The sequence below is a fragment of the Triticum urartu genome, chromosome 2A (assembly GCF_056163025.1).
Source record: "Triticum urartu cultivar PI428250 chromosome 2A, HENAU_Tu73, whole genome shotgun sequence".
Lineage (NCBI taxonomy): Eukaryota > Viridiplantae > Streptophyta > Magnoliopsida > Poales > Poaceae > Triticum > Triticum urartu.
Window position 1 is genome coordinate 159,770,833 of NC_141874.1, and position 72,089 is coordinate 159,842,921.

A 72,089-nucleotide genomic window follows, 5' to 3' on the forward strand; every position below is an offset into this window, starting at 1 on the left:
TCCTAGTTGGAATAGGATTCGCAGAGGGGGAAAAGAGAGAGAGGGGCCGGCCCTCCTCTCCTTGTCCTATTCGGACCAAGGGAGGGGAGGGGCGCGCGGCCCATGTAGGGCTGCCTCTTCTCTTTTCCACTAAGGCCCATCATGGCCCATTTAGCTCCCGGGGGGTTCCGGTAACCTCCCGGTACTCCGGTAAAATCCTGATTTCACCCGGAACACTTCCAGTATCCAAACATAGGCTTCCAATATATCAATCTTTATGTCTCGACCATTTCGAGACTCCTCGTCATGTTCGTGATCACATCCGGGACTCCGAACAACCTTCGGTACATCAAAATGCATAAACTCATAATAAAACTGTCATCGTAACCTTAAGCGTGCAGACCCTACGGGTTCGAGAACAATGTAGACATGACCGAGACACGTCTCCGGTCAATAACCAATAGCGGGACCTGGATGCCCATATTGGCTCCTACATATTCTACGAAGATCTTTATTGGTCAGACCGCATAACAACATACGTCGTTCCCTTTGTCATCGGTATGTTACTTGCCCGAGATTCGATCGTCGGTATTCCAATACCTAGTTCAATCTCGTTGCCGGTAAGTCTCTTTACTCGTTCTGTAATACATCATCCCGCAACTAACTCATTTATTTGCAATGCTTGCAAGGCTTAAGTGATGTGCATTACCGAGAGGGCCCAGAGATACCTCTCCGACAATCGGAGTGACAAAACCTAATCTCGAAATACGCCAACCCAACATGTACCTTTGGAGACACCTGTAGTACTCCTTTATAATCACCCAGTTACGTTGTGATAGTTGGTAGTACCCAAAGTGTTCCTCCGGTAAACGGGAGTTGCATAATCTCATAGTTATAAGAACCTGTATAAGTCATGAAGAAAGCAATAGCAACATACTAAACGATCGGGTGCTAAGCTAATGGAATGGGTCATGTCAATCAGATCATTCTCTTAATGATGTGATCTCGTTAATCAAATAACAACTCATTGTTCATGGTTAGGAAACATAACCATCTTTGATTAACGAGCTAGTCAAGTAGAGGCATACTAGTGACACTTTGTTTGTCTATGTATTCACACGTGTATTATGTTTCCGGTTAATACAATTCTAGCATGAATAATAAACATTTATCATGATTATAAGGAAATAAATAATAACTTTATTATTGCCTCTAGGGCATATTTCCTTCAAGTCCATCAAATCTTTACCCAAAACTTGAAAACTTCACAACACAAAACTTAACAGAAAACTCGTAAGCTCCGTTAGCGAAAGAAAGCAAAACACCACTTCAATGTACTGTAATGAACTCATTATTTATTTATATTTGTCTTAAACCTACTGTATTCCAACTTATCTATGGTTTATAAAATCTTCTACTGGCCATAGATTCATCAAAATAAGCAATCAACACATGAAAAACAGAATCTGTCAAAAACAGAACAGTCTGTAGTAATCTGGAGGTTTCGACCACTTCTGGAACTCATAAAATTCTCAAATAAATTGGTGGACCTGAGGAATTTATGTGTTAATCATCTTCAAAAATAATTAACTAAATAGCACTCTCCAATAAAAAATGGCAGCAATTCTCGTGAGTGCTAAAGTTTCTGTTTTTTACAGCAAGATCAACAAGACTTTCCCCAAGTCTTCCCAACGGTTCTACTTGACACAAACACTAATTAAAACATAAAAACTCAATTATAACAGAGGCTAGATAAATTATTTATTACTAAACAGGAACAAAAATAAAATTGGGTTTCCTCCCAACAAGCGCTATCGTTTAACGCCCCTAGCTAGGCATGATGATTTCAATGATGCTCACATAAAATATAAGGATTGAAACATAAAGAGAGCATGATGAAGAATATTACTAGCACATTTAAGCGTAACACACTTCCTATGCATAGGGATTTTGTGAGCAAACAACTTGTGGGAACAATAATCAACTAGCATAGGAAGGCAAAACAAGCATAACTTCAAGATTTTCAACACATAGAGAGGAAACTTGATATTATTGCAATTACTACAAGCATATATTCCTCCCTCATAATAATTTTCAGTAGCATCATGAATGAATTCAACAATATAACCAGCACCTAAAGCATTATTTTCATGATCTACAAGCATAGAAAATTTACTACTCTCCACATAAGCAAAATTCTTCTCATGAATAATAGTGGGAGCAAACTCAACAAAATAACTATCATGTGAGGCATAATCCAATTGAAGGTTAAAATCATGACGACAAGTTTCATGGTTATCATTATTCTTTATATCATACAAGTCATCACAATAATCATCATAGATAGCAACTTTGTTCTCATGATCAATTGGAACCTCTTCCAAGATAGTGGAATCATCACTAAATAAAGTCATGACCTCTCCAAATCCACTTTCATAAATATAATCATCATAAATAGGAGGCATGCTTTCATCATAATAAATTTTCTCATCAAAACTTGAGGGACAAAAAATATCATCTTCATCAAACATAGCTTCCCCAAGCTTATGGCTTTGCATATCATTAGATTCATGGATATTCAAGGAATTCATACTAACAACATTGCAATCATGCCCATCATTCAAATATTTAGTGCCAAATATTTTAATGCATTCTTCTTCTAGCACTTGAGCACAATTATCGGAATCCTTATTTTCATGAAAGATATTAAAAAGATGAAACATATGAGGTAACCTCAATTCCATTTTTTTAGTTTTCTTTTATAGACTAAACTAGTGATAAAACAAGAAACAAAAAGATTCGATTGCAAGATCTAAAGATATACCTTCAAGCACTAACCTCCCCGGCAACGGCGCCAGAAAAGAGCTTGATGTCTACTACACAACCTTCTTCTTGTAGACGTTGTTGGGCCTCCAAGTGCAGAGGTTTGTAGGACAGTAGCAAATTTCCCTCAAGTGGATGACCTAAGGTATATCAATCCGTAGGAAGCATAGGATGAAGATGGTCTCTCTCAAGCAACCATGCAACCAAATAACAAAGAGTCTCTTGTGTCCCCAACACACCCAATACAATAGTAAATTGTATAGGTGCACTAGTTCGGCGAAGAGATGGTGATACAAGTGGTATATGGATAGTAGATAAAGGTTTTTGTAATCTGAAAAATATAAAAAAGCAAGGTAACTAATGATAAAAGTGAGCTTAAACGGTATTGCAATGCGTTGAAACAAGGCCTAGGGTTCATACTTTCACTAGTGCAAGTTCTCTCAACAATAATAACATAATTGGATCACATAACTATCCCTCAACATGCAACAAAGAGTCACTCCAAAGTCACTAATAGCGGAGAACAAACAAAGAGATTATGGTAGGGTACGAAACCACCTCAAAGTTATTCTTTCCAATCAATCCGTTGGGCTATTCCTAAAAGTGTCACAAACAGCCCTAGAGTTCGTACTAGAATAACACCTTAAGACACAAATCAACCAAAACCCTAATGTCACCTAGATACTCCAATGTCACCTCAAGTATCCGTGGGTATGATTATACGATATGCATCACACAATCTCAGATTCATCTATTCAACCAACACATAGAACCTCAAAGAGTGCCCCAAAGATTCTACCGAAGAGTGAAGATGAAAACGTGTGCCAACCCCTATGCATAGGTTCATGGGCGGAACCCACAAGTTGATCACCAAAACATACATCAAGTGGATCAATAGAATACCCCATTGTCACCACGGGTATCCCACGTAAGACATACATCAAGTGTTCTCAAATCCTTAAAGACTCAATCCGATAAGATAACTTTAAAGGGAAAACTCAATCCATTACAAGAGAGTAGAGGGGAGAAACATCATAAGATCCAACTATAATAGCAAAGCTCACGATACATCAAGATCGTACCACCTCAAGAACACGAGAGAGAGAGAGAGAGATCAAACACATAGCTACGGGTACATACCCTCAGCCCCGAGGGAGAACTACTCCCTCCTCGTCATGGACAGCACCAGGATGATGAAGATGGCCACCGGAGAGGGATTCCCCCTCCGACAGGGTGCCGGAACGGGTCTAGATTGGTTTTCGGTGGCTACGGAGGCTTCTGGCGGCGGAACTCCTGATCTATTGTGCTCCCCGAAGTTTTTAGGGTATATGGGTATATATGGGAGGAAGAAGTACGTCGGTGGACCTCCGGGCTGTCCACGAGGCAGGGGGCGCGCCCAGGGAGGTGGGTGCGCCCCCCACCCTCGTGGGCAGCCCAAGACTCTCCTGGTCCATCTCCGATACTCCGTGGGCTTCTTCTGGTCCAAAAATAAGTTCCGTGAAGTTTCAGGTCAATTGGACTCCATTTGATTTTCCTTTTCTGCGATACTGTAAAACAAGGAAAAACCAGAAACTGGCACTGGGCTCTGGGTTAATAGGTTAGTCCCAAAAATAATATAAAAGTGTCTAATAAAGCCCGTAAACATCCAAAACAGATAATATAATAGCATGGAACAATCAAAAATTATAGATATGTTGGAGACGTATCAAAGAGCAGATACAGACGTTATGAACGTTTGCTAAAGCTCGGTATGATGACTACTTGATAGTTTAGTGCACCATGCTTTACGGCTTCGAAGCGGGACTTAAAAAACGTTTTGAACGCCACAGAGCATATAAGATGTTCTAAGAGTTGAAATTGGTATTTCATACTCATGTCCGTGTCGAGAGGTAGAAGACCTCTGACAATACTTTTCCTACAAGATGGAGGAGAATAGCTCAACTAGTGAGCATGTGCTCAGATTGTCTGGGTACTACAATTGCTTGAATCAAGTGGGAGTTAATCTTCCAGATAAGATAGTAATTGACAAAGTTCTCTAGTCACTATCACCAAGTTACTAGAACTTAGTGATGAACTATAATATGCAAGGGATAACGAAAGTAATTCCCATGCTCTTCGCAATGCTGAAATCGGCGAAGGTAGAAATCAAGAAATAGCATCAAGTGTTGATGGTTAACAAGACCACTAGTTTCAAGAAAAAGGGCAAAGGGAAATAAAGAGGAACTTCAAAGAAGAATAGCAAGCAAGTTGTTGCTCCCATGAAGAAGCTCAAAGCTAGACCCAAGCCTGGAACTGAGTGCTTCTACTGCAAAGGAAATGGTCACTAGAAGTGGAACTGCCCTAGATAGTTGGCGGATAAGAAGGATGGCAAAGTGAACAAATATATAGATTTGATATGCATGTTATTGATGTGTACTTTACTAGTGTTTATAACAACACCTTAGTATTTGATACTGGTTCAGTTACTAAGAGTAGTAACTCGAAACGGGAGTTGCAAAATAAACAGAGACTAGTTAAGGGCGAGGTGATGATGTGAGTTGGAAGTGATTCCAAGGTTGATAAAATCACCGTCGCACACTCCCTTTACCTTCGGGATTAGTGTTGAACCTAAAATAAATGTTATTTGGTGTTTGCGTAGAGCATAATATGATTGGATCATGTTTATTGCAATACGGTTATTCATTTAAGTCAAGGATAATTGTTATTCTGTTTACATGAATAAAACCTTCTGAGGTCATACCCCCAAGGTGAATGGTTTATTGAATCTCGATCATAGTAATACATATATTCATAATATTGAAGCCAAAAGATGCAAAGTTAATAATGATAGTGCAACTTATATGTGGCACTGCCATTTAGGTCATATTGGTGTAAGGCGCATGAAGAAACTCCATCATGATGGGCTTTTGGAATCACTTGATTATGAATCATTTGATGCTTGTGAACCATGCCTCGTGGGCAAGATGACTAAAACTCCATTCTCCAAAACAATGGAGCAAGCAACTGACTTATTGGAAATAATACATACTGATGTATGCAATCTGATGAGTGTTGAGGCTCGCGGCGGGTATCGTTATTTTTTTATCTTCATAGATGATTTGAGCAGATATGGGTATATCTACTTGATGAAACATAAGTCTGAAACATTTGAAAAGTTTAAAGAATTTCAGAGTGAAGTGGAAAATCATCATAACAAGAAAATAAAGTTTCTACGATCTGATCGCGGAAACAAATATTTGAGTTACGAGTTTGGTCTTCATTTGAAACAATGTGGAATAGTTTCGCAACTCACGCCATCTCGAACACCACAATGTAATGGTGTGTGTGAACGTCATAACCATACTTTGTTATATATGGTGCAATCTATGATATCTCTTACCGAATTACAACTATCGTTTTTGGGTTATGCATTAGAGACAGCTGCATTCACATTAAATAGGGCACCATCTAAAATCCATTGAGACGACACCGTATGAACTGTGGTTTAGCAAGAAACCTAAGTTGTAGTTTCTTAAAGTTTGGGGTTGTGATGCTTATGTGAAAAAGTTTCAGCCTGATAAGCACAAACCTAAATCGAAAAAGTGAGTCTTCATAGGATACCCAAAAAGAAACTGTAGGTAGACCTTCTATCACAGATCCAAAGGCAATATCTTTGTTGCTAAGAGTGGATCCTTTCTATAGAAGAAGTTTCTCTCGAAAGAAGTGAGTGGGAGGAATGTAGAACTTGATGAGGCAATTGTACCTTCTCCCGAATTGGGAAGTAGTTCATCACAGAAATCAGTTCTAGTGATCTCTACACCAATTAGTGAGGAAGCTAATGATGATGATCATGAAACTTCAGATCAAGTTACTACCGTACCTCGTAGGACAACCAGAGTATGGTCCGCACCAGAGTGGTACGGTAATCCTCTCTGGAAGTCATGTTACTAGACCATGACAAACCTACGAACTATGAGGAAGCGATGATGAGCCCAGATTCCGCGAAATGGCTTGAGGCCATGAAATCTGAGATGGGATCCATGTATGAGAACAAAGTATGGACTTTGATTGACTTGCCCGATGATCGGTGAGTCATTGAGAATAAATGGATCTTCAAGAGGAAGACGGACACTGATAGTAGTGCTACTATCTACAAAGCTCGAATTGTCGCAAAATGTTTTTGACAAGTTCAAGGTGTTGACTATGATGAGATTTTCTCACTCGTATCGATGCTTAAAAGTTTGTCCGAATCATGTTAGCAGTTGCCGCATTTTATGAAATCTGGCAAATGGATGTCAAAAGTGCATTCCTTAATGGATTTCTTACAGAAGAGTTGTATATGATGCAACCAGAAGGTTTTGTCGATCCTAAAGGTGCTAACAAAGTGAGCAAGCTCCGACGATCCATCTATGGACTGGTGCAAGCATCTCGGAGTTGGAATATATGCTTTGTTAAAGTGATCAAAACATATGGTTTTATACAAACTTGCGGTGAAGCCTGTATTTACAAGAAAGTGAGTGGGAGCACTACATCATTTCTGATAAGTATATGTGAATGACATATTATTGATCGAAAATAATGTAGAATTTTTTGGAAAGCATAAAGGAGTGTTTAAAGAGAGTTTTTCAAAGAAAGACCTTGATGAAGCTGCTTACACATTGAGCATCAAGATCTATAGAGATAGATCAAGACGCTTGATAAGTTTTTTCAATGAGTACATACCTTAACAAGATTTTGACGTAGTTCAAAATGGAACAGTCAAAGAAGGAGTTCTTGCCTGTGTTGCAAGGTGTGAATTTGAGTAAAGACTCAAAACCCGACCACAGCAGAAAATAGAAAGAGAATAAAAATTCATTCCCTATGCCTCAGTCATAGATTCTATAAAGTATGCTATGTTGTTTACCAGTCCTATTGTATACCTTAGCATGATTCTGGCAAGGGAGTACAATAGTGATCTAGGAGTAGATCACTAGACAACGGTCAAAATTATCCTTAGAGGACTAAGGAAATATTTCTCAGTTATGGAGGTGATAAAAGAGTTCGTCGTAAAGAGTTACGTTGATGCAAGCTTTTTACATCGATCTAGTTGACTCTAAGTCTCGATCTAGATACATATTGAAAGTGGGAGCAATTAGCTAGAGTAGCTCCGTGCAGAGCATTGTAGACATAGAAATTTGTGAAATACATACGGATCTGAATGTTGCAGACCCGTAGACTAAACTTCTCTCACAAGCAAAACATGATCACTCTTTGGGTGTTAATCACATAGCGATGTGAACTAGATTATGGACTCTAGTAAGCCCTTTGGGTACTAGTCACATGGAGATGTGAACTAATCACATAAAGATGTGAACTAGATTATTGACTCTAGTGCAAGTCGGAGACTGAAGGAAATATGCCCCAGAGGCAATAATAAAGTTATTATTTATTTCCTTATATCATGATGAATGTTTATTATTCATGCTAGAATTGTATTAACCGGAAACTTAGTACATGTGTGAATACATAGACAAATAGAGTGTCACTAGTATGCCTCTACTTTACTAGCTCGTTGAATCAAAGATGGTTAAGTTTCCTAGCCATAGACATGAGTTGTCATTTGATTAACGGGATCACATCATTAGAGAATGATGTGATTTACTTGACCCATTCCGTTAGCTTAGTATCTGATCGTTTAGTATATTGCTATTGCTTTCTTCATGACTTATACATGTTCCTATGACTATGCGATTATGCAACTCCCGAATACCGGAGGAACACTTTGTGTGCTACCAAACGTCACAACGTAACTAGGTGATTATAAAGGTGCTCTACAGGTGCATCCGATGGTACTTGTTGAGTTGGCATAGATCGAGCTTAGAATTTGTCACTCCGATTGTCGGAGAGGTATCTCTGGGCCCTCTCGGTAATGCACATCACTATAAGCCTTGCAAACATTGTAACTAATGAGTTAGTTGCGGGATGATGTATTACAGAACGAGTAAAGAGACTTGCCAGTAACGAGATTAAACTAGGTATTGAGATATCGACGATCGAATCTCGGGCAAGTAACATACCGATGACAAAGGGAACAACGTATGTTGTTATGCGGTTTGACCGATAAAAATCTTCGTAGAACATGTGGGAGCCAATATGAGCATCCAGGTTCTGCTATTGGTTATTGACCGGAGACGTGTCTCGGTCATGTCTACATAGTTCTCGAACCCGTAGGGTCCGCACGCTTAACGTTCAGTGACGATCAATATTATGAGTTTATGTGTTTTGATGTACCGAAGGTAGTTCGGAGTCCCGGATGAGGTCGGAGACATGACTAGGAGTCTCGAAATGGTCGAGACATAAAGATTGATATATTGGACGACTATATTCGGACATCGGAAAGGTTCAGAGTGATTCGGGTATTTTTCGGAGTACCGAGGAGTTACGGGAATACGGGGGAAGAAGTATTGGGCCTCACGGTCCAAGTGGTGGAAGAGAGGTGGCAGGACAAGGCAGGGCGCGCGGCCCCCCTAGCCCGAACCGAATTGGACTAGGGGGCCGGCCCCCCTTTCCTCCTTTCCTCCCTCTCCTTCATTCTCCCTCTCCTCCTTCCTTTCCTCCTCCTAGTAGGAGTAGGAAAGGGGAGACCTACTCCTACTAGGAGGAGGACTCCTCCTTCTGGCGCGCCCTGCAAGGGCCGGCTGGCCTCCCCCCTTGCTCCTTTATATACGGGGGCAGGGGGCACCCCAAGACACACAAGTTGATCATTGATCCCTTAGCCGTGTGTGGTTTCCCCCTCCACCATAATCCACCTCGGTCATATCATCATAGTGCTTACGCGAAGCCCTGCGACGGTAGCATCATCATCATCGTCATCACGCCGTCGTGCTGACGAAACTCTCCCTCGACACTCAGCTGGATCGAGAGTTTGTGGGACGTCACCGAGCTAAACGAGTGCAGATCGCGGAGGTGTCTTACTTTCGGAACTAGGATCGGTCGATCGTGAAGACGTACGACTACATCAACTGCGTTGTCATGACGCTTCCGCTTACGGTCTACGAGGGTACGTGGAGAACACTCTTCCCTTCTCGTTGCTATGCATCACCATGATCTTGCGTGTGCATAGGAAAATTTTGAAATTACTACGTTCCCCAACATATATGACATGATGAAAGCAATAGCAATAAAACTGAACGATCAATATGCTAAGCTAACTGATGGGTCTTGTCCATCACATCATTCTTCTAATGATGTGATCCCGTTGATCAGATGACAACACATGTCTATGATTAGGAGACTTAACCTTCTTTGATTAACGAGCTAGTCTAGTTGAGGCTTATTAGGGACACGGTGTTTTATCTATGTATCCACACATGTATCAAGTTTCCGATTAATACAATTCTAGCATGAATAATAAACATTTATCATGATATAAGAAAATATAAAATAACAACTTTATTGTCGCCTCTAGGGCATATTTCCTTCAGAGTCCTCCTTCCCCTCCTTTTGGCACCCCCTCTCTCTCCTCCAACCTATATATACTAGAGATTTTGACCCTTCAGACACACAAGTTTTGGAGCCTCCTCTAGCTCTCTAGTTCTAGTTCTAGTTGATCCAATTAGAGCTAGATCTAATCCTCTCTAGTCCTCATAATTAAAAGTCCAGTGTGGTTCTAATCTTCTTCCTCTAATTCTCCGGCATCGATTAGCTCTCAATAGTGAAGCGCTGCCGGACTGTGAAGATCGTATGCTTGCAAACCGTGGAGAGGTCGTGCTTTCGGTCTTCAGTTCGAGGTATCGTTCATGAAGGTTCGATGGACTACACCGACTCTTATTCTGCTGCAACTTGGAGTTGGTAACGACCCGATCTAAACCGTTAATGCATCTTCATAGTGTTCCTGGTTTGATCGTATGATGATTTTTTTTCTACTACGTTTCCCAACACCAATCACCTCCCGAGCGATCGCACGATCTCCCACAACCCCTTCTTCTCCAAATCTGGCACCATGCCCAGCCGTGGCCATTCAAATTCCTGTTACCCCCAGCCGTGGCCACTAGTTGGCAGCGACCAAGTATGCGCACCTTGAGTGGCTCGCCAGTGAGAAAGGCTTCAACGACTCATCAATGTCCGCTTCCTCTCGGAGGCGCACACACATGTGCCTTTACCGCCGTGGAGATCGAGCGTTGTCCACCGTGCTCCTAAGGCCACGGCCTAGGTGGATAGCGGAGGAGGACGTGCGCCTGAAGTGACTCGTGAGGGAGAATAACTTCGGCCACTGTCACGGGGTGGCCCGCCGGATGCCGGGCAGTTCCCACAACTCGACCATGTCTGCTGGTGTCACCTCATGGCGCCGCGTGAGGCAAGCTACCTCCACACATCTGTCGCCGCGCTCACCGCCCACGACAATGTTGTGCTCCTCAGCCACCGCTGGATAGCCGCGTCGGGGGCATCTGGTGGCGGTGCCGCCGGTCGCCGCCGGGGGTTGGGAGAGATGCGAGTCGGGGATGGGAAGAACAAACAGAGAGAGGGGGCTGACATGTCGCGTACCAATAAAAAAAACTGGCCAAAAACAGGTTTAAGGGGAGTCAGAGTTGTAAGTTATACGGTTTTGAGAATTTAGAGTTGCAAATTGGACGGATTTGAAGTTCAAGGTTAGTCGGAGCTTCTAGTTATTGGTGATCATTTGAGGTTAAAATTTGGAGTACATATATCGCACTTTCTTATAAGTCAACAGAACCCTAGGCTTTTCCAACAACTATCATCAATAACTAGAAACAAATAAATTGATCATCCCAAGATTACATCGACCAGAGGCCTGGACGCAGGCTTGATCATTTTCGTTACAGCCATTTTATCATGAGCGCTCCATGGACATTCTGGCTGGCCGACCATCTTCCAATCCCAGAGTCCATTGTACTGCACTTGGCCATCCCTGAGCAGAACAACGCGTTGTAAAGATCTGCACATCCTCACAAGATCCCTCAGGAACTTTATCTGGCGTGATGTCTGCGTGAATCCAATCATGACCACCTCCTTCATGTTCCGATGCCGCAGCTTCCGCTTCGGTCTCGGCCAGAGCCACCACGCTATCTCCTCTCCCTGCTTCTCGTCGGAGTGAGCCACATGGATGTGCAGGACCTCGAGCGACCGCGCGGCAAGCACGAGCATGCGCGGCCACGAGGCGTCCCAGTTGGAAGGCAGGTCGGCGACGAGGAGCCTCTTCAGGCCGAGGAACGGCGTGGCCAGGTGCATCGGCACCACCCATCTACTTGGCCCGGTGAACCGGAGGACGAGGCTCGTCGTCGCTGCTGGGGCCTTCCCGAGGAAGTTCGAGGGCTTCTTGCTCCCCCAGAATGTGAGGTTCACCTGCGTGAGGTTTGGAACGGAGTCGAGCCTGAGCACCACGGTCGTGCCTATGCACGCCAGGCGGGCGAGCATTGGGAGGGCGCGCACCGTGATCCTTGAGAACGCGCATTCTTCCACGACGAGCTCCCTCATGGCTGAACCCGGTGCGTCGACCACCAGATGGTCGAGGTCCGCCGTGCAGCTGCATGATATGAGATGCAGCACCTGAAGCCGTGTGAGGTCGCTGAACAGCCTCTCGTAGACGGCGACGGGCGTGGACGCGGCCACGCCTTGCAAGACGAGCGTGGTGAGCGCCTCGTAGCTGTGCAGCGGCGGGAGCGTGGTGTTGCCCGGCGCCAGGCTGCGCAGGCGCGACCTGCCGCCGTCGCCGAGGCAGTCGTCGGGGAAGGGGTAGGCGGGCCCATCATGATGGCCGCACGCTGGTCTGACGACCATCTCCAGATCTTCCACGCCCCACGAGCCGACAGCGGCGGCGATCAGACGCTCGATGATGCCGCCGTGATCCGTGGGGAAGAACTCGAGCCGGAGGGTCTTGACGCGGCGACGTGCGTCGCCGTCACAGTCGGCTGCCAAGAAGCTGGTGACTCCGTCGGCCAACGCCCTCGTGCTGCCCATCTCGCAGCGCGCCAGGAAACCGTCGAGCATCCCGGCCATGGCCGGGTCAGGCGGCAGGTTGTCCTCGCGGAGAGCGACGGCCTGATCGTACTCTGGCGGGAGTATGTCGCTGACCCTGAAGTCGAGAGCGGGCAGGTCACGAGGAACACGCGCCCAGCGCCTAGCGAGGACGGCGGTGGAGAGCGCGGTGCGGGTGTCCAGCCTGCCCACTATGAGGGCGATCAGCTCGTCAGGAAGGGCGCTCAGGCGGTCCTCGCCGGCGGCCCTACGTGGTCCTCGCACGAGACGGCGCAGCTTCTGCTTCTCCATGGCTGCAGATCTGGTGGCCGGCGAATTGGGAGTACGGTACAGCATGGGGTGGGGGGCCTTGTTGTGCATAAATAGTCAGGTCTGCTTGAGAGAGAAGTTGGATCTGGCGGGGAATTCAGGTCCGCCCAGGGAGTTCGATTCGGAGGGGAATTCAGGTCTGCGCACGGCACCGTCTGCTGGCGGGAGAAGTTCGACTTGGCGGGCAGTTCAGGCCCGCTGCGCGTCGGATTTGCATGGCACCATATCATCCCCATGGAGTATTTGTTCACATCGACAACAAAAAACGAACAACACAAGGTATTGGCCTAACCTGCATCTGCACATAGGCTTCACAAGGATATATGCAGAGTGTTTTCTTACTTCTAGTTGTCAACTGTCATGATCAAGGGTGATGGTGGCCGTCAGCAGCACAATGCAGAGGATGCCATTGATGGTTCCATGGTAAATCCCATCCGGCAGGTGCTTCGTGTAGAGGACAGGCAGAGCCCTGAGCTTCACCACGCCGAAATACAGCGGGTCAGTGGCCGTCCTCGTGCTTGCTATCTGAACCTTCGCCGCCGACATATTGAGCCAGAACCAGTGCATCGTCGTTGTTGGGTACTCGACTTTCACCTCGATGGAGCAGTCCATTCCTTCTTCGAGTCGGAGGTCTCTGCTCCTCGACGAGTTCTGCGGTGGGAGCCGGACATCTCGGCAGCCGATCAGGTGCATCCGGCCGTCGTCTGGATTGTAGTACACGCCTTCCAGAGACATCATCGATTTTCGAGGCTAACGATTGTCGGGTGGTGGGTGCGACATATGCCAACGGGTGGCTTATCTTTATGGGAACCAGTAAGACATCGTCGGTGCCTGGAAGCGGGATGAGGCGAAGACATGCACGCCGGCGGATCTTACCCAGCTTCGGGGCTTTCTGAGGAGATAACATCCCTACTGCTGCTCTGCGGGGTCTCCGCATGCTCACTAGATGAATCGAGTAGCTACACGACGCTCCTTGAGCTGCTTTTGGGGGGAGGAGGAAGAAAGGGCACGGCTAGCCTGCTTCTTCTCCTTGTATGGTGTCTAGAACTAGCAGGGGTCGAACCCTTTGCATGGGTGCTTCGGAGGGTTTATATAGGCCTACCCCCGGGGTACAATGGTAATCCGGCTGGGCGCGGGGCCCAGCCGTCTGTGACTGCGCTCGCCGGCTTCTGCGCCGGCTGCTGGGGCCCGCCGACTGGTGGGTCCCGCCGGCTGCCAACTCCTTGGTCGTCAGGCAGGCCCCACTGTCCGGGGCCATGTCAGCGGCTGGTCACTGTGGCTTCATCTTGCTGACGTGAGCTTCATCATGGTAAGCGCGGCTACAGTACCGCCGCCTGTCGGACGATCGCTGTAGCCTTACCGCGTCTTGTCTTCTTTATGAGGCGTCTTCTTCGAGGGAGGCGGCAAGCCGGCCGCGGGGAGCCGGCTCCGTCTTGGGCCGGCTGGTTGGAAGCGGGGCCGCCTTCGGCCGTCTCTCTGCTCTAAGGGGCCCACCGCCTGTGGGCCACGCTGGCTGCCCGTCGTGGGTGAGGCCAGGGTCAACATGGCAACAGTGTTGCGCCGGACGGGTCACGCCTACCTCGTACGGCGCACTGTGCCAGGCGTGCCCCGGGATTCGGGGGTGGCAGGCTCTTCTGTAGCCACGCCCCGTCGCACCGCCGTTAGGTGGGTGCAAACTTTGTGGGTACGGTCTTGACTGCTTTACGGGGAGCCGGCTCGAAGGAGTCGGTCTTCTCACAGCCGGCTTCTTGGAGTCGGCCCTCTTATGAGAGTTAGAGTCGGACCGCCTTCCGAAAGCCGGCCTTGATCGCAGCCGGCTAGGGGAAGGCGGCCCTGTGTCTTGGATTCTTGAGAGCCGGGCGGGCTCGTAACTTTTTCAGAAGTGCCAGGGGAAGCCGGCTAGGCTACCCATGGCTATTTACTCCGACAGTAGTCCCCGAAGCTGATCGAGCTCCGAGGTGAGCAGTGGGGACGAGAAGCTTGGTCAGCTTCCTATCCTGAGGAGCCGGCCTCGCGGGCGTACGCCGACTTCAGATAACCCCGCGTAGGCGGGAGGAGAGGGGACCTGCGTGCTGACCACGGGCCCTCTCGCGGCCACGTGGCGGCAGGATCCTGCGAGCGCACGCGCGCGATGGGACGCCGCCGCAAGCCCGGGCCCGCCACTCACGAGTCTCGGTCCGGGCGTGGATCTCCCGTGGCCCACAGGGCCGCTCGCCTTCTCAAGGCAGTTTTCGTCTCGCCATTAAGGATCGATAATCGCGGGGCGTGGGAAGTGGGCACGATCGACCCCCACGCTTCCCCACGCCACGCCTCCTCGGCTCCGCCATGTGAGCCTATAAGTAGGGGGAGGAGGGGGAGCGACAGAGGTTCGCGCGCTCCCTCCCACTCCGTCCCTCCTAACTCTCGTCTTCTTCCTCTCGCTGCCGCCGCAGCCTCCCGTCTCAGCTCCGTCGCGTCTCCACGCCACCTCGCTCCCATGGCATTGTCAAGCTCCTGGGACGGCTCCAACGTCCATGAAGATCACGTGGAGTTCCTTCGCCAGACCCGGCGCCTGCCCGGCGCCGACCGCGTACAGGTCAGCTTGGCGCCCGCGAGGAAGATCTCGCTGGCGCCGGAGGAGGGCGAGCGGGTCGTCTTCCGCTCGCACTGCCTGCGCGGCTTCGGCCTCCCGGCGAGCGGGTTTCTGCGCTCCTTCCTCGACTTCTACAACCTCCAGCCGCATCACCTCACGCCCAATGCGGTGATGCTGCTGTCGGCCTTCGTCTCTCTCTGCGAAGGCTTCTTGGGGCTGCTCCCCACGCTGGAGCTCTGGAGAGAGTTCTTCCAGAGCAAGCTCGGCACAGTCGTCGCCGGCGTGCCCGCCCCCTGCGGGGCCTTCATCTCCATGAGGAGGGCGAGTGAGAACAATCCGTTCCCGCCCATCCCCCTGATCCAGTCGGTAAAGGTCTGGCAGCGATCTTATTTCTATGTGAAGAACGTCGCCGAGCAAGAAGACTACATCAACCTGTCGGCCTACGTAGCCGGCCCGCCGGCTGGGAGGCAGCCCTCGTGGAGCTTCCGATCCCGGTCATTGTCTCCGGCCGGGAACACCGCCATCTCCCGGCTTCGGGTGCTGATTCAGTCGGAAGGCTTGCGCGGGGCCGACTTGGTGGCCGCCTTCGTGGAGCGCCGGATCCTTCCTCTCCAGAGCCGGCCCCATATGATGTGTCAGATGAGCGGCCGCTTCGACCCAAGCCGGCTGAGCACATGGGAGATGCCCCACGCGGAGGTGGCGCTCATGGTCAATTACATCGCCAACTGCAAGCTCAGCGGGGACTGGCAATACGGCAAGGCGCCGTATTCTCGCGCAAATCCTCCACCCGTGGTAAGTTTCTCTCTTTGTCTTCTTTTTCGTCGTCAGCTAGCTTCGTGTCGGCCGGCTTCTGACCAGTCGGTTCTCTGAGCAGAACCCTCTTCTTGCGCCGCCGGCCAGGGTGGCAGGGATCGAACGCCAGTACGCCCCCGACCGCACGGTGGATGATGTTGACGACCCGGACTTGGGGGCGGCTGCCATGGAAGACGCCGTCGTGGGGGACAGTGCCGAGCCCGGAGGCTCAAGGTTCACCGCGAGCTTCGAGGATTGGCCGGACGATTTCGAAGCCGAAGTCGCTCCGCGTCGCCAGCCGGCGGCCGACCAACAGGGCGCGGGCTCGTCCGTCGCGCCGGCTGCCGGCGGCGCACAGAAGCGCCGGGCCGCTCTGGGCCTCTTCGGCAGTCGGCCGAAGAAGTCCAAGCCTTCCGCCGCGGCAACAAAGCGGGATGAGGCGGCCGCGAAGGCGGCACGCTTCCGCAAGGCTGTGAAACAGCCCCAGGCGGTCTCGGCGTAAGTCTTCAATTGCTTTGCCGCACTCGTCGTTGTTCTCTTTTCTTCGAATTTCTTCTTAACTTTTCCTCGCTTGCTGGACAGGGCGCCGCTTTCCCTTGAGCGGGGCCCGAGCGGCTCCGTCGTGGGGCCGGCTGGAGGGTCCTCGAGATCCCGCCGCGTGGACCCCCGCGCCGATCTTAGGGAGGCCACAGAGCGGAACGCCCGCGAAGCGCGGGAGGAGCGCGAGGCGGCGGAGAAGGCGGCCGCCCAGGCGGCAAAGGGGGAGGCCGAAGCGGTAGCCAAGGCCCAGAGGGAGGCGGCTCCCGCAGAGACGGAGGCGGAAAGCTCGCGCAGCCAGCCTCCGCTGCTCGCCATTCCTCTCCGAGCCGTGGCCCCCGACACCCCGTTGCCCTTGGCGGAGGAGATCATCCAAGACCCGCCGCTGTTGGAGAGGGGGGAGGAGCCCGTGGCCTTGGCCGGGAGAGCGCCGCCTGTGGCGCCAACCGGAGCGGGCCAAGGCGGTCAATCATCAGCGGCGCCAGAGGAGCCGGCCGGAGGTGAGCCGGAGAGCAGGGCCGGCCTCAAGGTGCAGCTGGTGCCGGGCCGGCGTGCTGGAGGAGGCGCCGCTCCGCCGCAGTTGCGCCGAGCCGCGGGCGCAGGCCAGCCGGCTGGAGATCTGGAGGCGGCCAGCACCGCCGTGTCCGAGTGGACTCCCAGCGGGGGGACCGGCGAGCTGGATGCGGCGGCTCAAGGGGTCCGGAGCCGGCTACGAGCTCAAGCCGCCCTGCTGCAACAGCTCAACCAAGAGTTCTTGTCAACGCGAACCACTGTCCGGGTGAGTCCTTCGCTCTTGGCTGCTTTGCTTTCTTGATTTCTCCCGTGGGGGCGCGTCAGCGCACCCACTCGGTGTAGTCCCCGAGATTCGGGCCGACTGCTGCGCAGTCGGGTCGGATCTTTCTCGACGGCCACCTTACTTTGCTTTCTTTCTAAACTTTCAGGAATACCACAACCTTCGTGCTGCCGCCTTCGACTCCCAGGCTCGAGAGTTGAGCCGGCGGACCGACGACCTGGCCGACAGCCGAAGTAAGTACTTGGTTTTGTCTGTCTCCTGTGGGGGCGCGTCAGCGCACCCACTGGGTGTAGTCCCCGAGATTCGGGTCGACTGCCGCGCAGTCGGGTCGGATCTTTCTTGACGACTCTTTTCTTATTGATTTTTCTTTTTCTTTGTCTTCAGGGGCCAACGCCGACTTGAGGAAGGAGCTTGGCGAAGCGAAGGCCGCCCTTTACGCCAAAGAGGCCGAGTGCACTGCCTTGGTCCAGGAACGGGATCGCCTGGCCAAGAAGCTAGCCGACCAAGAGGAAAGCCACAAAGCGGCCCTGCAGGCGGCGCGGGAAAGCGAAGACGCCTTGATAGCGGAGTATGAGATGGCGGCGGCGACCTGGTCTGAGACCCGGCGAGGCCTGGACGAAGGCTTCGGCCGGATCGAGGACTTGATCGACGGTAAGCTGCCTTCCTTGGCCCTCTCCTGCCACTTGCCGCTTGGGTTTTTTGACTTATCTTGAGCTCTTGCTTGTTGTTTCTTGCAGATTACTTCCCAGGCTACTCTGCCTTCGCCGCCCAAAGCATTGAGGCCCATCGCGAGGGGCGCCGGCAAGCGGGGGCCGACATCGCGCCGGATGCAAACCGGACCCTTGAGGAGCAGCTTCTGGCTGTCCAGGCACGGTTGCAGCCGGCTCATCGGATGCTTCGCCGGCTCCAACGCGCCGGGGCGCAAGTGCTGGCCGCCCTCTGGCCCGGCGAGACGATCCCCCGCACTCCGAGCCGAACTGCCCACTGGCTGGAAGTCGCAGTTGGTCGCTTCGAGGCTTGGAAAGCGTCAGCGGCCCTCCTTGGAGCCGGGCGGGCGTTGGAATTCGTCCAGGCTTGGTACCCAGGGCTGAGCCTGGACCAGCTGCGCACTTGGCGGATGGAGGCCGACGCGGAGCTGGAGGCGGTGAGGCCGGCTATCGCCCAGCGGGCTTCAACGATCGCCGAGTGCACCGACATCAGCGTTTTCGCACCCGAAATCGATGATGACGGTGTCGCGCAGCCGGAGGAGTGGTTCGGGCTGAACCCGGCGGTGGGCGAGGACTCGGCGGAGGAGATCGCCTCCAACGACGAGGGCGAAGAAGACGAAGACGACGACGGCGGAGACGTCGAGCCGGCTGGTGGAACAACCAGCCGACCTCAGGCCGACCGTGCCTCCAGCAATGAGGCGCGTGGAAGCGCGCCCTCTGCGGGAGGCGGTGACCAAGCCGAAGTTCGTCAGCCGGCCGCTCCTTCAGCCGGCGCGACCGTCTCCGCCAACCAGTCGGCCGCTCCGCCAGCTTGACCTGCCGTCTAATATAACTTCAGTCGGCCAGTCCCCGAGCCGACTAGTCGAACTCGGTGCTGGATGGAATAAGTAAATGATACGACAAGGTCATAAGCATGATACTTTTCATTCATAAATAAGGGATGGCAGTCCCCGAGTCCTCCTCGGGGAGCCTATTGTCTTGTACTTAATACAAAATTAGCGTGATACATACTGCCTTTCAACTGTAAAATCTTCGAAGGAGGTTGGCGTTCCATGGCCGTTCTGACTCCTTGCCGGAGTCGTCTCTCTTGCGTGCCTTCGGCTTCTGTGCGTCGATCAGGTAGTAGGAGTCGTTGCCTAGAGCTCTGCTGATGACGAAAGGGCCTTCCCAAGGGGCTGAGAGCTTGTGTTGGCCGGCTGTTCGCTGAATCAGCCGGAGCACAAGGTCGCCCTCTTGGAAAGTTCTTGGCCTGACCTTCCGGCTGTGGTAGCGGCGCAAACCCTGCTGGTAAATTGCAGACCGGCTGAGAGATAACAGCCGGCTTTCTTCCAGCAGGTCGACGCCGTCTTCTCGTGCTTCCTTGGCCTCCGCTTCCGTGTACATGGTTACTCAAGGTGAGTCGAATTCGATGTCAGTTGGGATGACCGCCTCGGCACCATACACAAGGAAGAAAGGGGTGAAGCCGGTTGACTTGTTTGGTGTAGTGCGCAGACTCCAGAGGACAGCCGGCAGCTCATCGAGCCAACAGCCGGTTGAGCGCTCCAGAGGTACAACCAGTCGGGGCTTGATGCCGGAGAGGATGAGGCCGTTGGCTCGCTCGACCTGGCCGTTTGACTGCGGGTAGGCGACGGATGCTAAGTCCAGCCGGATACCTTGGGCTGCGCAGAAACGTGCCAAGGCTCCTTTGGCGAAATTCGTGCCATTGTCGGTGATGATGCTGTGCGGCACACCGTACCGAGTTGTTATGTCCGCAATGAACGTCACGGCAGTCGGCCCATTCAGCTTCTTGATCGGCTTCGCCTCAACCCACTTGGTGAATTTGTCCACGGCGACGAGCAAATGCGTCATGCCGCCGCGCGCCGTCTTGAATGGGCCCACCATGTCCAGTCCCCAAACGGCAAAGGGCCAAGTGAGGGGAATGGTCTTGAGTGCCGAAGCCGGCATGTGTTGCTTGGAGCTGAAGAGCTGGCATCCCTTGCAATGCTTGGCTAATTCTTTGGCGTCGTCCGAAGCAGTCGGCCAGAAGAAACCATGGCGGAAGGCTTTGGCGACAAGTAATCTTGAGGCCGCATGGTGGCCGCATTATCCTTGGTGAATGTCTGCGAGGATTGCAATGCCCTTCTCTTGCTCGACGCATCGCTGGAGGACTCCAGTGACGCTGCGCTTGAGTAGTTCTCTGTTGATGATTGTGTATGCTCCGGCTCGACGCTGGACTTGTCTTGCTTCTGTTTCGTCAGCCGGCAGGTCTTGGTTTACTAGGAAGTTGAGGATGGACTGAGCCCATGACGGGGCCACGACTTCTTCTACTGCCAAAGTGGCTACCGCCACCAGGGTGGGCGGGCTGGGCGGTGAGGTGCTGGAGTTAGCCGCCGGCTGTAGTGCTGGTGCAGTCCCCGGGCCGGCTGCCGCAGTCCCCGAGCCGGCTACCGAAGTCCCCGAGCCAGCTGCCGAAGTCCCCGAGCCGGCTACGGGGGTCTTGGGGTCGGCCACTTGATTCTTCGAGCCGGACCTGGCCGCATCGGGGTCAGACGGCACGAAGATGGAATCGGATTCCGGAGACGGCTTGATGGACGGCTTGAGGAGGCGTTGTAGAGCGACGCCGGTTGGAATTGCTTGCCGAGTGGAGCCTATTCGAGCCAGGGCATCGGCTGGCTCGTTGTCGGCTCGAGGTACGTGGAGGAACTCGCATCCTTCAAAGTATCCGCTGAGTTGTTGGACCAGGAAACGGTAGCTCGCCATATTCGCGTCCTTGGCGTCCCAGTCGCCGGATGACTGCTGGACTACCAGGTCCGAGTCGCCATAACATAGGATCCGGCGAATGTCAAGCTCTTTGGCAAGATGGAGCCCGTGTATGAGCGCCTCGTACTCGGCCGCATTGTTGGAGGCGGCAAAGTGGATCTGTAGCGTGTATCTGAGCTTGTCGCCTTTGGGAGAGGTAAGGACGATGCCGGCTCCCAAGCCGGTGCGCATCTTGGACCCGTCGAAGTGCATGTGCCAATGGGTGGAATCGGGAGCCGGCGACAGGTACTGGGTCTCGGCCCAGTCGACGAGGAAGTCGGCCAGTGCTTGGGACTTGATGGCGGTGCGGGGCTGGTAGAAGATCGTGTAGGGGGCCAGCTCGATTGCCCATTTCATGACCCGGCCGGATGCATCCCGGCTGCCTATGATCTCGGCTAGCGGGGCAGTGCATACGACCGTGACGGGATGCTCTTGAAAGTAGGGCTTCAGCTTCTTGGCGGTGAAGTACACGCCGTAACACATCTTTTGGTAGTGCGGGTAGTTCTGCTTCGAGGCGGACAGCACCTCGCTCAAATAGTACACTGGCCTCTGGACCGGCTGGGCTCGGCCTTCTTTCGGGCGCTGGACTATGATGACGGTGCTGACCACCCGGCTGGTTGCAGCGATGTAAAGGAGCATGGGCTCTTTCTCGGTCGGTGCCGCGAGGACAGGCGGTGTGGCCAGCATCTTCTTCAGCTCGTGAAAAGCTTGGCCGGCCTGGTCGTTCCACTCGAAGTGATTGCTCTTCTTCATGAGGCGGTAGAGGGGGAGGGCTTTCTCTCCGAGCTGGCTCATGAAGCGGTTCAAGGAGGCCAAGCACCCGGTGAACTTCTGAATGTCTCGAAGCTTGGTAGGGATCGCCATTCTCTCGATGGCCTTGATCTTCGCCGGGTTGCATTCGATGCCGCGTTCGGAGACCAGGAAGCCTAGGAGCTGGCCGGCTGGCACCCCGAACACGCATTTCTCGGGGTTGATCTTGATTTGGAAGCGGCGCAGGTTCTCAAATGTTTCCTTGAGGTCTTCCAGCAAGGTGACACGCTTCTCCGTTTTCACCACGATGACGTCCACGTAAACGTGGGCATTCCTGCCGAGCTGCTTGAGGAGGCACTTCTGCATGCAACGCTGAAAGGTGGCACCGGCATTTCTCAAGCCGAATGTCATAGTCAGGTAGCAGAAGGCTCCGAACGGCGTGATGAAGGCGGTCTTCAGGCGGTCATCCGGGTCTAGCTTTATCTGGTGATATCCGGAGTAAGCGTCCAAAAAACTCAACAGCTCGCATCCGGCCGTGGAGTCTATCACTTGGTCAATCCTTGGCAGGGCAAAAGGATCTTTGGGGCAAGCCTTGTTGAGACTTGTGTAGTCTATACACATGCGCCACTTGTTATTCTTCTTTAGCACAAGGACCGGGTTGGCGAGCCACTCTGGAAAGAAAACTTCCATGATAAAGCCGGCCGCCAAGAGCCGGGCTATCTCCTCCCCTACAATCCTGCATTTCTCCTCCGACAGTCGGCGAAGGGGTTGTCTGACTGGCTTTGCGTCTTCTCGAACATGTAGTTTGTGCTCGGCGAATTTCCTCGGAACACCCAGCATGTCCTTGGGGGACCACGCAAAGATGTCCCGATTCTCACGGAGGAAATCGGCGAGCTCGCCTTCCTATTTGCTGTTCAGGTTTGCCCCGATGACGGCAAACCTCTCTGGGTGCTCGGGGTCAAGGGGTATCTTCTTCGTCTCCTTGGTCGGCTGAAAAGACCCTTGAGTATCATGCTCCTTGGGGTCGGGGGACACGGCCGACTGCTTGCCGGCTATGCCCACGACTCGGTCCAGCATCTTCTTCTCTTCGGCGATCACAAGGGACTCGGCCAGCCGGCTGCTGGCCGCTGCGCACTCGGAGGACTTCTTGTAGTCACCGGCCACGGTGATGACGCCTTTGGTGCTTGGTATCTTCATCTTGAGGTAGGCATAGTGGGGAACTGCCATGAACTTGGCCAAAGCAGGTCGGCCCAGCAATGCATGGTAAGGGCTCTCTAGGTCCACCACTTCAAACCAGATCGCTTCCCGGCGGAAATGCTCCTTGTCCCCAAAAAGTACATCAATCTTGATTTTGCCAATGGGGGTGCAGGACAGGCCGGGCACGATGCCGTGGAACACTGTCCGTGTGGGCGTGAGCTGTTTTGTCTTGACGTTCAACTTCTCCAGGGTGTCACGATACAGGATGTTGATGCTGCTCCCGCCGTCTATCAACACACGGGAGAAGCGGGCGGCGCGTCTGTCCGTTGCAAGGGTGGCTTCCAGGACCAAAGCATAAGAGCCGGGAGACGGCATCACCTCCGGATGGTCGGCCCGGCTCCAGCTGATGGGCTTTTCTGACCAGTGCATGTGTCCGGCGGGGTTGGCAGCGACCATGCTGACTTCCTGGTGCTCTCGGCGTTTGCTGCGCCGGTCTTCGGGCTGGCTTGTGAAGACGATGTAGGTTGCTTGCTCATCAGGAAACTCGTCATGCACGGCTCCGACTGCGGGCCGAGCGGCCGGAGGCGGAGGCGGCGGGCCGGCAGGCGGAGGTGGCAAGAGCCCCTCGCCCTTAGAGATTCGGGTGAGCCAGTTGCACTTCCGGGTCGTGTGGTTGGACGGCTTCGCGCCGCTGTGGAACTTGCAAGGGGCGTCGAGGGTTTGCTTGTAGGAGAAGGCGGGCTGCCAAGCCGGCCTGCCGCCCTTGGGCTTCTTGGGCGCCGGTCGTTCTTCAGGCGGCGCATCTTCGACCGTGGCCACCTGCCGGCTAGCGGGAGGCGGCGCGGGGCCCTTGCGCTTGTTGTCGTTCGAGTTGGGGTGTCGGCCGGGTTCTCCAGCCGGCGTCTTGGGCGCCAGGTTGAGCACCTTTCCGGACACGTCTACCCGAAGCTCGGTCTTCATCCAGGAGTCGGCGGTGGCGTACTTGTCCGCTATGTCCCTCATCGAGGGTGGCCGGTTCGTCGCAGAGGAGCTTGTGCTTGAGGAGGGTGCCTTCTCGGCATCCGGCTGTGAAGTACTCTATGGCTTGTACCTCGTGCACCCCTTCACAGGAGTTGCGGAGCTCGGCCCAACGTGTGAGGTAATCGCGAGTGGACTCGGCGGGGCCTTGCACGCACAAGGAAAGCTGTCTGGGCTTGGCTACGCTCGCTGGGGAGGAAGAGGGTTCCCGTCCAGAACAGGTCTCCGGACGACGGTGCGCCTGGCCCCACGGTGGGCGCCAAATGTCGGGTGGTGGGTGCGACATATGCCAACGGGTGGCTTATCTTTCTGGGAACCAGTAAGACATCGCCAGTGCCTGGAAGCGGGATGAGGCGAAGACATGCACGCCGGCGGATCTTACCCAGCTTCGGGGCTCTCCGAGGAGATAACACCCCTACTGCTGCTCTGCGGGGTCTCCGCATGCTCACTAGATGAATCGAGTAGCTACACGACGCTCCTTGAGCTGCTTTTGGGGGGAGGAGGAAGAAAGGGCACGGCTAGCCTGCTTCTTCTCCTTGTATGGTGTCTAGAACTAGTAGGGGGTCAAACCCTTTGCATGGGTGCTCCGGGGGGTTTATATAGGCCTACCCCCCGGGGGTACAATGGTAATCCGGCTGGGCACGGGGCCCAGCCATCTGTGACTGCGCTCGCCGGCTTCTACGTCGGCTGCTGGGGCCCGCCGACTGGTGGGTCCCGCCGGCTGCCAACTCATTGGTCGTCAGGCAGGCCCCACTGTCCGGGGCCATGTCAGCGGCTGGTCACTGTGGCTTCATTTTGCTGACGTGAGCTTCATCGTGGTAAGCGCGGCTACAGTACCGCCGCCTGTCGGACGATCGCTGTAGCCTTACCGCGTCTTGTCTCCTTTATGGGGCGTCTTCTTCGAGGGAGGCGGCAAGCCGGCCGCGGGGAGCCGGCTCCGTCTTGGGCTGGCTGGTTGGAAGCGGGGCCGCCTTCGGCCGTCTCTCTGCTCTAAGGGGCCCACCGCCTGTGGGCCACGCTGGCTGCCCGTCGTGGGTGAGGCCAGGGTCAACATGGCAACAGTGCTGCGCCGGACGGGTCACGCCTACCTCGTACGGCGCACTGTGCCAGGCGTGCCCCGGGATTCGGGGGTGGCAGGCTCTTCTGTAGCCACACCCCGTCGCACCGCCGTTAGGTGGGTGCAAACTTTGTGGGTACGGTCTTGACTGCTTTACGGGGAGCCGGCTCGAAGGAGTCGGTCTTCTCACAGCCGGCTTCTTGGAGTCGGCCCTCTTATGAGAGTTAGAGTCGGACCGCCTTCCGAAAGCCGGCCTTGATCGCAGCTGGCTAGGGGAAGGCGGCCCTGTGTCTTGGATTCTTGAGAGCCGGGCGGGCTCGTAACTTTTTCAGAAGTGCCAGGGGAAGCCGGCTAGGCTACCCATGGCTATTTACTCCGACAACGATTCTCAAAAATGGTGAGCTCGGCCGACACATTGAGTAAGATGCGCCCCTCCGTTCCAGGCTCTTTTGTTGGCATGCCATCTCCGTGTCGCGGGGGTGAGTAGCGGTCGATGAGCTGCTCGAGGGAGAAGACCTCCAAGTGAAGGATCAGAAGCTCAATCCATTCCTGCCATTGCCAGAGAGTGAGCCTGTCAGCAAGGCTGGACAGGCTCCTCCTGTCATTGCCAGCGCCATCTCTCTTGGGGTAGCTCAGGGACATCGTCGTCAGGAAGAAGAGGCACACCCGGAAGTTGCACGCCCTCTTGCCCGCGATGCCGCGGTATGTCACCATGCAGGCCTGCCCTGTCGATGTGTTCCGGACTCCCTCGGCCTACAGCGTCTTCCCGCTCAGCCCCGACCGCGACCTCGCCGTGCTCCAGTCCTCCCATGGGGACCGGGCGCGGAACACCACCGACACCATCGCGGTGCCTGCCGGGCCGGCCATGTCGTATTGCTCCTAGCACTAGACGTCCTGCATTATGCTGAAAACCCTAGCGAACGCGTCCGTGTCTGCTGCTTGGTCCATTTCGAACGGCCCGACGAGGTGGCACGACCCGCCTGTCGTGGTTCTAAGTCTGATAGTAATGTAGGGGGTAATATGGAGAGGCAAGATCTTAGCTATGGAGAAGTTGTAAGCACACGAGGTTTACGAGTTCAGACCCTTCTCGGAGGAAGTAATAGCCCTACGTCTCGGAGCCCGGAGGCGGTCGACTAGATTATGCATGTATGGTTTACAGGGTTGCGAATCCTTTACACTGAGGAGGGGGGTGGCTTATATAGAGTTCACCGGACCCCTCCGGCCCTCAGTTATGCAGGGTTTTAAATACATTAAGGTCGGGCGTTACTGATAATGCCCCTAATAAAGTGCTATGATGACCATAAAGGCTATTTAATAACCGACCGTTAGCATGTGGAGTGCCTTTAGGTCTCCTGGCCGTCGAGTGGTTTGGTCTTGGTCGAGTGATCGCTTCTTGGTCGAGTGTCTTCGAGTCTGTCGAGTGGAACACCTCCAAGTCGATTGAAAGGTGATTTCTTCTAGAGATGTCCTTGGGTAGGGCAGTTTGGACAGGTCCATGACCCTACCCTAGGTACATAGCTTCGTCATTAGCCCCCGAATGGATCGAGGTTTGAGTGGGGAAGGAGTTGAGAATTTTCCCGACTCATTTTTCATGCCATGAGCATATCTGGTTTCGGATCAATGAACCTGAGTGATGACAGCAACTTCCTTTTCAGTCGCGTTGATCCATTCTTAGCTTTTTGTCGAGTGAGTTTCTTTACTTGAAAGGCTTCAAGTGATGGTGCGGGGGAGATCTTCGGTCTGGCAAGTTGTTCTACTGCCCGCAGATTTCGCGGGATCCGAATTTTGGGAAGCGCGCGGGACGGGGGAAGCCGCAGTAATCGGATGGGATAGAGCGGAGCCGCCTCGATCCCCGCGCCACCTTTTTCGCCACGTATCGCGCGCGCGATTGTTACGGGATTTGACAGGGCCGCCCGGGCCTACCAGTCAGCCACTTGGAAGCGGCCTCATATAAGGCGTCGGACCGGGGTCTCTTCGAACAGTGCGTCCCCATTATCTCTTCTCCCCTTCACGCTCCCTCGCCGCGCTCGCTCTCGCCCCAGCACCACCGCTCCGTACGCGTTTCACCGGCGACGATGGGGAAGGAGAAGACGGCGGCTCTAGAGCGGGCGAAGAAGGCAACGACGAGGTCGAAGGGGAAGGCGACCAGTCGGGGCGGATCCTCCTCGTGAACCGGCCTGCCGAAGGGATGCATCCAGGACGACTGGATCCGCTCAACGATCACCCAAGAAGACCTCGACGACCTAGCCGAAGGAGGGCTGATCCCCTATGAATCAGCGCGGCTTCCGGGGAAGGAATCCGAGCCGCAACCTCGGGAGGATGAGCGCGTTCTCCTTGCCACCCACGTCGACCGTGGATTTTCCTTGCCTCCTCACCCTTTCTTTCGGGGATTTCTGAACTTCTTTGGGGCACAACTCCACCACTTCACTCCCAACACAATCATTTATCTCGCCGCTTTTGTTTCTTTGTGTGAGAATTTCCTGGGTTGTCGGCCTCACTGGGGCCTTTTCAAGCACATTTTCACTTGTCGCTCCCAGACGGTGAAAAAGGCTAATCCGAGTGATGAGAGGACTCAAGTGATTCAGATGTGTGGGGGTCTTGGTGTCCAGATGAGAGGGAAAAGCTCCTTTCCAGCCATGATTCTTCCCGACTCAGTTCGCGGATGGCAGTCGACCTGGTTTTACTGCAAAGACCAGTCGACGCCAGGGCCTCCCTCCTTTCACCATGGACCGAGTGAGGAAACCCTCCCCTTTGAAGGTGCTCCCGGAGGAGAAGGCGCAAGTGAGGGTGCTGGTAGAGCGAGTGGTCCAGCTTATCCGTGATGGGGTCACCGGTATGGATCTCTTGGAGGTCTTCCTTCAGCGGCGCATCTAGCCTTTTCAAGCCCGAGACCATCCGATGTGGATGTATTCGGGTCTTGAAGACTCCACTCGAATTCACCCGAAGGAGGTCGATGACGACACACTGGAGAAGTGGCTGTCGGGCATGACCGGGAACAAGGACAACCCCAGGGGAGCCAGGAAAGTTCCTCCATTCGACCAGTCTCATGTACCAGAGAAGGTCCGATTCTAAGCTTTTGTTTGTAATCTGAATTCACTCGCGCAGTTGTCTATACTGAGTCGATTGACTTTGTTCTTCCTGCTTTCTTTCAGGCCATTATTGAAATGTATTCAATGCCCAACGGAGAGCAAGAGCAGGACCCAGAAGGAGAGGCGAGCGGCGGCGACAGTGGCGAATGGGATTCTGACGGTGGAGGGGACGAAGAAAGCGACGATCCAAGTGAGGAAGAAGAAGTCGAGTCGCCTCCTCGCAGGGAGAGGCGGTCCAAACTTGACCAAGAACGACTGAGCGCCCGTGAAAAGGCGATTGCTCAAGCTGGTCAGTCTTCAAAGCGTCCTCGGACCTCTTCGCCAACTCTGACTGAAAAAGCGTCAAAGCATCCCAAAGTCGCAGAGCCGAAGCTTCGGAAGGCATTGCCAAAGATTAAGATTGACATCCCCATCGCTTCCGCGTGAGTGTCTCCCTTCATATTTACTCGACGCTCTGTGTTGTTTGTTTTTCTTGTTTTAACCGGACGAACTTTGGAACTGTAAGCGCTGCTACTTCCGGGACCTCAGCTTACAGGGACGATGATGAGGTGATGGAGGATGCGGTCACTTCTAATCTGGGTATGATTTCTGCCATACTGTCTTTATTTTGGTCGATTCAACTGCGATGTGTACCATTGTGTGAAGTGATTTTGTCGATTGAACTTTGAACAGCCCCTAACATTATTGACCTCCCTGATGATGATGATGAAGAGCCCGAGAGGCCTTTGACGAGGAAAAATAGGCAAGCTCCTGCGAGCGAGGTGCCATAATCGACGCCGAGGGCGGAGCCAGTCGTTCAGGACGCTGGCGATGCCAATCAGGGTTCTGTTACCTTCGTCGTGCCACTGTCGAGTGCCTTGCCTTCCTCGTCGACTGATCAGGCCCCTGTCGACCCGCCTTCAGTTTTTGCGACCCATCATGTCCCAGAGGACGAGGTGAATGCTGCCAGGGAAGCCATACGTTAGGCGGGCATTATGATGGAGAAGATGAAGACGGTGCGGGACGCCAGCCAAGCCGCCTACGATGCCAGCTCGGCTCTCCAGAGCAACGTTCAGGTTAGTTGGTCGCTGCTTGTTCTGTTAGGATATGCTATCTGAAGACTCTTTCTGAAAATCTTTGCATCTGTACACCCACTAGGTGCGTCGATTGAATTTTTGAACTAGTGGGGGCACGCTGAGTGCACCCACTGGGTGTAGTCCCCGAGACTACGGTGGACTGCTGGCAGTCGACTGTAGTTTTTGTATTTTGTCGAGTGTAAACCGAACTGGTAGTTTGTCTCTTCCACTCGATCTGGTCGAGTGGGATCAGAACCGGGGGGGGGCATGCCAAGTGCACCCACTGGGTGTAGTCCCCGAGACCGCGGTCGACTGCTGGTAGTCGACTGTGGTCTGAGTTCTACTTTCTCTCCACTTTTTTTACTCCCTGCACTCGACTCCGGCAGGCCGGTCGAGTGGGATCAGAACCGGTGGGGGCACGCAAAGTGCACCCACTGGGTGTAGTCCCCGAGACTATGGTGGACTGCGGGCAGTCGACCGTAGTCTTAGTACTTATTGTCTTTGTCGTTTTCGCTGTAAAATAACTTCTCTCCTTTGATTTCAGAAATCTTGTGATCTTGGAGCTTGCTTTGCTAACTTGGAGAAACAACAGATTCAACTGAACCTTGACTTGGAGCTGGCCAAGACAGAGCTGCAAAAGGTCAAGGACGGTGCCACCGGTAAGACAAGTTTGTCGACTGGTCTGTCCTGGGCTTGAGTACCCTTCTGCTCTTTCTGAATCAATCGTCATTTCTTTGCAGAAAAACTGAGAGAAGCTCTGGTGAAGAAGGATCAGGATTTGGCTGCTGCTCGAAAGGAGGCTGACGACAGGACCGCTCTGGCTGAACAGAAACTGGCTTCGGTCGGCCAGTTGGAAGAAGAGAATACCAGGCTGAAATCTGCTCTGAACGAAGCCAACAAGGAGTGCTCACGCTGGAAGAAGGAGAACCTCAACCTGTGCGAGAAGATGCAAGGCATCGCTCGCAGGAGGGACGATCTGGAGAGCTATCTGAGGAGCCTTGCCAAGAAGTTGTTCCTCAAGCTTGAAGGTGCACATTTCGTTCCGACTGATTTTTTTTGTGTCGACTCAGCGTATGAAAATTGACTTATCCTTGGATCGTGAATGCAAAGTTTTGCCAGGACTTCGAGGAGGAGACTGGGCGGATCGAACCAGGTTTGGATCCAATCAATTCTCCTGTGAAAGATGAAACTGCCATGAATCTGCTCCGACTGGAATCCCGCATCGACGGTGTCGTGGACTACTTGGCTCGACTGAAGGTCGCCATGTCACAGATCGACCCGGCACTTTGGCCAGAGGCCACGCTCCAAAATGATCTTGAGTCCCTGATGACTCGACTTAACGAAATCCCTGACCGAGTGCAGGAGTGGAAGAAGTCTTCTGCCCGGTGTGGCGCTGATGTGGCTCTGTCTTTGGTTCGCGTCCATTGCAAGGAGGTGCGACAAGATAAGCTGGCAGCAATCAAGGTCGCCAACACCCAGAAGCATGACTTCCGATCTTTTATGGAGACTTTCATCGCTGCAGCCACTCGGATCGCCGACGGCGTCGACTTAGACGAGTTTGTCGAGCCTGCTAGTCCTCCTCCCGCGGAGTGAACAAACTTTTATGCCTCACCTTAAATTTGCCTCGGAATGCCGAGTGGTTTTTGTAACCGTTAAACTCTTTCGGGCTGAATGCCCGAGCACTTCGATCTGTGGTCCGGAACCTTTAGGATTTATCTAAACTTGGTTTATCGTTGAATATCTTCATGAATCCCCTGCCGAGTGAACTCGTTCTTCATTCGAGACAAATTTTGTATTTGTAACGCAGCTCCGAAGGAGAAGGAAGCAGTCGACCTGCGCCTCGTTGCCCTTGTGGGTCGGCGAAGCTCCTCAAGAGAAGGTGGCAGTAGTCCTGCACCTCGTCGTCCTTGCGGAGTGGGATGGAGCGCATGTTGTATTTGTGGCGAAGCTCTCCAGGGGAAGGCGGCAGTCGACCCGCGCCTCGTTACTGCAGAGCGGGATGGAGCGCACATTGTATTTGTGGCGAAGCTCTCCAGGAGAAGGCGGCAGTCGACCTGCACCTCGTCGTCCTTGAGGATTGAGATGTGTTTCGTACTTAGGCGAGTACTGGACTGCAGCTAAGCCCCCGAGTGGGAGGTTTGCTCTCCACTCGGTAGGATTTTTCAAACTTAGGCGAGTGCCGGACTGCAGCTAAGTCTCCGAGTGAGAGAACTTAGGCGAGTATTGGACTGCAGCTAAGCCCCCGAGTGGGAGGGTTGCTCTCCACTCAGTAGGATTTTTTCAAACTTAAGCGAGTGCCGGACTGCAGCTAAGTCTCCGAGTGAGAAAACTTAGGCAAGTACTGGACTGCAGCTAAGCCCCCGAGTGGGAGGGTTGCTCTCCACTCGGTAGGATTTTTTCAAACTTAGGCGAGTACTGGACTGCAGCTAAGCCCCCGAGTGGGAGGATCGCTCTCCACTCGGTAGGATTTTTCAAACTTAGGCGAGTGCTGGACTGCAGCTAAGTCTCCGAGTGAGAAAACTTAGGCGAGTACTGGACTGCAGCTAAGCCCCCAAGTGGGAGGATCGCTCTCCACTCGATAGGATTTTTCCAACTTAGGCGAGTGCCGGACTGCAGCTAAGTCTCCGAGTGAGAGAACTTAGGCGAGTACTGGACTGCAGCTAAGCCCCCGAGTGGGAGGGTTGCTCTCCACTCGGTAGGATTTTTTCAAACTTAAGCGAGTGCCGGACAGCAGCTAAGTCTCCGAGTGAGAAAACTTAGGTGAGTACTGGACTGGAGCTAAGTCCCCCGAGTGGGAGGGTTGCTATCCACTCGGTAGGATTTTTTCAAACTTAGGCAAGTACTGGACTGCAGCTAAGCTCCCGAGTGAGAGAACTTAGGCGAGTACTGGACTGCAGCTAAGCCCCCGAGTGGGAGGATTTCTCTCCACTCGGTAGGATTTTTAAATACTTAGGCGAAACGAGTTCGCAGCTAAGCCCCCGAGTGAGAGGCTGGCACACCACTCGGTAGGAAATTATTTTTACAAACTTAGGCGAAGCGGATTCGCAGCTAAGCCACCCACTTGGGGATTTCTTACGCAAACAAAAACAATAACAATCACTGGGAAAATTATAACGCTCTTGTCTTTGATAAATAAACTATAGGAGTTTTTTTTTCTTATTACATCTCATCCGAGTGAGAATTCAAGTATAAAAGGGGCGGAGTAGCTCCGCATTCCAGGCTCGTGGCTCATCAATCTGGCGATCGACATTGTAGAGGTGGTACGCTCCATTGTGGAGGACTCTGGTGACTATGAAGGGGCCTTCCCAAGTAGGAGCGAGTTTGTGTGGTTTTTGCTGATCCACGCAGAGGACTAAGTCTCCTTCTTGGAAGGCTCGACTCTTCACATTTCTGGCATGGAATCAACGCAAGTCTTGCTGATAGATGGTCGATCGGATCATGGCCATTTCTCTTTCTTCTTCCAGGAGGTCGACTGTGTCCTGCCGGGCTTGTTCTGCTTCTTCTTCAGAGTAGAGCTCGACTCGAGGGGCGTTGTGAAGCATGTCACTCGGCAAGACTGCTTCGGCTCCGTAGACCAGAAAGAATGGGGTTCTTCCGGTCGATCGGTTCATGGTCGTCCTCAATCCCCAAAGAACTGATTGAAGCTCGTCGACCCATGCACCTGCTGCGTGCTTGAGATCGCGCATCAATCGAGGTTTCAGTCCTTTGAGAATTAGGCCGTTTGCTCTTTCCACTTGTCCATTCGACTGAGGGTGAGCGACCGAAGCATAGTCGAATCGTGTGCCCTGAGAGGCGCAAAAGGCCCTGAATTTTCAGAATCGAAGTTTGACCCATTGTCAGTGATGATGCTGTGTGGAACTCCATATCTGAATATCAACTCTCTGATGAAACTGATAGCAGTGCAAGCATCAAGATTCTTGATAGGCTTGGCTTCAATCCATTTGGTGAACTTGTCGACTGCTACTAGCACATGAGTGAAGCTGCTCCTGCCCGTTTTCAGTGGTCCGACCATGTCCAGCCCCCAAATAGCGAAGGGCCAGACGAGTGGAATGGTTTTCAGAGCTGACGCGGGCTTGTGCGACATATTGGAGTAATACTGACATCCTTCACATTTGTCGACTATCTCTTTTGCCATTTCATTGGCCCTTGGCCAGTAGAATCCCGCTCGGTATGCTTTACCCACAATGGTCCGAGAGGACACATGATGACCACAGGTCCCCGAGTGGATATCATCAAGGATCATCTGACCTTCTTCTGGTGTTATACACTTCTGACTGACTCCAGTCGCACTCTCTCTATACAACTATCCCTTTATGACTGTAAAGGCCTTGGATCGACGGACGATCTGTCAAGCCTCTTCTTCGTCCTCTGGGAGTTCTTTCCTTAGGATGTACGCGATGTACGGTACTGTCCAGTCGGGAGTGATGACCAAGACTTCCATGATCAGGTCGACCACAGCTGGAACTTCAACTTCAGTCGGATCCGTGGCACTTTTTGGCTGCGGGGCCTCTTCAGTGAAGGGATCCTCCTGAACTGATGGTGTGTGGATGTGTTCCAAAAACACATTGCTGGGAATGGCTTCTCTTTTGGAACCTATTTTGCCAAATCATCAGCTGCTTGATTTTTCAGTCGGGGTATGTGATGAAGCTCTAACCCCTCGAATTTCTTCTCCAGCTTTCTCACTGCATTGCAATAACCAGTCATGGCTGGACTTCTGACGTCCCATTCCTTCATCACCTGATTAACCACCGAATCTGAGTCGCCGTAGACCATGAGGCGACGGACGCCGAGTGAAATGGCCATGCGCAACCCATATAAAAGTGCTTCATATTCCGCCTCGTTATTGGAGGAATCAAAGTGGATTTGAAGAACATATCTGAGCTTATCTCCTCGGGGGGAGACCAACACCACCCCGGCACCGGAACCATTCAGCATTTTGGAACCGTCGAAGAACATGGTCCAATGCTCCGAGTGAACCTGAGTCGGCAGTTGCTGTTCAATCCACTCGGCGACGAAATCTGCTATTGCCTGGGACTTGATAGCCTTCTTTGCCTCAAACTTGATATCTAGAGGAAGGAGTTCAATCGCCCATTTTTCCACGCGACCAGTTGCATCTCTGTTATGCAGGATCTCTGACAATGGAGCATCGCTGACGACTGTAATGGAATGATCAGAGAAGTAGTGAGCAACTTTCTTTGTGGTCATATAAATCCCATATACAAGCTTCTAATAATGAGGATATCTTTGCTTCGACGGGGTCAAAACTTCAGAAATATAATATACTGGGCGCTGAACTTTGAAGGCTTTTCCTTCTTCTTCCCGCTCGACCGTAAGTACCGTACTGACGACTTGTCCCGTGGCTGCAATGTAAAGCAGCAAAGGCTCCTTGCTGATTGGGGCAGCAAGCACCGGCTGGGTGGAGAGCAGAGCTTTGAGCTCTGCAAACGTTGCATCAGCTTCGGAAGTCCACTCGAACTTGTCGGACTTCTTCATCAATCGGTAAAGAGGCAATGCCTTTTCACCGAGACGAGATATGAATCGACTTAAAGCGGCCAAGCAACCAGTAAGCTTCTGGACGTCGTGCACTCACACAGGACTTTTCATTCGGAGTATAGTACCGACTTTTTCTGGATTGGCGTCGATTCCCCGTTCGGAAACGAGAAAACCGAGTAACTTTCCGCCAGGAACTCCGAATGTGCACTTCGATGGATTAAGCTTGATATCATACCTCCTGAGGTTGGCAAAGGTTTCAGCAAGGTCAGCCAGCAGGTCGGAACCCTTCCGTGACTTGACCACAATGTCATCCATGTATGCTTCCACATTCCGACTGATTTGAGTGAGCAAACACTTCTGAATCATCCTCATGAATGTGGCTCCGGCATTCTTGAGGCCGAACGGCATGGTAACATAACAGAAGCACCCGAATGGAGTGATGAAAGCTATTTTGATCTCGTCGGGTCCATACAGACGGATCTGATGGTACCCAGAATAGGCGTCTAAAAAAGACAGTCGCTCACATCCCGTAGTCGAGTCGACTATTTGATCGATGCGGGGGAGAGGAAAATGATCTTTCGGGCAGGCCCGATTGATATGTTTAAAGTCAATGCACATGTGAAGTGACTTGTCCTTCTTGGGGACCATGACAACGTTGGCGAGCCACTCGGAGTGGTAGATTTCTCGGATGAACTCCGCTACCAAGAGCCGAGCCACCTCCTCGCCAATAGCCTTTCTCTTCTGGACGGCGGACCGTCAGAGATGTTCCTTGACAGGTTTTACTTTTGAGTCGACTCTTAGGCGGTGCTCAGCCAACTCCCTAGGAACACCCGGCATGTTAGAAGGCTTCCATGCGAAAATGTCCCAGTTCTCATGGAGGAACTGGATGAGCGCTTCTTCCTATTTGGAGTCGAGTGTTGTTGAGATATGAGTTGGAGCAGCGCTGGGATCGGTCGGGTGGATGTGAGCTGTCTTTGTTTCGCTAGATGACTGAAAAGCTGATTCTGTAGCGGGCTTCTTGGCTCGCAACAAATCACTCGGGTATGCAGTCTTCTGGTATTCCTGCAGCTCCACCACTGCCATCTGAGCATCAGCGATCTTTGAACCTTTCTGAAAACATTCATCCGCTTTCTTCCGATTTCCCGTAATAGTGATCACACCTTTGGGGCCAGGCATCTTCAATTTGAGATACACATAACATGGTCGGTCCATGAAGTGTGCATAAGCCGGCCTGCCCAAAATAGCATGATAGGCACTCTGGAAGTCTACAACTTCAAACGTCAACTTTTCTTTGCGGTAATTCTTGGAATCACCGAAAACCACATCAAGAGCAATCTGGCCGAGTGATTCAGCCTTCTTCCCAGGAATGACTCCACGGAAACTCATGTTGCTAGTACTGAGTCTGGACATCGGAATGCCCATCCCTTTCAACGTCTTAGCATATAATATGTTCAAACCACTGCCACCATCCATCAAGACTTTGATCAGTCGAGTGCCTTCGACAACTGGGTCGACCACCAAAGCTTGCCTCCCAGGGGTGGCAATGTGCATTGGGTGATCGGACCGGTCGAATGTTATGGTAGTCTGAGACCACTTCAGATAACTGGGCGTCACCGGAGCAACCATATTCACCTCTTGGTTGTTAACTTTCAGTCAACTTTTGCTTTCAACATCAGCAAAAATCATCAGGGTGGAATTGACCTGGGGGTATCCATCGTCACTATGTTCCTTTTCCTCAACCTTGTCCGACTCCTTTTCCTTATCCTTGGGCTGCTTGCCCTGGAACTGCTGGATCAAGAGTCGACACTGTCGAGTGGTATGTTTCGGGTAAATGAAGTTACCCTCTTCACCTTTCTTGGTGTGGACGAGACATGGCAAATCCAACACATCATTTCTGTCCTGGTCTTTAACTTTCTTGGGGTTCCAAGGTCCTTTGGGTTTCCCTTTAAACTTTCCATGGGTTACAGCCAAGGCTTCCCTAGGAGCAGCTGGCTCGGCTTTCCGCTTCTGTTTCCGATTGGAATTTCCTCTGGTTTCCTGAGCGACTGACTTGAGCTTGCCACTCCTGAGTCGATCCTCATCTTCACCATTAGCGTACTTGGTGGCAATCTCCATCATCCGATTCAGAGACATATCCCCGGTCCGACCGAATTTCAGATTCAGTTCTCTGTACTTGACGCCTTCTTTGAAGGCACAGACTGCTTGGTGGTCGGGCACGTTCTCTACCATGTGATGTAACATGATCCATCTCTGGATGTAATCCCTCAAAGTTTCATTCGGCTTCTGCATGCAAGATCGCAGTTCCGCAGCCCTGCCGGTCGCTTGCATGTTCCTTCAAATGTGGTGACAAAAACTCAGGCGAGATCTTCCCAAGTGTAAATGCTGCTGGGTGCTAACTGGTTCAGCCACGCTCTGGCCGAGCCCTCCAACATGAGAGGCAGGTGCTTCATGGCCACTTCATCATTGCCACCGCCAATCTGGACGGCCACTCGGTAGTCTTCAAGCCAAGTATCGGGCTTGGACTCACCAGTGAACTTGCTGACTCCAGTCGCCAACTTGAAGTTGGGAGGAATCACAGCGGCCCTGATGACTCTACTAAAGCGCTCTGGCCCCGAAACATGTGCTCGGTTGCTAGTAGGTGTGTCTCTGTCGTGACCTTCTCAATGAGCTCTGTTCCTGTCGACCAAACCTTGAACGAGAATGGATCTCGCATCAAAGCCTGGCTCCCTGGAGTCGACTGGAATCCTTCGCCCAACACTACGAGGGCGCATGTCATCCTGCTGTCGAGGCGTATACGACCCGCTCCTCGGGGGAGGGGTGGGCACTCGACGTCGATCATCACGATCGAATCGGTATCATATTGCTCACGGTTCCCGTACTGATTACGCCGGTCCCCACGTCCCTCACGCCTCGAGGGCGATCTTGGGCTATGAGCCGACTGGACCGTGTCTGCAGCAACGGATCTGCTGTGAATCCTGTTCCGCGACTAAGAAACAACGGAATTCTGGTCTCCTGCTGCCCGGAGTAACGCTCTGATCTGCAGCAAGCCTCTGCGAGCCTCCGACTGGGAAGGCTGAATCGACTCTGCTATACGGGCTGCAGCTGCTAAATTCTGAATCGGAGTTCGATATACCTACGGGGGCGGGAAGAGGTGACGTCGACTGGATTCGGGAACCCGTTGTCGCGCACGCTCGTCGAGTGCTTGCTGGAGGTTCTCCAGTCGAGTGCGCTCAGCCAAGTTTGCCAGGCGCGCGTCCTCCAAGGCACGAGCCTCGGGGGTTTCTCCGACGATAGGAGTGTGCAGCGCATCCATGTTCCGGCGACGAAGTTCTTCTATCTACAATGACGTGAGAGGCTCAGGGAGATATTCCTCATGGGGACACGATGGGTCGCCTCCACCCGCGCCTCCGTCGGTGCGGGGAAAACCGGGAGGACTGGGCGGTCCATCGACCATCAGAACCTCCGCCGCTGGATCACTGCTGTCGCACTCGGATGCGGTCTCTGTAGAGCCAGTCGGCAGATCGAACAGGCCGTAGAGGGATTCCTCGGGCTCGATCGCCGCGACTTGAGGGGTGGCCGACTGGCGTGCCACCGCGTGTCTCACCCACCGCTGAAGTCTCGACCGACCGGAGCGCTTGCGCCGGCGGGAAACAGGGAGGGAGGACAGCACAGGAGCCGACCGATAGTGGGTCGACGGTTGCTGCAAAAGGATGCCGCGGACGCACACGCGAAAGTGCGTCGCCCCGCGGACAGGGAGCGCGTCCACGTCGAGCGGAGCCTCCTGAAGCCAAGCGGAGTCGTCGACGATGAACGTGAGCGCGCCGAGACGGATCTCATGGCCCTCCACCAAAACTCCGCCGGAAACCATGATGATTCGGATCGGAAAAGATCGCAACTCCTCCAACAAATCGCTAAAACACCTGCCCCACGATGGGCGCCAACTATCGTGGTTCTAAGTCTGACAGTAATGTAGGGGGGTAACTATGGAGAGGCAAGATCTTAGCTATGGAGAAGTTGAAAGCACACGAGGTTTACGAGTTCAGGCCCTTCTCGGAGGAAGTAATAGCCCTACATCTTGGAGCCCGGAGGCGGTTGACTGGATTATGCGTGTATGGTTTATAGGGGTGCGAACCCTTTACACTGAGGAGGGGGGTGGCTTATATAGAGTTCGCCGGACCCCTTCGGCCCTCAGTTATGCAGGGTTTTAAATACATTAAGGTCAGGCGTTACTGATAACGCCCCTAATAAAGTGCTATGTTGACCATAAAGGCTACTTAATAACCGACCGTTAGCATGCGGAGTGCCTTTAGGTCTCCTGGCCGTCGAGTGGTTTGGTCTTGGTCGAGTGATCGCTTCTTGGTCGAGTGTCTTCGAGTCTGTCGAGTGGAACACCTCCAAGTTGATTGAAAGGTGATTTCTTCTAGAGATGTCCTTGGGTAGGGTAGTTTGGACAGGTCCATGACCCTACCCTAGGTACATAGCTTCGTCACCGCCCGTCGCTACCCTGGAGTTGCACTGCCAGCCGGGGAGCACGGTGTTGACCTGTCCCTAAGCATAGCGGTTAAGGACTAGGCACGGTTCGCTGCCGTTGTATATACATCTCTTGCATGGTTGAACACCACATCATCGGCACCGCTCGAATGGAGTGCGCTGCCTGCGCCAGCGGCGAGCTCTTGGGGCCGGTAATGGTTCGTGCAGTACGAGGTGAGCCCTGACACCAGCTGCACGGTGTCAAAGTAGGATGCGTCCGACGCGCCGCTCGTGCTCCGCATCGTGCCGACCACCGCTCGGGTTGCCAGTGTCAGCTTCTTCAGGTACCGTAACACCAACAGTATGTTGTTGTCCACCGTGACCGGTGGCCGGAAGCTGCACTGGCCGGAGTTCGTGGCCCAGTCCCACGCGTTAACGCCTTCAGCGCTGCGCTTGGGCAGGGCAGCGCTCCTGACCATGCAAAGCACCCGCTCGTCGTCGTCGTCGTCGTTGCCCTTCCCCGTCTCTATGAACACTCCTTCAAATATAATCTTGAGCCTGGCACTGCCGGCTGAAAGGTTGAACTCCGGCGACACGCCGACATATCCGGCCCGAACTCTGGCTCGGCGCTCTTTCGGACGAGGACGCCGCTGACGTTGACGGCTGGCCTCGCATGGTGCTCCTCGTCGTCGTCAACATGCATGACGACGAATGTTGCGAGGGACGGCGGGTTTAGGCAACCGGCGGACACCCTTCTATGGCGCGTAACCGGCGTCGAACGGCACGAGAGTGTTGACAACAACCGTTGCCCTGGTCGTAGCTGACCTAGTCTCGCATGTAGTCGTGCATGATCCCCACCTCTTGGCGCACGTCGCGTGTGTACTAGCGCTCCGGTGCTCAGCTGTAACCTGTACATCCCATTGTTAGAGCATCTTCAGCCGTTGCGCCTCCAAGACGCGCTGAAAATCGCCGCTTGAGAACGAGGCGGCGTTTTTTCCGGCGTGGGGCCGAGCACGTCCCCAGCCGTCGCCCCAGGTCGGGCCCCAGACGTCCCCACAGTTCGGCAAAATTTCAGCAAACACGGCCAAATTTCAACAAATACGACATATCTCGGCAAAATTTAGACGTTTTTTACACGAATAAAATGGACGGAAAAAACCCTAAACTATGGGCCGAAATAGGCGCTGAGCAAGGCGTAGTCGTCGCCGGCGTCGTCCTCCTGCTTCTCCTCCTTGACACGGCCGGCGCCGCTGCTCGACCCCTCGCCCCGGCGTGCTGCTTCACGGCGGCGGTGTTCGGCGATCTCCTCCAGGGCGCGGCGCTGGCAGTCCAGCTCCATGCGCGCGTAGTCCTCGCGCGCCCACTTCAAGGCGGCCTCTTCTTCGTTGGCCTCCTCGGCGACAGCAGGCTCCGACTTCACAGCGGCGAGCCCCGGCTCCGGCTTCACCGTCGCCAGCCCTGGCTCCCTCTTCGGCTTGACCAGGCGAGGAGGGGCCGAGGAGGAGGAGCCACGGCCATCATCGTTGATGACGAGGCCGGCACCGCGGGTGCGCCTACCGAGCGGCGTCTCGGACGGCTCTGGCTTGACGTGACCAACGCCGGCGCGCAGGAGGAGTGAGAGGAGGATCGGGAGGAGGAGGAGGAAGAGGAGGATGACCATCCCATCATCCTCCTCGGCAGCCACGCGCCGCCGCTCCGAGCGGACGGGTACTCGAACGGCGGGTCGCCGCCGCCCTCGAGGTGCGTGTGACGCCCCCGATTCAATCGTACACTAATCATACATCCAAATATGTACGATCAAGATCAAGGACTCACGGGAAGATATCACAACACAACTCTACAAATAAAATAAGTCATACAAGCATCATATTACAAGCTAGGGGCCTCGAAGGCTTGAATACAAGAGCTCGATCATAGACGAGTCAGCGGAAGCAACAATATCTGAATACATACATAAGTTAAATAAGTTTGCCTTAAGAAGGCTAGCACAAACTGGGATACGGATCGAAAGAGGCGCAGGCCTCCTGCCTGGGGGGGTCCTCCTAAACTACCCCTGGTTGTCGTCAGCGGGCTGCACGTAGTAGTAGGCACCTCCCGAGTATTGGTAGTCGTCATCGACAGTGGCGTCTGGCTCCTTGAAAGTGCGTTATATCGACTAGAGGGGGGGTGAATAGGCGATTTTTATGAAAGTCTTCAAAACGTGGAAGTTATGAAGACAAACAATAGAAATAAACCTATTACCATGCAGCGGAAGGTAGACTACACTAGGCAGGCCATAGTCAAGTATTCAATAAAGTGAAAGCACAATGACTTAATAGCAGCAGTGTAGTAAGGATCAGGTAGGAAGATATTATGAAGCCATACAGAACATGCATTCACTCAATGAAGACAAAAGATAGTGCAAACATACAATGACTTCACAAGGAGCAACAGTAAGTAAAGGGAAGGGAAGATGAAACCAGTGACTCATTGAAGACAATGATTTGTTGGACCAGTTCCAGTTGCTGTGCCAACTGTATGTCTGGTTGGGGCGGCTAGGTATTTAAACCTTAGGACACACAGTCCCGGACACCCAGTCCTGAACACACAGCTCAGGACACCCAGTCCTCACCGTATTCCCCTTGAGGTATGGTCACACAGACCTCGCCCAATCACTCTGGTAAGTCTTCAAGGTAGACTCCCAAACCTTCATAGACTTCGTTCACCGGCAATCCACAATGTCTCTTGGATGCTCAGAACGCGACGCCTAACCGGCTGGAGGATACACAGTCCTCAAGTGTAATAAGTCTTTAGATCACACAGACAAGAAGACTTAAGTGATGCCCAATTCTCTTTGGCTCTGGGTGGTTAGGGCTTTATCCTCGCAAGGAATTCTCTCTCAAAGGCTTCGAGGTGGGTTGCTCTCAAACGACAAAAGCCGTACTCTCAATCTGAGTAGCCAACCGTTTATGGTTGTAGGGGGTGGGCTATTTATAGCCACTAGGCAACCCGACCTGATTTGTCCGAAATGACCCTGGGTCACTAAGGAACTGACACGTGTTCCAACGGTCAGATTTCAAACTCACACGGCAACTTTACTTGGGCTGCAAGCAAAGCTGACTTGTCCGACTCTGGACAAGATTCGCTCTCATAGTCTTCACTCGAAGACATAGGTTTTGGTTAGGCATCATTGCAGTCATTCTTACTGGTTCTCTTGGACCCCACTTAACAGTACGGTGGTTCCTATGACTCAACACAAAAGAAAAAGAACTACGAAAGATCTAAGTCTTCGAGCTCCATAGGCTTCATGTGGTGTCTTCTCTTGTCATAGTCTTCAATGTGAATATCTTCATATACCACCTTTGACTTCAATGTCTTCATACATTTTTAGGGGTTATCTCTGGTAGAAAAACTGAATCAATGAGGGACTTCTACCTGTGTTATCCTGCAATTCTCATAAACACATTAGTCCCTCAATTAGGTTTGTCGTCAATACTCCAAAACCAACTAGGGGTGGCACTAGATGCACTTACAGTCTCCCCCTTTTTGGTGATTGATGACAAACTAGTTGAAGTTTTCAACGGGGAATATAATCTGTGAAATTGTAAAGGATAAGGAATTGTCTTCATAAGTTGCAAGGGCTCCCCCTGAAGATGTGCATATAAGTAATTTGCCTTTGGAATGCAAATGCACATGGCTGGTTGTACTTGTGGAGATCCACTTCAACTTATGATGACAATCCACTATGCATGTGAAAGTATATGAAGATAATGACAATGCATAATGGAAAATGGACGTCTGCAGAATGATCTAAGTGCGGAATTTATCGTCGCACATGCGGAATTTATCATCGCAAAACAAGGTGGCAGATAAGTAGCAGACGACCATCGAGTTTAAGTGTTACAACTCAAAGAACCAAATGTAGCAAAACGAGAGTTGTAAGCACGAAGCAAAATATAAAGCACCCGCCCATATGGACCCGCTTGAAGACTATCAACCTCATATGCTTCTCCCCCTTTTGTCAGTAAGGACCAAAAAGGTTTGAAGACATAGAGCATCTACTCGTTCCCATGCGGAGTAGGTGAAGTAGCAGGGTCGTTGGTGGTGTTTGGCGGTGCTGAAGAGCTTGGAGCAGAGTTGACGCGTGCTGAAGAAGGTGGTGGTGAAATAGCATCATCTTCATCCTCGATAACTCTGGCAGTCACTGTTGCAGCAGAGGAAGAGAACTCAGAGTCTTCAAGGGATGGAGTTCCTCGCAGCACAGCCCTTCAAGGAGGTGTGGAGTCAAACTTGAATCGCTCAGTGAAGCCATCCTCTTGAAGATCAGCTTCAGAACACATCATCGTGAGCCCTTTCCATGTGCGGCGACAGGTTTCATGGGCAACGAAAGCATTCTTGGTGGCAAGATTGCGAATGCGATTAACATCCACCAAGAGGCTTTTCATCTGAGCTTCATCCAGTCATGATGCCTATCCTGTTTTTGATGAAGAGCCACAAGAAGCTCTCGGTCGGTGAGAACACGAGTGCGCTTCTTGGGTCTTGGAGCAGTTGTGCTATCAGTGGCTTCAGTAGGCGCAGGGTGTGGTGCACGTGTAGTGCCAGCCAAAGGATACACCCGAGTGACTGCTTCAACTCCTTCAATGTTCTGTGAGAAACTCTGATGCTCTACATTCTGAAGACTTAGAGGTTCCTTTGCAGGCTCAGGATAGATGGCTTCAGTAGAGATATCCACATCAGGCAGAAAAATCCTATGATTGCGAGCAGATGGCTGATATGAGATATCGGAGTGAAGTTTAATTAGCCGCATTACCCATGGGGCGTAGAACTTCAAGCCAAACAGATCAGAGCCTGATGCAGCAAGTTGGCGGATGAATAAGTCCTGTGCATTGAAGCATTTTCCATGAAGAATATAGAAGACCAAAGTCTTCATTGCACCCTCAAGCTTGGCATTTGGAGAGTGTCCTTTGATGGGCCAGAGAGTTCGCCTGATGATGTGATAGATGGTTCTTGGCAGATACTCAAGGTCTTCAACGAAGAACTCTATTGGATAAGCAGCATCGTGGGGCAATGGCTTCATCATGCTGAGCATCTGACTCATATCAGGTTCCGGCCTCTTAAAGATGCTCCCAATAGCTTCACTATGCAGCTGACAGCCATGCTCGTAGAGATCGCCAGGAGTGGGCAAACCAGTGAGCTCAATGATGTCAAATGCATTGGCTTCGTGATGAACGTTTCCGGTCATCCACTCCAGGACCCAAGTCTTCGGATCTCTGTTGTACCCGCAGATGTGAAGTGTGGCATAGAATTGGAGCAGCAACTCTTCATTCCAATGCTCTTGGTCAGTAACGAACGGCAGCAGTCCAACTTCCTTGAAGCAATCCAAAGCTTCTTCCAGACAGGGCAGGCCAGCTATGACTTCAATGTCAAGGCGCTTGTGTGGGAAGATGCGACCTTGGTTGTAAAGAATGCATGAGTAATAGCTTCGCTGAGGATAGCTCCAGAACCGATCAGATGATATCCTTTCCCTTGAGTAGGGGTTCCTGGAGCTATCGAAGAATGTGTTGTCTGCCCTGAAGCCATTGATATTGAAGGAGCCAGGTGCTAATGCAGGACCTGGGAACCTTGGCAATCTTGGGATTGGCTTCTGTACCTGAGGCCTGTGCTCAACATGATAGTCGAACTGGGGACCGGCAGCAGACTCAGGAACAGAAGTGACGGGATCAGTGGCTTCGCTGTCTTCTTCTTCCGTTGGGGAGGGCTCCACATTAGCTTCATTGGTGGTTGTGGCAGCCGCAAGATTTTCAAGCACGTTCTCCTTGAGAACTGCTTCTTGGTGGGACAGTGGAGTGGCAACTTGTGGGACTTCATCTTCCGCGGTTGACGCAGCCAGATTGTCTTCAGCAGAGACTTGAGGCCTTGGACCTTTGCGAAGCCTGCGCAACGTAGGCGACGCCTGTGGAGTTGGAGTTGGCTGGGCCTCAAAGTCTTCTTCCTCTTGTGGGTGATCCGCCCATGAAGCATCCTGTGCAATTGGCGTTAGTGGACGACCAATGCTGATGAGTTCGCTGTTCTGAGGAAGGACTGCACCATCTTCTACATGGTCATGTTGACCAATTTCTTCAGCAGCGATGGGATCAGCTGCTGGAAAGTCTTCAGCTTCATGAGCCTCTGTGGAAGCAGGCTCATGGATAGTCAGTTGGCGTTCAGCTTCAGGATAGACCATAGAAATGGGTTCAACTATCAAGGGCTCTGTGGGAGCAGCCCGATCTTTCTTGGTCTTCCTCTTCTTCTTGGAGGGGGAAGTTGGAGAGGCTTCATAATGTTTCCTCTTCCTGGCTTCAGCCTCAGCAGTCCTTGTCTTCTTGAGCTCTGAAGCGGTTGACCGGCTTTTTGGCTTCGAGCCAGTCAGTCTAGTTGGGAAGACAATCGGAACTGCTTCCTGCCTTGGTGCGTCAAGTTCAGCCGTAGCAGGCTTCTTCTTCTTCTTTGCGGCCATCCTGGGGTCGATGCCAGGACGCCCAAGGGCCTTGCGCTTCTCAGCCTCATTGTAGGCTTGCACACATCTGTTAGCCAGAGTCTTCATGCGCTCACGCGAACCCTGAGCTTCTGCACGTTTCTTTACAAAGGCTTCCTTGAGCTCGTGCATCATACTCTTGAAGTTCTTCACTTCCTGCACGCTGAGCTTGGCCATATGCTTCTTGAACTGAGCCTTTTCATAGTCAATCTTTTGCTTCAGTTCAACAATGCGCTGGGCAATAGCGAGCTCTGAAGCAATGGCGCCTTGGAAGGCGACACTGAGGCCAATGGGTAGCTGCAGATCTTCAAAGCTGATGTTTGGCGTGTCAAACCACTCGTCAATGAAGTTGTGGATGATGGTCACATCAAAGAGAGGCAGATCATTGAAAATTTCTGCTTCTTCTTTGCTCTTGATGAGTTGCTCAAGAGCGTCATCTGCAAGATCTTCATCACTTGACAGATCGATGGCGTCATTGCGCAGAATGGCAGCGGCAGTTAGCTCTTGGCCGGTGTGAGGCAGAGGCACTTTGACCTTCTGGGGCTTTGGGATGCGTGATAAGTCTTCGGACTGCACACTGTCTTCAGGAGGTGCAATTGCCAGTGGCTTCGCCCGTGAGTTTTTTGGTGAGGGGGCAGGCTTTGAAGCTTTAGGCCTCTTCAGCTTCTTTGTCTTCGGCGCTGCAGGCGCTTCTTCAGATTCAGCGTCAGCTGCAGGCTCATTCACTGCAGTCCCTTGAACTAAGATGCGGGTGATGAGGCCTTCAAGGTTGTAGAAAGGACCGATGACATTGGGTTCTGCATCTCGTGTGCCATCTGCCCTTGGTGCTGAGGGACCAGGGTTGAAGTCTAACCCCAAAGTCTTCTTGTTCTGCTTCGCTGAGTTCTGGGCAAACTGGAAGTTGCGCTTGAAGAGATTGTCGTCACGACACCATAGTAGTGATGATGGGTGTGCATCAGCAGGCTGTGGCCCACGGACCATGCAGGGATAGAAGCCTTGAGCAATGGCTTCATCTCTGGACCTGGGTAGAAGATTCTTGTATAGGATGTCTCCCCACGGTCTCTTGATGGCATTTTTCTCAGCATATTCCTGGGTTACAAATCGGTATTTGAACCATTGTTCTGCCCAATATCTTCGAATCCATTGGATTCGGGTCTTGCGCTGATTGTAATCCTCTTCAGGATCTGTCTTGTACAGTTCTGAGAGTTCATCTGGCAGATCTCTGGATGTTTATCCACGATGCTTTCTGCCACCCTTCCTTACTGCTTTCTCTGAAGCCATAAACTTTAACTTGAAAGGCTTCAACACGTTCAAAGGCTTCAAAGGTTTTCGCTTGCTGACCAACAGGAACTGGCTTCGGGAGAATTAATGTGATGCTGTAAGAATTCTGCAAATAAATGCAGACTATGAGAACCAAAGGATTCTCCCACGGACATGTACCTGTGACAGCATTAAGGTGCGAGGGAAGGGGAAGAGGTCATATGCATTCTCAGAAGATTTTGAAGATAAATCAGTTTAGAAGACATTGACCTCATCGTGCGAAGACATTCACTCATAGATAAGGAGTTGGTTCCAGATTTGTACGAATCCACATATCAGTACAAGTGAGGAATCTAACTACTTTGTGAAGCATAAGTGAATATACTAGGCATGTTATGAGATGCAGTATGAGAGAGATCTAACTTGTGTGAATAGAAACTGCTTGTGGTAGAAAGTGACAAATCCATAGGATCAACGGTGCTGTAAAAAGGAAGTTTTATTTACCACACTAAGAACTGCTAGACGAAGTGGAAGATGAGGCCGAGCAGTTCGATCTTCCGTGCTCTAACTTGGCGACGGAGGACACCTACGGCGACGGCGGAGAGGACGATGTCCGCGGTCGGCGTGAAGACGGCGTCAGAGAGGTTGCGGCAGCGAAGCGCTTCGTCGCCGGCGTCGTCGAGGGCTAGCGGTGGCGCTAGGGTTTGTGCGAGAGTGGAAGAAGAGATAATGACCGCGGTGAAGTGTGTATTTATAGGTACATGGGCGGCACTGCGCTATTACACAGGTGCCCCTGGCGATTCGCATCTGAGGAACACGTGGCCATTATGCGGAATTTTGGGGTTTGTTCCACGTCCCACGCACGCCTTGATTGTCGGGTGGTCGTTCCTACTTCTCCGAGTTTCATGTGGAGGAATGAGCATTGAAAACAGACTTAATGGTTGTCTCTGTATCTTCTGCTGACAAGGACGCAGAGAAGACATTCGACAGTTTCAATAGAATGCATATGATTTGGAGAGATAGAATTTGAGATAGAAAGCATAGAGAGGTTAGGGTCCGATCACATTCACTTAGTTCAAAAGATTCAACAATGAAGACATAGCTATAAGTGAATGCTGTAGAGGACAGAACACTAATATATATATATAATCAACATAGTGAAGATAATCATGAAGATATGTTGAGATCGAAGCCAAACCAAATATGAAGACATTGCAAGGTAACGCCATGAGTGAAACACTTGGTGGTGGCATTACCCACCGTATAGGAAGTATTAGACCCAGACACGGCGCACAATTATCGTGGCGCTAAGAAGTCAAATTCCACATTAATGTATTCACACTTAGAATGTATGTCTTCATTGATTGAAGATATACTTTACTTCGTGTGTTGCACATCTAAGTCATCAATATGCATTAGGGTTAGGATGTGTGCCTGATCACAGGACATTTGAGGATTCCAGGATATTTAGCTCACGCCTAACTTTCAAAATCTCTTCTCATCCAAGGGCTTGGTGAAGATATCTGCCAATTGCTCTTCAGTGTTGACGTGTATGATATCAATATCTTCCTTCACAACATGATCTCTGAGAAAGTGATGACGAATTTCAATGTGCTTTGTCTTCGAGTGCTGAACTGGGTTGTTGGCGATCTTGATGGCGCTTTCGTTGTCGCAGTAAAGTGGCACTTGCTTCAGATGAATGCCATAGTCCTTGAGTGTTTGCTTCATCCACAGAAGCTGAGCGCAGCAAGATCCAACAGCAATGTATTCAGATTCAGCAGTGGAGAGAGATACACAGTTCTGCTTCTTTGAAGACCAACATACAAGTGATCGTCCCAGAAAGTGACATGTGCCTGATGTAGACTTGCGATCAACTTTGTCACCAGCATAATCAGCATCCGAGAATCCAACCAGATCAAACTCTGAGCCCCTTTGGATACCATAATCCTAGAGTTGGGGTGTGAGCCAAATATCGAAGAATTCGCTTCACAGCTAAGTGATGCGACTCCTTTGGTGCCGCTTGAAATCGAGCACACATGCAAACACTAAGCATAATATCTGGCCTAGATGCACATAGATAAAGTAAGGAACCAATCATGGAGCGGTATACCTTTTGATCGAACTCTTTACCATTGTCGTCGGGACCCAGATGATGTTTGGTTGGCATTGGTGTTGTGAAGCCTTTGCAGTCTTGCATACCGAACTTCTTCAGGCAATCTTTGAGATACTTCTCTTGAGATATGAAGATGTCGTTGCGTTGTTGTCGTATTTGAAGACCGAGGAAGAACTTCATCTCCCCCATCATGGACATCTGATATTGCTCTTGCATCATATATCCAAACTCTTCACTGTACTTCTGATTGGTGCAGCCGAAGATAATGTCATCCACATATATTTGGCACACAAACAGTTCACCATCATATGTCTTCGTGAAGAGAGTGGGGTCTAGGGAACCAGGTATGAAGCCTTTGCTCTTCAGGAAGTATTTGAGTGTGTCATACCAAGCCCGAGGGGCCTGTTTGAGGCCATACAGTGACTTGTTGAGCTTGTATACCATGTCAGGATGTTTTGGATCTTCAAAGCCAGGCGGTTGCGCAACATACACTTCTTCTTCAATCTTGCCATTGAGAAAAGCACTCTTCACATCCATTTGATATAGAAGTATGTTATGATGATTTGCATAGGCCAGCAGTATGCGTATGGCTTCAAGTCTAGCCACAGGAGCAAATATTTCATCGAAGTCAATGCCTTCCACTTGAGTATATCCTTGAGCAACGAGATGAGCTTTGTTTCTGACAACTTGACCATGCTCATCTTGCTTGTTGTGGTATATCCATTTGGTGCCTATTATATTGTGCTTCCGTGGATCAGGACGCTTAACTAGTTCCCATACATTATTCAGCTCAAACTGTTGAAGCTCTTCTTGCATAGCTTGAATCCATTCAGGTTCCATGAAGGCTTCTTCAACTTTCTTGGGTTCTGTTATTGAGACGAATGCGAAGTGCCCACAGAAATTTGCTAGCTGAGTTGCCCTTGAACGAGTGAGTGGACCGGGTGCATTGATGCTATCAATTATTTTTTCAATCTGCATTTCATTGGCAACGCGAGGATGTACAGGGCGAAGACTTTGCTCTTGCTGATCATTGTCGTTGTTAGAAGGAATGTCTTCAGGCTGAGCATTGTCTTCATGTTGATCAGGTGTTGAGATGATAAGTTCTTCTTCAGGATGAGCTTCAGAAGGTATAATTTCTCCAGTTCCCATCAGCTTGATTGATTCACTGGATGGAACTTCATCTAGCACATTTGGCAGTTGCTCTCTTTGTGAACCATTGGTCTCATCGAACCGCACATCCACTGTTTCAACCACTTTGTAATGAAAGAGATCGAAGACTCTGTAGGAGTGCGAATCCTTTCCATATCCAAGCATAAAACCCTCATGTGCTTTTGGTGCAAACTTTGAGGTGTGATGTGGGTCCTTGATCCAGCACCTTGCGCCAAATACTCTGAAGTAACTGACATTTGGCTTCTTGCCAGTAAGGAGCTCATAAGATGTCTTGTTCAGCAGCTTGTGAAGATAAACACGATTGATTGTATGGCATGCAGTATCAATGGCTTCAGGCCAGAATTTTCTTGGGGTCTTGTATTCATCTAGCATCGTTCTGGCCATCTCAATGAGTGTTCTGTTCTTGCGTTCGACGACGCCATTCTGCTGTGGCATGTACGGGGCTGAGAATTCATGTGTGATGCCCAAGGTATCAAGATATGTATCAAGGCCAGTGTTCTTGAATTCAGTGCCATTGTCACTTCTGATGTGCTTTATCTTGGCGCCATAATTGTTCATAGCTCGATTTGCGAAGCGTCTGAAGACATCCTGCACTTCAGTCTTGTAAAGGATTATGTGCACCCAAGTGTATCTAGAATAATCATCAACAATAACGAAGCCATAGAGGCAAGCAGTAGTAGTAAGAGTTGAGTAATGAGTGGGACCAAAAAGATCCATGTGAAGCAGTTCGAAGGGTCGAGTAGTGGTCATGATTGTCTTCGAGGGATGTTTGGCCCTCGTCATCTTCCCTGCTTCACAGGCACCGCATAAGTGATCTTTCTTGAACTTGATGCCCTCAATGCCTATGACATGCTTCTTCTTCGCAAGGGTGTGGAGGTTCCTCATGCCAGCATGCCCAAGCCTCCGATGCCAGAGCCAACATTCTAAAGCTTTTGCTAGAAGACATACGGCAAGCTGTGGTCCTGCTAAGAAATCTACCACGTACAAATCATCTTTTCGATACCCTTCAAATACTAGAGACTTGTCAGATTCCATTAGTACAAGGCAACGATATTTTCCAAATATTACGATCATGTTCAAATCGCAAAGCATTGAGACAGACATTAAGTTGAAGCCAAGGGATTCAACAAGCATGACTTTATCCATGTGTTGATCCCTTGAGATTGCAACTCTACCTAGACCCAATACCTTACTTTTACCAGTGTCAGCAAATGTGATGTGGCTCTTGTCGGATGGACGTAAGGTTGAGTCCATAATAAGACTTCTTTTGCCAGTCATGTGATTTGTACGCCCACTATCAATAATCCATTCTGAAGACGCTGGTGTCGTACCCTATAGTGCAGTTAGGGGGATAGGCTTCACCAAGAGCATTGTGAAGCAAAAACATTTGATGAACCAATGGGTTATGAAAGCTTAGATCCAGATTAGGACTAATAGAGAGAGTAGCAAGCGATTCAGGAACGAAGTGCATAGTAAGACCATTTGGGCATTTGATCTTGCGCCCTACAAGATGTTTAAGGTCCCCAGCAATGGCGTCAGACGATTTTGGTTTTCTGCTGGAGACCTTTCCCTGCAAAAGAGAGTTAAGCTTTCTTAGCCACCCACATCTTCAAGGGTGGCTGAGAAGCAATAAGTCTAAGTGCAGCATCTAAGAATTTTTGCTTTGGAGCCCTAGCAAACAATCTTGCAGGCGGACAATAGTACTCATAAGAATAAGCATAATAGTTCTTGGTCTTATGAACATGGCGGTTTGATGAACCGCTCTCATATTCATATGCCTGAGTATGGTTTCCCTGCAAAACATTTGCGTTAGTGCGACTCAGGTGAGTCCTCTGTCTGTATGAAGCCTTTGGACCATATGAAGCCTTTGGTCTGAGGTTTCTCTTCTTCACATGAGGTGTCATGATGACATTCACAGGAAGATTCTCCAGACACCTTTTCGGAACCTAGATCTTCTTCATAGGCAGTCCATTCCTGCAGTTAGTACCAATGTACCTGGCAAACACTTCGCCATTCTGATTCTTAAATAGTATATAGTTTGCATCAAAGGATTCATCAATGATAATAGGGTTAGCACAAGTGAAGCCAGATAGATTGGATGGGTCTGCTGAAGGTTCCTTTGCAGCAACCCACATGGTTTTGGGGTACTGCTCAGGTTTCCAGTAAGAGCCATCAGCATTCATTTTCCTTACGAACCCAACACCCTCTTTCCTCGGGTTTCGGTTCAGTATCTGCTTTTTGAGGACATCACATAGTGTCTGATGCCCTTTAAGACTTTTGTACATCCCTGTTTCAAGCAATGTCTTTAACCTAGCATTCTCATCAGCAATAGCAGTGGTATCCTCAGTAGAGGGGTTAGTTACCACATCAATAGTTGAAGATATTGCAACAGTAGTAGCAGTAGAACATTCAGCAACAGAAGTAGCATTATCACGCTCAATGCATTTAATACATGGTGGTTCAAATCCTTCCTGAGCGGGACTGATCTGTTTGGCACGAAGTGACTCGTTTTTCTTTTGAAGATCTTCATGAACCGCTCTAAATTTCTCAAGATCTTGTTTCCTTTGAAGATAATCATAGGAAATCTTTTCATGAGTTGTTGAGAGAGTTTCATGACGACTTTCAAGTTCCTGATACTTAACGTGAAGATTTTTTATGTCTTCAATTAAGGATTCAGATCAAGTCATTTCAGCACCTAACAGATCATCGCTTCTGTCTAACAGTTTTTGAATATGTTCCATACCTTTCTGTTGTTCAGTTGCAATTTTAGCAAGTGTTTTGTAGCTAGGTTTTGAATTACAATCAGAGTCATCGTCACTAGATGTTTGATGGTGAGTAGTGCGTGTGTTTACCTTGGCACCGCGTGCCATGAAGCAGTAGGTAGAAGCGGAGTAGTCCTTATTATTTGCATCGGTGTCGGTGATGAGGTCATTGTCTTCAATATTGAAGATGGACTTGGCAACGTATGCTGTAGCCAGACTTGCGACGCCTGAATCGGACTCCTCCTCAGACTCCACCTCCGCCTCCTCAGAAGCGGACTCCTCCTCTGAATCCATTTCCTTGCCAACAAACGCACGTGCCTTGCCAGATGAGCTCTTCTTGTGTGATGAAGACTTTGAGGAAGACTTGGAAGAGGACTTTGAGTATTTCTTCTTCTTCTTGTCGTCAGAGTCATATTCCTTGCTCTTCTTCTTCTTTTTGTTCTCATTGTCCCACTGTGGACACTCGGAGATGAAGTGGCCAAGTTTCTTGCACTTGTGACATGTTTTCTTCTTGTAGTCATGAGCAGAAGCTTCGTCATTCCTTGAGCTTGATCGGGAAGACTTTCTGAAACCTTTCTTCTTGGTGAATTTTTGGAACTTCTTCACAAGCATAGCAAGTTCCCTTCCAATGTCTTCGGGATCATCAGAACTGATGTCAGATTCTTCTTCAGATGAGGAGACAGCTTTTGCCTTCAAGGCACGAGTTCGCCCATAGTTTGGACCGTAGATATCTCTTTTCTCAGAAAGCTGAAACTCATGTGTGTTGAGCCTCTCAAGTATGTCAGATGGATCGAGTGTCTTGAAATCAGGACGTTCTTGAATCATCAGGGCTAGGATGTCAAACGAACTATCAAGTGATCTCAGTAGTGTCTTCACGACTTCATGTTTGGTGATCTTAGTAGCGCCGAGGGCTTGAAGCTCATTTGTGATATCAGTGAGTCGGTCAAATGTGTGCTGGACATTCTCATTGTCATTTCGCTTGAAGCGGTTGAAGAGGTTGCGAAGGACACTGATTCTCTGATCTCTCTGGGTTGATATGCCTTCATTGACCTTGGAGAGCCAGTCCTAGACCAGCTTAGATGTCTTCAAAGCACTCACACGGCCATACTGTCCTTTGGTCAGGTGACCACAGATTCTTGGCAGTAGAGTCCAGTTGAACAAATTTCTTGACATCAGCAACAGTGACACCTTCTCCAGCCTTGGGAACGCCATTTTCGACGACATACCATAGGTCGACATCAATGGCTTCAAGATGCATGCGCATCTTATTCTTCCAGTAGGGATATTCAGTTCCATCGAAGACGGGGCACGCAGCGGAGACTTTAATTATCCCTGCAATCGACATAGCTAAAACTCCAGGTGGTTAAACCGAATCACACAGAACAAGGGAGCACCTTGCTCTGATACCAATTGAAAGTGCGTTATATCGACTAGAGGGGGGTGAATAGGCGATTTTTATGAAAGTCTTCAAAACGTGGAAGTTATGAAGACAAACAATAGAAATAAACCTATTACCATGCAGCGGAAGGTAGACTACACTAGGCAGGCCATAGTCAAGTATTCAATAAAGTGAAAGCACAATGACTTAATAGCAGCAATGTAGTAAGGATCAGGTAGGAAGATATTATGAAGCCATACAGAACATGCAGTCACTCAGTGAAGACAAAAGATAGTGCAAACATACAATGACTTCACAAGGAGCAACAGTAAGTAAAGGGAAGGGAAGATGAAACCAGTGACTCATTGAAGACAATGATTTGTTGGACCAGTTCCAGTTGCTGTGACAACTGTACGTCTGGTTGGGGCGGCTAGGTATTTAAACCTTAGGACACACAGTCCCGGACACCCAGTCCTGAACACGCAGCTCAGGACACCCAGTCCTCACCGTATTCCCCTTGAGGTAAGGTCACACAGACCTCGCCCAATCACTCTGGTAAGTCTTCAAGGTAGACTCCCAAACCTTCACAGACTTCGTTCACCGGCAATCCACAATGTCTCTTGGATGCTCAGAACGCGACGCCTAACCGGCTGGAGGATACACAGTCCACAAGTGTAATAAGTCTTCAGATCACACAGACAAGAAGACTTAAGTGATGCCCAATTCTCTTTGGCTCTGGGTGGTTAGGGCTTTATCCTCGCAAGGAATTCTCTCTCAAAGGCTTCGAGGTGGGTTGCTCTCAAACGATAAAAGCCGTACTCTCAATCTGAGCAGCCAACCGTTTATGGTTGTAGGGGGTGGGCTATTTATAGCCACTAGGCAACCCGACCTGATTTGTCCAAAATGACCCTGGGTCACTAAGGAACTGACACGTGTTCCAACGGTCAGATTTCAAACTCACACGGCAACTTTACTTGGGCTGCAAGCAAAGCTGACTTGTCCGACTCTGGACAAGATTCGCTCTCATAGTCTTCACTCGAAGACATAGGTTTTGGTTAGGCATCACTGCAGTCATTCTGACTGGTTCTCTTGGACCCCACTTAATAGTACGGTGGTTCCTATGACTCAACACAAAAGAAAAAGAACTATGAAAGATCTAAGTCTTCGAGCTCCATAGGCTTCATGTGGTGTCTTCTCTTGTCATAGTCTTCAATGTGAATATCTTCATATACCACCTTTGACTTCAATGTCTTCATACATTTTTAGGGGTCATCTCTGATAGGAAAACCGAATCAATGAGGGACTTCTACCTGTGTTATCCTGCAATTCTCATAAACACATTAGTCCCTCAACTAGGTTTGTCGTCAATACTCCAAAACCAACTAGGGGTGGCACTAGATGCACTTACACTCCTGGGCTCCAACATCTGGTCGCAGCAAACGGGTATAGGAAAGGGGAAAAGGGGGAGAAAAGCAACCGTGAGTACTCATCCAAAGTACTCGCAAGCAAGGAGCTACACTACATACGTATGCATTGGTATCAAATGGATTAAAGGTATCATATGTGGACTAAACTGCAAAATGCCAGAATAAGAGGGGGGATAACTAATCCTGTCGAAGACTACGCTTCTGGTAACCTCCATCTTGCAACAGGAGAAGAGAGTAGATGGTAAGTTCACCAAGTAGCATCGCATAGCATAATCCTAACCGATGATCCTCCCCTTGTCGCCCTGTGAGAAAGCGCTCATCGGTTGTATCTAGCACTAGGAAGGGTGTGTTTTATTAAGTATCTGGTTCTAGTTGTCATAAAGTCAAGGTACAACTCCAAGTCGTCCTGTTACCGAAGATCACGGCTATTCAAATAGATTAACTTCCTTGCAGGGGTGCACCACATTTCCCAACACGCTCGATCCCCTTTATCCGGACACACTTTTCTGGGTAATGCCTAGCCTCGAAAGATCAACATGTCGCAGCCCTACCTCGGCACAATAGAGAGGTCAGCATGCCGGTCTAAATCCTATGGCGCAGGGGTCTGGGCCCATCGCCCATTGCATACCTGCAGGTTGCGAACGCGGCCGGAAGCAGAACTAGCCCCCTTAATACAAGAGCAGGCTTACGGTCGAATCCGGCGCGCGCCGCTCAGTCGCTAACGTCACGAAGGCTTCGGCTGATACCACGACGTCGAGTGCCCATAATTGTCCCCGCGTAGATGGTTAGTGCGTATAGGCCAGTGGCCAGACTCGGATCAAATACCAAGATCTCGTTAAACGTGTTATCTTGAAATAATCGCGAACACCGACCAGGGTCAGGCCCACCTCTCTCCTAGGTGGTCTCAACCTGCCATGTCGCTTCGCCACAAATATCCACACAGAGGGCCGTCGGGAAAGTATGTCCTTCCAACCCCCAATTCGTGAATCAACCGCCGGTACTCCTCGAGCCAACCCGACTTTAGTCATCACATGTATCATGTATAAAGTATATAGTATATACCCGTGATCACCTCCCGGGTGATCACGGCCCGATAGTATAGCATGGCAGACGGACAAGAATGTAGGGCCACTGATGATAAACTAGCATCTTATACTAAGCATTAGGATTGCAGGTAAAGGTAACAACAGTAGTAGCAAGGACAGGCTATGCATCAGGATAGGATTAACAGAAAGCAGTAACATGCTACACTACTCTAATGCATGAAGTAGAGAGAAGATAGGCGATATTAGGTGATCAAAGGGGGGGCTTGCCTGCTTGCCCTGGCAAGACAGAGGGGTCGTCAACACCGTAGTCGTACTGGGTAGCAGCGGCGTCGGTCTCAGTGTCTAGCGAGAGAAGAGGGGGAAGAAACAATAAATATTAAGCAAACAGATGCATGACGATGCATGACATGACAAAGCGTGATGCTAGGTGTGCCCTAACGCGGTATGAAGTGGTACCGGTGAAGGGGGAAAACATTCGGGAAATTATCCCCGGTGTTTCGCGTTTCGGACAGATGAACCGGAGGGGGAAAGTTACGTGTTTGCTATGCTAGGGATGTGTGGAGGACGAACGGGCTGCGTATCCAGATTCATCTCGTCGTTCTGAGCAACTTTTATGTACAAGGTATTTTCATCCGAGTTACGGTTTAATTTATATTAATTTTCAAAGTTTTAAATGATTTTCCAATTTCCTAGATTTATAGTAAAAAAAATTAAATAACAAAAGGCTAGGTACACCCGGAAGTGTACCCAGCCAACATATGGCAGGTGGGGGCCAGTTGACTTGGTCAACTGCCCAGTCAGCTTTGGCTGGTCAAAGCGAACAATAATAGTGGGCCGAACATGTCATTGGCTTAGCTATTTTTTTATTTAAAGTTAGCATTTTAATTACCAACAGGGGCCAAATGTCAGTAGCACATCAGATAACTAACTAATTAAATTAACCTAATGTAGACTAAAATGGGGCTGGCCCCACACGCATACACACGCACAGCACCCGCCCGTGGCCACGGTTGTGCCTGCGCACAGGAGGCGCCGGTGGCCAGGACGGGGAAGGTGCAGGCGGGATGGCGCCGGCGGCGGCCAGCTGCGTTGCGGGGCAGGCGACGCATTCAGACGGCGTGGGCGGAGGCGCAGGAGGGCGCGGCGGCGACCGAAGGTGAGGCCAGGGCGGCCAGCGACAGCGATGGGGAAGGCAGCAGTAGAGCGGGAAGCGGGGTGAGGCCACGGCGGACAGGGTCGCGCGTGAGTGCGTGCGGCATCATGGGCGCGCACGGTAGGGCGGCACGTCGAGGCGAGGCTGGCCGGACGAAGCTGTGGGGCGCGGCGATCGGGCGCCGGGCGTCCCAGGCAGGGCGCGAGCAGGCGCTCGTTCGGGACGCCGTGTGCTGCGAGCAGGCAATGGCAATGCAGGGCGCGCAGGCCAAGGCAGAGGAGCGGGAAGGCAGGAGAGGGGAGCATGCTCACGGGGCCCTGTAGAGGTGCTAAAGTGAGCTCGGGGAGGCGCCGGAGCTCGGGACGACGGTGGTCGACGGCGGGGACGGCGACGGCGCAGTGAGGTAGCGGCGTTCGGGGAGGCGCGGCACCAGATCGGGACGAGGTAGTGGCGTCCGAGGCATCGCGGCAAGGGGGGCTTCGGGAGGAGGCCAATGCTTCTGGCGAGGTGGCACCGGCGGAAGGGCGGCGGCGGGGGCACCGGGGAGGTGGCACCGAGGACGAAATCGGGCTCGGACCCGATCCAACTGAGAGGAGGGGAGCGAGAGGAAGACGTGGGGGAGTGGGAAGATTCGTCTAGATATTTTCGATGCGTGGGGGGATAAGGGAGAGGGAGAAGTGGGCCGGCCAGGGTGGTGGCTTGGTGGGCCGAGGCCGTCCGGCCAAGTTGGGCCACGGCCCAGTGGGGGGTGGGTTGCCTGCCTTTTATTTTTGTTGTTTTGTTTTGTTTTGTTTTCCTTTTCTGTTTTTTTAATCCTTAATTGCTTTAGTTTAAATAAAACACAATAAGAGTCTCTAAATTTGCGTTACTAAATATTCCACTTCCACAAATAACTTGGCACATTAATCAAAGTAGTTTGTATTCGTTTATTAATTTAAGAGCATTTAAATAATAGTTTTGCCACTGTTTTATTTATTTTAGTGCATTTAACTACTTTATAAAAGTGTGAATTCTCCACCATAATTTCCTTATGCACTATTTGGCTCACTCCAAACATTTTAGATTTTATATTTGAAAATTTTTATTGTTTGCTTGATTGTGATTTTGAATTCGAACCGGTTTCGAACTAACACAAGATTAGCAATAGTAATCGAGGTGACGTGGCATCATTAGTAGAAGTTTACTGTAGTCTAATTATCCGGGCGTCACAATTCTCCTCCACTACAAGAAATCTCGTCCTGAGATTTAAGGCGTGGAGTAAGGGGGAAAGACTCGGGAAGGACGGAGCTCAAAACAAGATAGGTGCCTGGGGCCATCTCAGTGAACGTGACTGTTGGGGAACGTAGTAATTTCAAAAAAAATCCTACACACACGTAAGATCATGGTGATGCATAGCAACGAGAGGGGAGAGTGTTGTCTACGTACCCTCGTAGACCGGCAACGGAAGCGTTGACACAATGTAGAGGAAGTAGTCGTACGTCTTCCCGATCCGACCGATCCAAGTACCGAACGTACGGCACCTCCGAGTTCTGCACACGTTCAACTCGGTGACGTCCCTCGAGCTCCGATCCAGCAAAACGTTGAGGGAGAGTTTGGTCAGCATGACGGCGTGATGACGGTGATGATGTTCTACCGACGCAGGGCTTCGCCTAAGCACCGCTACGATATGACCGAGGTGGAATATGGTGGAAGGGGCACCGCACACGGCTACGGAACGATCACGAGGATCAACTTGTGTGTCATGGGGTGCCCCCTTGCCTCAGTATATAAAGGAGGGAGAGGGGGAGGTGCGGCCGGCCCTATGGGTGCGCCTGGAGGAGTCCTACTCCAACCGGGAGTAGAACTCCCCCCTCTTGCCTTGTTGGAAAAGGAAGGAGGAAGGGAGAAAGAGGAAAGGGGGGTGCCGCCCCCCCCTTCCTTGTCCTATTCGGACTAGGGGGAGGGGGCGCGTGGCCTGCCCTGGCCGTCCCTCCTCTTCTCCCTTATGGCCCATGTAGGCCCAATAACCCCCGGGGGGTTCCGGTAACCCCCCGGTACTCCGGTAAAATCCCGATTTCACCCGGAACGTTTCCGATATCCAAATATAGGCTTCCAATATATCAATATTTATGTCTCGACCATTTCGAGACTCCTCATCATGTCCGTGATCACATCCGGGACTCCAAACAACCTTCGGTACATCAAAACACAAAAACCCTAATTATGATCGTCACTGAACTTTAAGTGTGCGGACCCTATGGGTTCGAGAACTATGTAGACATGACCGAGACACGTCTCCAGTTAATGACCAATAGCGGAACCTGGATGCTCATATTGGCTCCTACATATTCTACGAAGATCTTTATCGGTCAGACCGCATAACAACATACGTTGTTCCCTTTGTCATCGGTATGTTACTTGCCTGAGATTCGATCGTCGGTATCTCAATACCTAGTTCAATCTCGTTACCGGCAAGTCTCTTTACTCGTTCCGTAATACATCATCCCGCAACTAACTTATTAGTTGCAATGCTTGCAAGGCTTGAGTGATGTGCATTACCGAGAGGGCCCAGAGATACCTCTCCGACAATCGTATTGACAAATCCTAATCTCAAAATACGCCAACCCAACAAGTACCTTCGGAGACACCTGTAGAGCACCTTTATAATCACCCAGTTACGTTGTGACGTTTGGTAGCACACAAAGTGTTCCTCCGGTAAACGGGAGTTGCATAATCTCATAGTCATAGGAACATGTATAAGTTATGAAGAAAGCAATAGCAACAAACTAAACGACCAAGTGCTAAGCTAACGGAATGGGTCAAGTCAGTCACATCATTCTCCTAATGATGTGATCCCGTTAATCAAATGACAACTCTTTGTCTATGGCTAGGAAACATAACCATCTTTGATCAACGAGCTAGTTAAGTAGAGGCATACTAGTGCCGCTCTGTTTGTCTATGTATTCACACATGTATTATGTTTCCGGTTAATACAATTCTAGCATGAATAATAAACATTTATCATGAAATAAGGAAATAAATAATAACTTTATTATTGCCTCTAGGGCATATTTCCTTCAGTCTCCCACTTGCACTAGAGTCAATAATCTAGTTCACATCGCCATGTGATTTAACATCAATAGTTCACATCACCATGTGATTAACACCCATAGTTCACATCGTCATGTGACCAACACCCAAAGGGTTTACTAGATTCAATAATCTAGTACACATCGCTATGTGATTAACGCCCAAAGAGTACAAAGGTGTGATCATGTTTTGCTTGTGAGAGAAGTTTAGTGACGGGTCTGTCACATTCAGATCTGTAAGTATTTTGCAAATTTCTATGTCAACAATGCTCTGCACTAAGCTACTCTAGCTAATTGCTCCCACTTTTAATATGTATCCAGATTGAGACTTTGAGTCATCTGGATCAGTGTCAAAACTTGCATCGATGTAATCTTTTACGACGAACCTTTTGTAACCTCCATAATCGAGAAACATATCCTTATTCCACTAAGGATAATTTTGACCAATGTCCAGTGATCTACTCCTAGATCACTATTGTACTCCCTTGCAAAACTTAGGGCAGGGTATACAATAGGTCTGGTACACAGCATGGCATACTTTATATAACCTATGGTTGAGGCATAGGGAATGACTTTCATTCTCTCTCTATCTTCTGCCATGGTCGGGTTTTGAGTCTTACTCAACTTCACACCTTTGTAACACAGGCAAGAACTCCTTCTTTGACTGTTCCATTTTGAACTACTTCAAAATCTTGTCAAGGTATGTACTCATTGAAAAACTTATCAAGCGTCTTGATCTATCTCTATAGATCTTGATGCTCAATATGTAAGTAGCTTCACCGAGGTCTTTCTTTGAAAAACTCCTTTCAAACACTCCTTTATGCTTTGAAGAATAATTCTACATTATCTCCGATCAACAATATGTCATTCACATATACTTATCAGAAATGTTGTAGTGCGCCCACTCACTTTCTTGTAAATACAGGCTTCACTGCAAGTCTGTATAAAACTATATGCTTTGATCAACTTATCAAAGCATATATTCCAACTCCGAGATGCTTGCACCAGTCCATAGATGGATCGCTGGAGCTTGCATATTTTGTTAGCACCTTTAGGATTGACAAAACTTTCTTGTTGCATCATATACAACTCTTCTTTAATAAATCCATTAAGGAATGCAGTTTTGTTTATCCACTTGCCAGATTTCATAAAATGTGGCAATTGCCAACATGATTCGGACAGACTTAAGCATAGATACGAGTGAGAAACTCTCATCGTAGTCAACACCTTGAACTTGTCAAAAACCTTTTTGCAACAATTCTAGCTTTTGTAGATAGTGACACTACTATCAGCGTCCGTCTTCCTCTTGAAGATCCATTTAATATCAATGGCTCGCCGATCAATGGGAAAGTCAATCAAAGTCCATACTTTGTTCTCATACATGGATCTCATCTCAGATTTCATGGCCTCAAGCCATTTCGCGGAATCTGGGCTCATCATCGCTTCCTCATAGTTCATAGGCTCGTCATGGTCAAGTAACATGACCCCCAGAACAGGATTACCATACCACTCTGGTGCGGATCTCACTCTAGTTTACCTACGAGCTTCGGTAGTAACTTGATCTGAAGTTACATGATCATCATCATTAGCTTCCTCACTAATTGGTGTAGTAGTCACAGGAACAGATTTCTGTGATGAACTACTTTCCAATAAGGGAGCAGGTACAGTTACCTCATCAAGTTCTACTTTCCTCCCACTCACTTCTTTCGAGAGAAACTCCTTCTCTAGAAAGGATACATTCTCAGCAACGAATATCTTGCCTTCGGATCTGTGATAGAAGGTGTACCCAACATTTTCTTTTGGGTATCCTATGAAGACTCACTTCTCCGATTTGGGTTTGAGCTTATCAGGTTGAAACTTTTTCACATAAGCATTGCAACCTCAAACTTTAAGAAACGACAGCTTAGGTTTCTTGCCAAACCATAGTTCAGACGGTGTCGTCTCAACGGATTTAGTGGTGCCCTATTTAACATGAATGTAGCTGTCTCTAATGCATAACCCCAAAACGATAGCGATAAATCAGTAAGAGACGTCATAGATCGCACCATATCTAATAAAGCATGGTTACGATGTTCGGACACACCATTACATTGTGGTGTTCCAGGTGGCATGAGTAGTGAAACTATTTCACATTGTTTTAACTGAAGGCCAAACTTGTAACTCAAATATTTTACTTCTGCGATCATATCGTAGAAACTTTTATTTTGTTACGATGATTCTCCACTTCACTCTGAAATTCTTTGAACTTTTCAAATGTTTCAGAGTTGTGTTTCATTAAGTAGATATACTCATATCTGCTCAAATCATATGTGAAGATCAGAAAATAATGATACCTACCGCGAGCTACAATATTCATCGGACCACATACATCAGTATGCATGATTTCCAACAAATCTGTTGCTTGCTGCATTGTTCCAGAGAACGGAGTCTTAGTCATCTTACCCATGAGGCATGGTTCGCAAGCATCAACTGATTCATAATCAAGTGATTCCAAAAGTCCATCAGCATGGAGTTTCTTCATGCGCTTTACACCAATATGACCTAAACGGCAGTGCCACAAATAAGTTGCACTATCATTATTAACTTTGCATCTTTTGGTTTCAATATTATGAATATGTGTATCACTACGATCGAGATCCAATGAACCATTTTCAGTGGGTGTGTAACCATATATGTAAACAGAACAACAATTTATTCTCTTACTTAAATGAATAACTGTATTGCAATAAACATGATCCGATCATATTCATGCTCAACGCAAACACTAAATAACATTTATTTTAGGTTTAACACTAATCCCGAAAGTATAGGGAGTGTGCGATGATGATCATATCAATCTTGGAACCATTTCCAATACACATCGTCACTTCACCCTTAACTAGTCTCTGTTTATTCTGCAACTCCCGTTTCGAGTTACTGTTCTTAGCAACTGAACTATTATCAAATACTCAGGGGTTGCTATAAACACTAGTGAAGTACACATCAATAACACGTATATCAAATATACCTATGTTTACTTTGACATCCTTCTTATCCGCCAATTACTTGGGGTAGTTCCGCTTCCAGTGACCAGTCCCTTTGAAGTAGAAGCACTTAGTCTCAGGCTTAGGACCAGACTTGGGCTTCTTCACTTGAGCAGCAACTTGCTTGCCGTTCTACTTGAAGTTCCCCTTCTTCCCTTTGCCCTTTTCTTGAAACTAGTGGTCTTGTTTACCATCAACACTTGATATTTTACTTGATTTCTACCTTCGTTGATTTCAGCATTACGAAGAGCTTGGGAATCGTTTCCGTTATTCCTTGCATATCATAGTTCATCACGAAGTTCTACTAACTTGGTGATGGTGACTAGAGAATTCTATCAATCAGTATCTTATCTGGAAGATTAACTCCCACTTGATTCAAGCGATTGTAGTACCCAGACAATCTGAGCACATGCTCACTGCTTGAGCTATTCTCCTCCATCTTCTAGCTATAGAACTTGTTGGAGACTTCATATCTCTCAACTCGGGTATTTGCTTGAAATATTAACTTCAACTCTTGGAACATCTCATATGGTCCATGACGTTCAAAACATCTTTGAAGTCCCGATTCTAAGCCGTTTAAGCATGGTGCACTAAACTATCAAGTAGTCATCATATTGAGCTAGCCAAACGTTCATAACGTCTGTATCTGCTCCTGCAATAGGCCTGTCACCTAGCGGTGCATTAAGGACATAATTCTTCTGTGCAGCAATGAGGATAATCCTCAGATCACGGATCCAATCCGCATCATTGCTACTAACATCTTTCAACTTAATTTTCTCTAGGAACATATCAAAAATAAAACAGGGGAGCTAAACGCGAGCTATTGATCTACAACATATATATGCTAATACTACCAGGACTAAGTTCATGATAAATTTAGGTTCAATTAATCATATTACTTAAGAACTCCCACTTAGAAAGACATCCCTCTAATCTTCTAAGTGATCACGTGATCCAAATCAACTAAACCATGTCCGATCATCACGTGAGATGGATTAGTTTCAATGGTGAACATCACTATGTTGATCATATCTACTATATGATTCACGCTCGACCTTTCGGTCTCCGTGTTCCGAGGCCATATATGTTATATGCTAGGCTCGTCAAGTTTAACCTGAGTATTCCGCATGTGCAACTGTTTTGCACCCGTTGTATTTGAACGTAGAGCCTATCACACCCGATCATCATGTGGTGTCTCAGCATGAAGAACTTTCGCAACGGTGCATACTCAGGGAGAACACTTGTACCTTGATAATTAGTGAGAGATCATCTTATAAAGCTACCGTCGAACTAAGCAAAATAAGATGCATAAAAGATAAACATCACATGCAATCAAAATATGTGACATGATATGGCCATCATCATCTTGTGCCTTTGATCTCCATCTCCAAAGCATCGTCATGATTTCCATCGTCACCGGCATGACACCATGATCTCCATCATATTGATCTATATCAATGTGTCGTCACATGGTTGTCTCGCCAACAATTGCTCTTGCAACTATTGCTATCGCATAGCGATAAAGTAAAGCAATTATTTGGCACTTGCATCTTATGCAATAAAGAGACAACCATAAGGCTTCTGCCAGTTGCCGATAACTTCAACAAAACATGATCATCTTATACAACAACTTATATCTCATCACATCTTGACCATATCACATCACAACATGCCCTGCAAAAACAAGTTAGACGTCCTCTACTTTGTTGTTGCAAGTTTTATGTGGCTGCTACGGGCTGAGCAAGAACCATTCTTACCTACGCATCAAAACCACAACGATAGTTTGTCAAGTTGGTAATGTTTTAACCTTCGCAAGGACCAGGCGTAGCCACACTCGGTTCAACTAAAGTTGGAGAAACTGACACCCGCCAGCCACCTGTGTGCAAAGCACGTCGGTAGAACCAGTATTGCGTAAGCATATGCGTAATGTCGGTCCGGGTCGCTTCATCCAACAATATCGCCGAACCAAAGTATGACATGCTGGTAAGCAGTATGACTTATATCGCCCACAACTCACTTGTGTTCTACTCATGCACAACATCAACGCATAAAACTTGGCTCTGATACCACTGTTGGGGAACGTAGTAATTTCAAAAAAATTCCTACGCACACGCAAGATCATGGTGATGCATAGCAACGAGAGGGAAGAGTGTTGTATACGTACCCTCATAGATCGGCAACGGAAGCGTTGACACAACATAGAGGAAGTAGTCGTACGTCTTCCCGATCCGACCGATCCAAGTACCGAACGTACGGCACCTCCGAGTTCTGCACACGTTCAACTCGGTGACGTCCCTCGAGCTCCGATCCAGCAAAACGTTGAGGGAGAGTTTCGTCAGCACGACGGTGTTGTCGGTGTCAAAACCGGCGGATCTCGGGTAGGGGGTCCCGAACTGTGCGTCTAGGCCGGATGGTAATAGGAGGCAAGGGACACGAAGTTTTACCCAGGTTCGGGCCCTCTCGATGGAGGTAAAACCCTACATCCTGCTTGATTAATATTGATGATATGGGTAGTACAAGAGTAGATCTACCACGAGATCGAGGAGGCTAAACCCTAGAAGCTAGCCTATGGTATGATTGTTGATGTCTATGTTGTTCTACGGACTAAAACCCTCTGGTTTATATAGACACCGGATAGGGTTAGGGTTACACAAAGTCGGTTACAATGGTAGGAGGTCTTCATATCCGTATCGCCAAGATTGCCTTCCACGCCAAGGAAAGTCCCTTCCGGACACGGGACAGAGTCTTCAATCTTGTATCTTCACAGTCCAGGAGTCCGGCCAAAGGATATAGTCCGGCTGTCCGGACACCCCCTAATCCAGGACTCCCTTAGTAGCACCCGACAAAGGTCCATTCCACCATGGCCAGCCATCGCAACTCCTCCCCTCGCCCTTCCAGCCCCAAGCCTAGATACTGGGAGAGATGTTCCATCCCGCATAGCGAGCTAGTGACACTCCAGACCAAGGGATTCCTCCCCCGGCCTATATGGTCCCGGTTCGAGCCGGTCTTGCCGTCTACAACGGCGGAGAGCAAGCAGAGAATGCCCCTAATCCCTCCAAAGGAGAGCGGGTGTGCCTCGTCCCTTACTTAATAAGGGGGCTCGGATTTCCAATCCATCCATTTCTTCGGGGGCTGCTGGAGTTCTACGGCCTCCAGCTACATCATCTCACGCCCGTCTCAGTATTGCATATCGCGGGCTTTGTAGTTCTCAGCGAGCTGTTCTTGGGTGTTAAAGCTCATTTCGGACTATGGAAGGAGCTATTTTGCCTCGTGCCCCGTTCCAAGAAGGGGTCAATGTATCAAGTGGGCGGAGCCGAAGTGTGGCGCATCGTCGGGACCGGATATCTGTCCGGAACCCCAAAGAAGGCGTCCGAAGACTGGCCCTCGGAGTGGTTTTATATAGAAGACGTCCCACTGCCGGATCCTATCCGGATCGCCCTCCCTGAATTCAACAGTGCTCCCTTAAAGAAGCGCCTAAGCTGGCACCCACGGAGCCCTTAGAGGGAAAGTGACAAGGACGTTATTTACCTGATGGGCCGGATAAGATTATTAGCCCATTCTGACCATGATCGGGGTCATGGCCGCATGCATCATGCGAGGGGTGCAGCCGCTACAGTATAGAGGCCACCCCATGTGGGACTTCAACGGGGAGGACGACACCACCCTCTATGGCCGTAAAGGGCCGGATTTGGCTGCGGCTCTAATAAAGACCTTGTCCGCTTTGTACAAGGGAGAAGAGGAGGATTTTCTCCGCGTCGACCCAAAGGGTGGATTTTCCATGTACAATCCTCCAAGCTGGGTGAGTGCTCACATCTTGCCCATCCGTTTTATATCCCCATTGTTAAATACTCAATCTGGTGATTTCGACACAGGAATTGCGCCAGGCTGTTGAAGAAATAAGTAGCCCTCCTCCACAACCCGAGGACCCAGGACGGTCCCTCGACCCGGACTCTCAAGAGGATCCGGACCTTTCGGTGGAGCTGATTGATGGAGTGTTCCATCAATTGAGCAAGGACAACGCCTTGGTGGCCATTACGGCTGATTACCCAGGGCTAATCCCGGCCTCCCAGAAATGGGAGGCCGATCCTGCGGCGACAAGCCAATGAGGGGCCGCAGGGCCCCGTGGGCAGAAAAGAGGTGCAGTCCGGACCGAGACGTCAGCGCGAAGGTATGGCGCGCCCCCTTATCCCAGGTGTTACACCTTCAAGGCACATTAACACTCGTGCTCTTTTCAGGACAAAGAGACCTTGCTGGACTGGATTCGGAGAGGCTGCCAACCGCGCCTCCACCAGCCAGGCTCCAAAGCCTGGTCCGGAGGTGGAGGCGAACACAAGGCGCGCACCGGGCGCTCCTCCGACGGAGGATGAGGACAGGTTGTCTTCCACCAACTCTGAGGTGGAGAGTGCCATGAACCATAGGCGTCGTCGGACAATTCTTCGTGACGCTTGTTTCTCCCAGGAGGCGTTAGATGCCTTTAAATCGGGAGATGCGTACCTCCGTGCCGCTCAAAATGGTCTAGCCAGAGCCATGGAGCAATATGTAAAAGACATACGGGTAAGAAATTTTTTGGTAATTATATATAGATACCAGTAGCCCCCGAGACTTGAAACAGTTAGAATAACTGATTTAAGGATCATTTGTTATGCAAGTTCTTACAAAAAAGAATTCCCTACTATCCAAGGAGCTGGAAGAGTGCAAAGCCCAACTTGAGGCCGCACTAGCTGCGGCAGGGGAGCCCAAGGAGACCCCCTCTGGTAATATATACTTCGAAAGATAAGTATTTTGTGAAGCATGGCATGGGTGCGAATTTGACAAATGAAATTGCAGATGGCGCAGGATTGAATCCGGAAAGGCAACACCTCCTACACCAGCTAAAGGCTGGTGAGAGGGTGCTGATAAAGGTGATGGGGGAGAAGAACGATCTCCAAGATGCCAAGACCAAGTTGGGCGTCGAGCTGAAAGATGTTCGTGCCCAGCTGTCAGACTCCGTGAAGGAGAATCAGCGGCTTCGGCGTGGCATATTTAGTAAGTACTTGAACGAACCTTTTGAAAGAAAGTTCGGCGGGGAAGTCGACTAACAGAGCAGTGTCTGTAGGTGTACTAACAGGTCGTCCTGCAGAGGAGATGCCCGGTTCTACGGGTGACCCTCTTCCCGAGCTCTCGCAACTGCTTGATTGAGTTCGGCAGGCGATGCAAGGCGTCGCCCAGGCCCTGTGGCCATCCGTCTCCATGCCCGAAGGTCTTGGAGAGCTTGCGGAGAAGCTAAAGGGAGCACGGCGGCGCTTCCGATTGTGGAAGATATCAGCCTGCCGTCAAGGCGCTAGGGAGGCCTGGGCCATGGTGAAGACGTGGTATGCAAAGGCTGACCCCAACCACATGGCCGAGGTCGGTCCTGTAGGGCCCGATGGGAAGGAGATCCCTGTAAGCTTAGTATACGGCCAAGTAGAGTTGGCCGCAAAGTATTCCCAGCAGGACTGTAAATTAGACAGCCTGTTAGATGGTATTGAAGAGGAATACAGCCAGTCAAAATGACTATGTAATTTAATTGACATTTATAATGCCTTCTAGCCGGATTGTAGATCATTTGTCATGGCCGACCTTTTCGCTTCAGCCTCGGGACCTGACGGACCGGAGCGTGTCCGAATTCCCATGTGGTTATATAGGAACCGGGGAATGCATGGAGACCAGGTGTAGGGGTCATTGGGGCGTGAACAGACAAGTGCCCGACTAGTTATGTTATATTACATGGTTAGTAAGAAACATCTTCTAGGGAGAATAGTTCCGTTAGGGGTTCCTTTCCTTGGGAGGCATGTCCTAAGGTGCATGTCCATGCTGCGAAAAGAAACGCAGGAAAAACATCTGGGGGCGTATAGATAAAAATAAAAAAAAGATCATCTTTAGTTCACCGACCGAATATTCCCTTAAGAACGCTAGCTTTCAGCTTCACCCAGTCTGAGGTACACGTCCGGCTGACCCGGCAGTAACAATCGCAGAGGTGCTCCCTTTACCACCTAGCCAAACAATCGGGAACGTAGGGGTAAGCATAGGAGCCAGGCAACCCAGCTTGGCCAAAACTTAAGTCATATCGATGCATATAATGGCGAATAAAAGGTACATGCGGAAGTGTGACACGTGTGTTGGGCATGAAGCCCGTATGAATAAGCTTCCGTTTAAAGAAGCCCCCAGGTTTAATGAGCGCAGATAGCGCGTCACTTTATGAGCCTTTAGAGGCTATAAGAGAGAGAGAGAGAAGAAGAAAAGAAATGTAAGACAGAAAATATATAAAAAATGGACAGAGGAAGGAGACGAACACAGAGTCCGGCGCTAGGCATAGAATCTTCGGAGACGGGCTGCGTTCCATGGGTTTGGCTTGAGTCGGTTATCCGATGCATCCCGCAGGCGGTACGCTCCACCAGTCAGGACTTGGTCAATTATGAAGGGACCTTCCCACTTGGGCTTGAGTTTGTCCTTTTTCTTGTCTGGTAGTCGTAGAACTAATTCGCCAACGTTGTAATTTTTGGCCCGTACTTCTCTGCTTTGGTATCTTCGAGCCTGATGTTGATAGAATGCGGAACGGGCTTTTGCCACGTCACGCTCTTCCTCCAATGCGTCCAAGCTGTCCTGCCGATCGAGCTCGGCTTCTCGTTCTTCGTACATGCGCACTCGAGGTGAGTCATGAATTATATCGCAAGGCAAAACTGCCTCCGCGCCGTACACCATAAAGAATGGTGTGTATCCGATGGTGCGATTCGGTGTGGTCCGCAGTCCCCAGAGTACGGAGTCGAGCTCCTCTACCCAGCACGTGTTAGATTCCTTGAGGGACCGCACTAATCTGGGTTTGATGCCGCTCATGATAAGACCATTTGCACGTTCGACCTGGCCGTTAGTTTGTGGGTGATAGACGGAAGCATAATCGAGCTTGTTGCCCATGCTTTTGCACCAGAGTTTTACCTCATCGGCCGTGAAGTTCGTGTCGTTATCAGTGATGATGCTATGGGGGACGCCGTAACGGTGTACAACCCCGGATATAAAGTCTATCACCAGTCCGGATTCGGCCGTCTTAATAGGCTTGGCTTCTATCCATTTGGTGAACTTATCCACCATGACCAGTAAGTATTTTTGCTTGTGAGTTCCACATTTAAGGGGTCCAACCATGTCAAGCCCCCAGACCACGAAGGGCCAAGTAATGGGGATAGTTTGGAGGGCGGTGGGTGGCATATGGCTTTGGTTTGCAAAGAGCTGGCAACTGGTGCATCGTTGGACTAAGTCCTGAGCGTCTGCCCAGGCCGTCGGCCAATAAAAGCCTGTACGGAAGGCCTTGCTTACAAGGGACCGAGCTGCAGCATGATGACCGCCCAGTCCAGCATGAATTTCAGCCAGGAGGTTCCGCCCCTCCTCTTCGGAGATGCACCTTTGAAGGACTCCGGTAGTGCTTTTCTTATAAAGCTCTCCCTCGTGGACTCTGTAGGCTTTGGATCGCCGCACTATGCAGCATGCCTCATTTTGGTCCTCGGGGAGTTCCTGCCTAGTAAGGTAGGCGAGGAATGGTTCTGTCCACGGGGCGATGACGACCATTATTACGTGGGCTGAAGGTGTTATTTCATTGGCAGAGCCTCCGATTGTGTCAGAATGTTCGGTGTCGGGCAGTGCGGTTGGGTCCAGGCTGTTGTTGTTCGGCTCCCCTTCCCATACTACGGATGGCTTGAACAGCCTTTCCAAGAAGATGTTGGGGGGGACTACATCGCATTTTGCGCCGATGCGTGCCAGGACATCTGCCGCCTGATTATTTTCCCAGGCTATATGGTGAAATTCGAGCCCCTCGAA

At 50.3% G+C, this 72,089-nt stretch overlaps 1 protein-coding gene and 1 pseudogene across 1 annotated transcript; both read right to left on the reverse strand.

Annotated features, from left to right (window-relative positions):
- Nucleotides 1-11,544: 11,544 nt before the first annotated feature.
- Nucleotides 11,545-13,326, reverse strand: LOC147984378 (uncharacterized). The gene has a single exon (XM_087541072.1). It carries the CDS (start codon nt 13,114-13,116, stop codon nt 11,545-11,547), a length of 1,572 nt encoding a protein of 523 aa, XP_087397198.1. The 5' UTR covers nt 13,117-13,326.
- A 90-nt stretch (nt 13,327-13,416) lies between these two features.
- On the reverse strand, nt 13,417-41,032 carry LOC147984379 (uncharacterized; annotated as a pseudogene).
- Nucleotides 41,033-72,089: the final 31,057 nt, after the last annotated feature.

Bases quoted from the DNA above. Each gene is read 5' to 3' on its own strand.
- LOC147984378 (XM_087541072.1), bottom strand. From the start codon at position 13,116: ATGCACAACAAGGCCCCCCACCCCATGCTGTACCGTACTCCCAATTCG.